The following is a 72,089-nucleotide window of genomic DNA, read 5'->3' on the forward strand; positions in this document are numbered from 1 at the left end:
GTAATATGAAGTGTTGTCAGCTAAAGTCTGATGATGCAGACGACCGTAAGGACGAAGTACCCAAGAGTACCGCTAGGCCGCGCCTCTTTAGCTCAGTGGTAGAGCACTGTTCTAATAAACCAGGAGTCGTAAGTTCCATCCTAACACGAGAAAGATGAATTTTGGAAATCAGTTGCGCGTCGTGGCCGTATAGCAAACAGTATCTGTGATGACGAACAATTAGCGACAGGCGTTTTTTTTAAGAATTACTCTCAAATGTGATTAAGGCGAATGGCGCAGATAAAGCATTTGCCAAAGCGGTACAGCATAAGGTGGACCAGGCAGTCTGAATTACATTTTATAGATGTATTTCTCACATATCACAGAGACTCTCGCGGTCGTCGTCGTCGTCGTCGTCGTCACCGCCGCCGCCGCCGCCGCTTCTGCAGAAGTAGCAAATGGCAATCGTAGCAAATGCGGCGAGGGACGCCCTGCCTTCGATTCCGAATGCACAAAGTGTGTGGTCTTGTTTCTCAGTCTATATTTGGTCGGTCTCGTCAGAGGTTGAATGTAACGAATGGGTGGGAAAGAGCAAGGGGCAGCGGCTGTGTAGAACGAAAACACAAATCCTCAGGGGTGTGAGCGTTTCGAGATGAGTCGTATACATGTAAATGTTGGTCGTCACTGACCGTGTGGCCTAATGGATAAGGCGTCGGACTTCGGATCTGAAGATTACAGGTTCGAATGCTGTCACGCTTGTATTTTTCCAGTTCTGAAAAAGAAACATAACGTTTTAATGTAGCAATTGAGCAGTACGAAACCGTCTGAATGTTGCTGTTGACCATTTTTTGCTTGGAGATGCTCTTGAGCTTGAAACACACACAACAAGACCGGTGTTAACTAGCGAAATGGTCGGCAGAGTGCCGACACAGCGAGTTCTGACTATCACTTGCACATCTAAAACAACGTCGGAAAGTAACTCGTTCGGCTTTTCAGTCACATAAAGTATGTGTGTTAATTTTGACGCCACTAGCTCTGCATGTTGTCATGCAATTTCTTTACCTCTCAGAAATGATTATGACATAAAAGTGAAGTACGTGAGGAGTGTGACGTTAGGAAAACATTAGGCATCATGGAGAGATTCTGTATGGGACCACCCAACTCAAACGAGTACTGTGTGACGTGCTACCCGGCAGGTATTCACCGAGGTAGCCGGCTAGCTCAGTCGGTAGAGCGTCAGACTCTTAACCCCAGGGTCGTGGGTTCGAGCCAGACGCTGGGCGGAACGGAATTTTTTTCCGCTGCAGGTGTAAATTACCGTTTTTCTGATTAACGAGATTTAATGGAAATAGCAACTTTAAACTTTGCCTACGTCTCTGTCAGTCGCAAGGAAACTGTATTTGAAGGTGAAGGTGATTTTGTAGATATGTGTGAAAGACATGTTCTGAAATGCAAGTGTTGTTGTTTGGAGAGCACATCGGTTACGTGTCAGATGTGTAGCCAAGCAGTAATTTGTCGCCATAGCTGCAAATATTAGCCGGTAATATGAAGTGTTGTCAGCTAAAGTCTGATGATGCAGACGACCGTAAGGACGAAGTACCCAAGAGTACCGCTAGGGCGCGCCTCTTTAGCTCAGTGGTGGAGCACTTGTCTAATAAACCAGGAGTCGTAAGTTCCATCCTAACACGAGAAAGATGAATTTTGGAAATCAGTTGCGCGTCGTGGCCGTATATCAAACAGTACCTGTGATGACGAACAATTAGCGACAGGCGTTTTTTTAAGAATTACTCTCAGATGCGATTAAGGCGAATGGCGCAGATAAAGCATTTGCCAAAGCGGTACAGCATAAGGTGGGACGAGGCAGTCTGAATTACATTTTATAGATGTATTTCTCACATATCTCAGAGCCTCTCGCGATATTCGTCGTCGTCGTCGTCGTCGTCGTCGTCGCCGCCGCCGCCGCCGCCGCCGCCGCCGCCGCTTCTGCAGAAGTAGCAAATGGCAATCGTAGCAAATGCGGCGAGGGACGCCCTGCCTTCGATTCCGAATGCACAAAGTGTGTGGTCTTGTTTCTCAGTCTATATTTGGTCGGTCTCGTCAGAGGTTGAATGTAACGAATGGGTGGGAAAGAGCAATGGGCAGCGGCTGTGTAGAACGAAAACACAAATCCTCAGGGGTGTGAGCGTTTCGAGATGAGTCGTATACATGTAAATGTTGGTCGTCAGTGACCGTGTGGCCTAATGGATAAGGCGTTGGACTTCGGATCTGAAGATTACAGGTTCGAATGCTGTCACGCTTGTATTTTTCCAGTTCTGAAAAAGAAACATAACGTTTTAATGTAGCAATTGAGCAGTACGAAACCGTCTGAATGTTGCTGTTGACCATTTTTTGCTTGGAGATGCTCTTGAGCTTGAAACACACACAACAAGACCGGTGTTAACTAGCGAAATGGTCGGCAGAGTGCCGACACAGCGAGTTCTGACTATCACTTGCACATCTAAAACAACGTCGGAAAGTAACTCGTTCGGCTTTTCAGTCACATAAAGTATGTGTGTTAATTTTGACGCCACTAGCTCTGCATGTTGTCATGCAATTTCTTTACCTCTCAGAAATGATTATGACATAAAAGTGAAGTACGTGACGAGTGTGACGTTAGGAAAACATTAGGCATCATGGAGAGATTCTGTATGGGACCACCCAACCCAAACGAGTACTGTGTGACGTGCTACCCGGCAGGTATTCACCGAGGTAGCCGGCTAGCTCAGTCGGTAGAGCGTCAGACTCTTAATCCCAGGGTCGTGGGTTCGAGCCAGACGCTGGGCGGAACGGAATTTTGTTCCGCTGCAGGTGTAAATTACCGTTTTTCTGATTAACGAGATTTAATGGAAATAGCAACTTTAAACTTTGCCTACGTCTCTGTCAGTCGCAAGGAAACTGTATTTGAAGGTGAAGGTGATTTTGTAGACATGTGTGAAAGACATGTTCTGAAATGCAAGTGTTGTTGTTTGGAGAGCACATCGGTTACGTGTCAGATGTGTAGCCAAGCAGTAATTTGTCGCCATAGCTGCAAATATTAGCCGGTAATATGAAGTGTTGTCAGCTAAAGTCTGATGATGCAGACGACCGTAAGGACGAAGTACCCAAGAGTACCGCTAGGGCGCGCCTCTTTAGCTCAGTGGTGGAGCACTTGTCTAATAAACCAGGAGTCGTAAGTTCCATCCTAACACGAGAAAGATGAATTTTGGAAATCAGTTGCGCGTCGTGGCCGTATATCAAACAGTACCTGTGATGACGAACAATTAGCGACAGGCGTTTTTTTAAGAATTACTCTCAGATGCGATTAAGGCGAATGGCGCAGATAAAGCATTTGCCAAAGCGGTACAGCATAAGGTGGGACGAGGCAGTCTGAATTACATTTTATAGATGTATTTCTCACATATCACAGAGACTCTCGCGGTCGTCGTCGTCGTCGTCGTCACCGCCGCCGCCGCCGCCGCTTCTGCAGAAGTAGCAAATGGCAATCGTAGCAAATGCGGCGAGGGACGCCCTGCCTTCGATTCCGAATGCACAAAGTGTGTGGTCTTGTTTCTCAGTCTATATTTGGTCGGTCTCGTCAGAGGTTGAATGTAACGAATGGGTGGGAAAGAGCAAGGGGCAGCGGCTGTGTAGAACGAAAACACAAATCCTCAGGGGTGTGAGCGTTTCGAGATGAGTCGTATACATGTAAATGTTGGTCGTAAGTGACCGTGCGGCCTAATGGATAAGGCGTCGGACTTCGGATCTGAAGATTACAGGTTCGAATGCTGTCACGCTTGTATTTTTCCAGTTCTGAAAAAGAAACATAACGTTTTAATGTAGCAATTGAGCAGTACGAAACCGTCTGAATGTTGCTGTTGACCATTTTTTGCTTGGAGATGCTCTTGAGCTTGAAACACACACAACAAGACCGGTGTTAACTAGCGAAATGGTCGGCAGAGTGCCGACACAGCGAGTTCTGACTATCACTTGCACATCTAAAACAACGTCGGAAAGTAACTCGTTCGGCTTTTCAGTCACATAAAGTATGTGTGTTAATTTTGACGCCACTAGCTCTGCATGTTGTCATGCAATTTCTTTACCTCTCAGAAATGATTATGACATAAAAGTGAAGTACGTGACGAGTGTGACGTTAGGAAAACATTAGGCATCATGGAGAGATTCTATATGGGACCACCCAACCCAAACGAGTACTGTGTGACGTGCTACCCGGCAGGTATTCACCGAGGTAGCCGGCTAGCTCAGTCGGTAGAGCGTCAGACTCTTAATCCCAGGGTCGTGGGTTCGAGCCAGACGCTGGGCGGAACGGAATTTTGTTCCGCTGCAGGTGTAAATTACCGTTTTTCTGATTAACGAGATTTAATGGAAATAGCAACTTTAAACTTTGCCTACGTCTCTGTCAGTCGCAAGGAAACTGTATTTGAAGGTGAAGGTGATTTTGTAGATATGTGTGAAAGACATGTTCTGAAATGCAAGTGTTGTTGTTTTGTAGAGCACATCGGTTACGTGTCAGATGTGTAGCCAAGCAGTAATTTGTCGCCATAGCTGCAAATATTAGCCGGTAATATGAAGTGTTGTCAGCTAAAGTCTGATGATGCAGACGACCGTAAGGACGAAGTACCCAAGAGTACCGCTAGGCCGCGCCTCTTTAGCTCAGTGGTAGAGCACTGGTCTAATAAACCAGGAGTCGTAAGTTCCATCCTCACAGGAGAAAGATGAATTTTGGAAATCAGTTGCGCGTCGTGGCCGTATAGCAAACAGTACCTGTGATGACGAACAATTAGCGACAGGCGTTTCTTTAAGAATTACTCTCAGATGCGATTAAGGCGAATGGCGCAGATAAAGCATTTGCCAAAGCGGTACAGCATAAGGTGGGACGAGGCAGTCTGAATTACATTTTATAGATCTATTTCTCACATATCTCAGAGCCTCTCGCGATATTCGTCGTCGTCGTCGTCGCCGCCGCCGCTTCTGCAGAAGTAGCAAATGGCAATCGTAGCAAATGCGGCGAGGGACGCCCTGCCTTCGATTCCGAATGCACAAAGTGTGTGGTCTTGTTTCTCAGTCTATATTTGGTCGGTCTCGTCAGAGGTTGAATGTAACGAATGGGTGGGAAAGAGCAAGGGGCAGCGGCTGTGTAGAACGAAAACACAAATCCTCAGGGGTGTGAGCGTTTCGAGATGAGTCGTATACATGTAAATGTTGGTCGTCAGTGACCGTGTGGCCTAATGGATAAGGCGTCGGACTTCGGATCTGAAGATTACAGGTTCGAATGCTGTCACGCTTGTATTTTTCCAGTTCTGAAAAAGAAACATAACGTTTTAATGTAGCAATTGAGCAGTACGAAACCGTCTGAATGTTGCTGTTGACCATTTTTTGCTTGGAGATGCTCTTGAGCTTGAAACACACACAACAAGACCGGTGTTAACTAGCGAAATGGTCGGCAGAGTGCCGACACAGCGAGTTCTGACTATCACTTGCACATCTAAAACAACGTCGGAAAGTAACTCGTTCGGCTTTTCAGTCACATAAAGTATGTGTGTTAATTTTGACGCCACTAGCTCTGCATGTTGTCATGCAATTTCTTTACCTCTCAGAAATGATTATGACATAAAAGTGAAGTACGTGACGAGTGTGACGTTAGGAAAACATTAGGCATCATGGAGAGATTCTGTATGGGACCACCCAACCCAAACGAGTACTGTGTGACGTGCTACCCGGCAGGTATTCACCGAGGTAGCCGGCTAGCTCAGTCGGTAGAGCGTCAGACTCTTAATCCGAGGGTCGTGGGTTCGAGCCAGACGCTGGGCGGAACGGAATTTTGTTCCGCTGCAGGTGTAAATTACCGTTTTTCTGATTAACGAGATTTAATGGAAATAGCAACTTTAAACTTTGCCTACGTCTCTGTCAGTCGCAAGGAAACTGTATTTGAAGGTGAAGGTGATTTTGTAGATATGTGTGAAAGACATGTTCTGAAATGCAAATGTTGTTGTTTGGAGAGCACATCGGTTACGTGTCAGATGTGTAGCCAAGCAGTAATTTGTCGAAATAGCTGCAAATATTAGCCGGTAATATGAAGTGTTGTCAGCTAAAGTCTGATGATGCAGACAACCGTAAGGACGAAGTACCCAAGAATACCGCTAGGCCGCGCCTCTTTAGCTCAGTGGTAGAGCACTGGTCTAATAAACCAGGGGTCGTAAGTTCCATCCTCACAGGAGAAAGATGAATTTTGGAAATCAGTTGCGCGTCGTGGCCGTATAGCAAACAGTACCTGTGATGACGAACAATTAGCGACAGGCGTTTCTTTAAGAATTACTCTCAGATGCGATTAAGGCGAATGGCGCAGATAAAGCATTTGCCAAAGCGGTACAGCATAAGGTGGGACGAGGCAGTCTGAATTACATTTTATAGATCTATTTCTCACATATCTCAGAGCCTCTCGCGATATTCGTCGTCGTCGTCGTCGTCGTCGCCGATGCCGCCGCCGCCGCTTCTGCAGAAGTAGCAAATGGCAATCGTAGCAAATGCGGCGAGGGACGCCCTGCCTTCGATTCCGAATGCACAAAGTGTGTGGTCTTGTTTCTCAGTCTATATTTGGTCGGTCTCGTCAGAGGTTGAATGTAACGAATGGGTGGGAAAGAGCAAGGGGCAGCGGCTGTGTAGAACGAAAACACAAATCCTCAGGGGTGTGAGCGTTTCGAGATGAGTCGTATACATGTAAATGTTGGTCGTCAGTGACCGTGTGGCCTAATGGATAAGGCGTCGGACTTCGGATCTGAAGATTACAGGTTCGAATGCTGTCACGCTTGTATTTTTCCAGTTCTGAAAAAGAAACATAACGTTTTAATGTAGCAATTGAGCAGTACGAAACCGTCTGAATGTTGCTGTTGACCATTTTTTGCTTGGAGATGCTCTTGAGCTTGAAACACACACAACAAGACCGGTGTTAACTAGCGAAATGGTCGGCAGAGTGCCGACACAGCGAGTTCTGACTATCACTTGCACATCTAAAACAACGTCGGAAAGTAACTCGTTCGGCTTTTCAGTCACATAAAGTATGTGTGTTAATTTTGACGCCACTAGCTCTGCATGTTGTCATGCAATTTCTTTACCTCTCAGAAATGATTATGACATAAAAGTGAAGTACGTGACGAGTGTGACGTTAGGAAAACATTAGGCATCATGGAGAGATTCTGTATGGGACCACCCAACCCAAACGAGTACTGTGTGACGTGCTACCCGGCAGGTATTCACCGAGGTAGCCGGCTAGCTCAGTCGGTAGAGCGTCAGACTCTTAATCCGAGGGTCGTGGGTTCGAGCCAGACGCTGGGCGGAACGGAATTTTGTTCCGCTGCAGGTGTAAATTACCGTTTTTCTGATTAACGAGATTTAATGGAAATAGCAACTTTAAACTTTGCCTACGTCTCTGTCAGTCGCAAGGAAACTGTATTTGAAGGTGAAGGTGATTTTGTAGATATGTGTGAAAGACATGTTCTGAAATGCAAATGTTGTTGTTTGGAGAGCACATCGGTTACGTGTCAGATGTGTAGCCAAGCAGTAATTTGTCGAAATAGCTGCAAATATTAGCCGGTAATATGAAGTGTTGTCAGCTAAAGTCTGATGATGCAGACAACCGTAAGGACGAAGTACCCAAGAATACCGCTAGGCCGCGCCTCTTTAGCTCAGTGGTAGAGCACTGGTCTAATAAACCAGGGGTCGTAAGTTCCATCCTCACAGGAGAAAGATGAATTTTGGAAATCAGTTGCGCGTCGTGGCCGTATAGCAAACAGTACCTGTGATGACGAACAATTAGCGACAGGCGTTTCTTTAAGAATTACTCTCAGATGCGATTAAGGCGAATGGCGCAGATAAAGCATTTGCCAAAGCGGTACAGCATAAGGTGGGACGAGGCAGTCTGAATTACATTTTATAGATCTATTTCTCACATATCTCAGAGCCTCTCGCGATATTCGTCGTCGTCGTCGTCGTCGTCGCCGATGCCGCCGCCGCCGCTTCTGCAGAAGTAGCAAATGGCAATCGTAGCAAATGCGGCGAGGGACGCCCTGCCTTCGATTCCGAATGCACAAAGTGTGTGGTCTTGTTTCTCAGTCTATATTTGGTCGGTCTCGTCAGAGGTTGAATGTAACGAATGGGTGGGAAAGAGCAAGGGGCAGCGGCTGTGTAGAACGAAAACACAAATCCTCAGGGGTGTGAGCGTTTCGAGATGAGTCGTATACATGTAAATGTTGGTCGTCAGTGACCGTGTGGCCTAATGGATAAGGCGTCGGACTTCGGATCTGAAGATTACAGGTTCGAATGCTGTCACGCTTGTATTTTTCCAGTTCTGAAAAAGAAACATAACGTTTTAATGTAGCAATTGAGCAGTACGAAACCGTCTGAATGTTGCTGTTGACCATTTTTTGCTTGGAGATGCTCTTGAGCTTGAAACACACACAACAAGACCGGTGTTAACTAGCGAAATGGTCGGCAGAGTGCCGACACAGCGAGTTCTGACTATCACTTGCACATCTAAAACAACGTCGGAAAGTAACTCGTTCGGCTTTTCAGTCACATAAAGTATGTGTGTTAATTTTGACGCCACTAGCTCTGCATGTTGTCATGCAATTTCTTTACCTCTCAGAAATGATTATGACATAAAAGTGAAGTACGTGACGAGTGTGACGTTAGGAAAACATTAGGCATCATGGAGAGATTCTGTATGGGACCACCCAACCCAAACGAGTACTGTGTGACGTGCTACCCGGCAGGTATTCACCGAGGTAGCCGGCTAGCTCAGTCGTTAGAGCGTCAGACTCTTAATCCCAGGGTCGTGGGTTCGAGCCAGACGCTGGGCGGAACGGAATTTTGTTCCGCTGCAGGTGTAAATTACCGTTTTTCTGATTAACGAGATTTAATGGAAATAGCAACTTTAAACTTTGCCTACGTCTCTGTCAGTCGCAAGGAAACTGTATTTGAAGGTGAAGGTGATTTTGTAGATATGTGTGAAAGACATGTTCTGAAATGCAAGTGTTGTTGTTTTGTAGAGCACATCGGTTACGTGTCAGATGTGTAGCCAAGCAGTAATTTGTCGCCATAGCTGCAAATATTAGCCGGTAATATGAAGTGTTGTCAGCTAAAGTCTGATGATGCAGACGACCGTAAGGACGAAGTACCCAAGAGTACCGCTAGGCCGCGCCTCTTTAGCTCAGTGGTAGAGCACTGGTCTAATAAACCAGGAGTCGTAAGTTCCATCCTAACACGAGAAAGATGAATTTTGGAAATCAGTTGCGCGTCGTGGCCGTATAGCAAACAGTATCTGTGATGACGAACAATTAGCGACAGGCGTTTTTTTTAAGAATTACTCTCAAATGTGATTAAGGCGAATGGCGCAGATAAAGCATTTGCCAAAGCGGTACAGCATAAGGTGGACCAGGCAGTCTGAATTACATTTTATAGATGTATTTCTCACATATCACAGAGACTCTCGCGGTCGTCGTCGTCGTCGTCGTCGTCACCGCCGCCGCCGCCGCCGCTTCTGCAGAAGTAGCAAATGGCAATCGTAGCAAATGCGGCGAGGGACGCCCTGCCTTCGATTCCGAATGCACAAAGTGTGTGGTCTTGTTTCTCAGTCTATATTTGGTCGGTCTCGTCAGAGGTTGAATGTAACGAATGGGTGGGAAAGAGCAAGGGGCAGCGGCTGTGTAGAACGAAAACACAAATCCTCAGGGGTGTGAGCGTTTCGAGATGAGTCGTATACATGTAAATGTTGGTCGTCAGTGACCGTGTGGCCTAATGGATAAGGCGTCGGACTTCGGATCTGAAGATTACAGGTTCGAATGCTGTCACGCTTGTATTTTTCCAGTTCTGAAAAAGAAACATAACGTTTTAATGTAGCAATTGAGCAGTACGAAACCGTCTGAATGTTGCTGTTGACCATTTTTTTCTTGGAGATGCTCTTGAGCTTGAAACACACACAACAAGACCGGTGTTAACTAGCGAAATGGTCGGCAGAGTGCCGACACAGCGAGTTCTGACTATCACTTGCACATCTAAAACAACGTCGGAAAGTAACTCGTTCGGCTTTTCAGTCACATAAAGTATGTGTGTTAATTTTGACGCCACTAGCTCTGCATGTTGTCATGCAATTTCTTTACCTCTCAGAAATGATTATGACATAAAAGTGAAGTACGTGACGAGTGTGACGTTAGGAAAACATTAGGCATCATGGAGAGATTCTGTATGGGACCACCCAACCCAAACGAGTACTGTGTGACGTGCTACCCGGCAGGTATTCACCGAGGTAGCCGGCTAGCTCAGTCGGTAGAGCGTCAGACTCTTAATCCCAGGGTCGTGGGTTCGAGCCAGACGCTGGGCGGAACGGAATTTTGTTCCGCTGCAGGTGTAAATTACCGTTTTTCTGTTTAACGAGATTTAATGGAAATAGAAACTTTAAACTTTGCCTACGTCCCTGTCAGTCGCAAGGAATCTGTTTTTGAAGGTGAAGGTGATTTTGTAGATATGTGTGAAAGACATGTTCTGAAATGCAAGTGTTGTTGTTTGGAGAGCACATCGGTTACGTGTCAGATGTGTAGCCAAGCAGTAATTTGTCGCCATAGCTGCAAATATTAGCCGGTAATATGAAGTGTTGTCAGCTAAAGTCTGATGATGCAGACGACCGTAAGGACGAAGTACCCAAGAGTACCGCTAGGCCGCGCCTCTTTAGCTCAGTGGTAGAGCACTGGTCTAATAAACCAGGGGTCGTAAGTTCCATCCTCACAGGAGAAAGATGAATTTTGGAAATCAGTTGCGCGTCGTGGCCGTATAGCAAACAGTACCTGTGATGACGAACAATTAGCGACAGGCGTTTCTTTAAGAATTACTCTCAGATGCGATTAAGGCGAATGGCGCAGATAAAGCATTTGCCAAAGCGGTACAGCATAAGGTGGGACGAGGCAGTCTGAATTACATTTTATAGATCTATTTCTCACATATCTCAGAGCCTCTCGCGATATTCGTCGTCGTCGTCGTCGTCGTCGTCGTCGTCGTCGTCGTCGTCGCCGCCGCCGCCGCCGCTTCTGCAGAAGTAGCAAATGGCAATCGTAGCAAATGCGGCGAGGGACGCCCTGCCTTCGATTCCGAATGCACAAAGTGTGTGGTCTTGTTTCTCAGTCTATATTTGGTCGGTCTCGTCAGAGGTTGAATGTAACGAATGGGTGGGAAAGAGCAAGGGGCAGCGGCTGTGTAGAACGAAAACACAAATCCTCAGGGGTGTGAGCGTTTCGAGATGAGTCGTATACATGTAAATGTTGGTCGTCAGTGACCGTGTGGCCTAATGGATAAGGCGTCGGACTTCGGATCTGAAGATTACAGGTTCGAATGCTGTCACGCTTGTATTTTTCCAGTTCTGAAAAAGAAACATAACGTTTTAATGTAGCAATTGAGCAGTACGAAACCGTCTGAATGTTGCTGTTGACCATTTTTTGCTTGGAGATGCTCTTGAGCTTGAAACACACACAACAAGACCGGTGTTAACTAGCGAAATGGTCGGCAGAGTGCCGACACAGCGAGTTCTGACTATCACTTGCACATCTAAAACAACGTCGGAAAGTAACTCGTTCGGCTTTTCAGTCACATAAAGTATGTGTGTTAATTTTGACGCCACTAGCTCTGCATGTTGTCATGCAATTTCTTTACCTCTCAGAAATGATTATGACATAAAAGTGAAGTACGTGACGAGTGTGACGTTAGGAAAACATTAGGCATCATGGAGAGATTCTGTATGGGACCACCCAACCCAAACGAGTACTGTGTGACGTGCTACCCGGCAGGTATTCACCGAGGTAGCCGGCTAGCTCAGTCGGTAGAGCGTCAGACTCTTAATCAGAGGGTCGTGGGTTCGAGCCAGACGCTGGGCGGAACGGAATTTTGTTCCGCTGCAGGTGTAAATTACCGTTTTTCTGATTAACGAGATTTAATGGAAATAGCAACTTTAAACTTTGCCTACGTCTCTGTCAGTCGCAAGGAAACTGTATTTGAAGGTGAAGGTGATTTTGTAGATATGTGTGAAAGACATGTTCTGAAATGCAAATGTTGTTGTTTGGAGAGCACATCGGTTACGTGTCAGATGTGTAGCCAAGCAGTAATTTGTCGAAATAGCTGCAAATATTAGCCGGTAATATGAAGTGTTGTCAGCTAAAGTCTGATGATGCAGACAACCGTAAGGACGAAGTACCCAAAAATACCGCTAGGCCGCGCCTCTTTAGCTCAGTGGTAGAGCACTGGTCTAATAAACCAGGGGTCGTAAGTTCCATCCTCACAGGAGAAAGATGAATTTTGGAAATCAGTTGCGCGTCGTGGCCGTATAGCAAACAGTACCTGTGATGACGAACAATTAGCGACAGGCGTTTCTTTAAGAATTACTCTCAGATGCGATTAAGGCGAATGGCGCAGATAAAGCATTTGCCAAAGCGGTACAGCATAAGGTGGGACGAGGCAGTCTGAATTACATTTTATAGATCTATTTCTCACATATCTCAGAGCCTCTCGCGATATTCGTCGTCGTCGTCGTCGTCGTCGTCGTCGCCGATGCCGCCGCCGCCGCTTCTGCAGAAGTAGCAAATGGCAATCGTAGCAAATGCGGCGAGGGACGCCCTGCCTTCGATTCCGAATGCACAAAGTGTGTGGTCTTGTTTCTCAGTCTATATTTGGTCGGTCTCGTCAGAGGTTGAATGTAACGAATGGGTGGGAAAGAGCAAGGGGCAGCGGCTGTGTAGAACGAAAACACAAATCCTCAGGGGTGTGAGCGTTTCGAGATGAGTCGTATACATGTAAATGTTGGTCGTCAGTGACCGTGTGGCCTAATGGATAAGGCGTCGGACTTCGGATCTGAAGATTACAGGTTCGAATGCTGTCACGCTTGTATTTTTCCAGTTCTGAAAAAGAAACATAACGTTTTAATGTAGCAATTGAGCAGTACGAAACCGTCTGAATGTTGCTGTTGACCATTTTTTGCTTGGAGATGCTCTTGAGCTTGAAACACACACAACAAGACCGGTGTTAACTAGCGAAATGGTCGGCAGAGTGCCGACACAGCGAGTTCTGACTATCACTTGCACATCTAAAACAACGTCGGAAAGTAACTCGTTCGGCTTTTCAGTCACATAAAGTATGTGTGTTAATTTTGACGCCACTAGCTCTGCATGTTGTCATGCAATTTCTTTACCTCTCAGAAATGATTATGACATAAAAGTGAAGTACGTGACGAGTGTGACGTTAGGAAAACATTAGGCATCATGGAGAGATTCTGTATGGGACCACCCAACCCAAACGAGTACTGTGTGACGTGCTACCCGGCAGGTATTCACCGAGGTAGCCGGCTAGCTCAGTCGGTAGAGCGTCAGACTCTTAATCCGAGGGTCGTGGGTTCGAGCCAGACGCTGGGCGGAACGGAATTTTGTTCCGCTGCAGGTGTAAATTACCGTTTTTCTGATTAACGAGATTTAATGGAAATAGCAACTTTAAACTTTGCCTACGTCTCTGTCAGTCGCAAGGAAACTGTATTTGAAGGTGAAGGTGATTTTGTAGATATGTGTGAAAGACATGTTCTGAAATGCAAATGTTGTTGTTTGGAGAGCACATCGGTTACGTGTCAGATGTGTAGCCAAGCAGTAATTTGTCGAAATAGCTGCAAATATTAGCCGGTAATATGAAGTGTTGTCAGCTAAAGTCTGATGATGCAGACAACCGTAAGGACGAAGTACCCAAGAATACCGCTAGGCCGCGCCTCTTTAGCTCAGTGGTAGAGCACTGGTCTAATAAACCAGGGGTCGTAAGTTCCATCCTCACAGGAGAAAGATGAATTTTGGAAATCAGTTGCGCGTCGTGGCCGTATAGCAAACAGTACCTGTGATGACGAACAATTAGCGACAGGCGTTTCTTTAAGAATTACTCTCAGATGCGATTAAAGCGAATGGCGCAGATAAAGCATTTGCCAAAGCGGTACAGCATAAGGTGGGACGAGGCAGTCTGAATTACATTTTATAGATCTATTTCTCACATATCTCAGAGCCTCTCGCGATATTCGTCGTCGTCGTCGTCGTCGTCGCCGATGCCGCCGCCGCCGCTTCTGCAGAAGTAGCAAATGGCAATCGTAGCAAATGCGGCGAGGGACGCCCTGCCTTCGATTCCGAATGCACAAAGTGTGTGGTCTTGTTTCTCAGTCTATATTTGGTCGGTCTCGTCAGAGGTTGAATGTAACGAATGGGTGGGAAAGAGCAAGGGGCAGCGGCTGTGTAGAACGAAAACACAAATCCTCAGGGGTGTGAGCGTTTCGAGATGAGTCGTATACATGTAAATGTTGGTCGTCAGTGACCGTGTGGCCTAATGGATAAGGCGTCGGACTTCGGATCTGAAGATTACAGGTTCGAATGCTGTCACGCTTGTGTTTTTCCAGTTCTGAAAAAGAAACATAACGTTTTAATGTAGCAATTGAGCAGTACGAAACCGTCTGAATGTTGCTGTTGACCATTTTTTGCTTGGAGATGCTCTTGAGCTTGAAACACACACAACAAGACCGGTGTTAACTAGCGAAATGGTCGGCATAGTGCCGACACAGCGAGTTCTGACTATCACTTGCACATCTAAAACAACGTCGGAAAGTAACTCGTTCGGCTTTTCAGTCACATAAAGTATGTGTGTTAATTTTGACGCCACTAGCTCTGCATGTTGTCATGCAATTTCTTTACCTCTCAGAAATGATTATGACATAAAAGTGAAGTACGTGACGAGTGTGACGTTAGGAAAACATTAGGCATCATGGAGAGATTCTGTATGGGACCACCCAACCCAAACGAGTACTGTGTGACGTGCTACCCGGCAGGTATTCACCGAGGTAGCCGGCTAGCTCAGTCGGTAGAGCGTCAGACTCTTAATCCCAGGGTCGTGGGTTCGAGCCAGACGCTGGGCGGAACGGAATTTTGTTCCGCTGCAGGTGTAAATTACCGTTTTTCTGATTAACGAGATTTAATGGAAATAGCAACTTTAAACTTTGCCTACGTCTCTGTCAGTCGCAAGGAAACTGTATTTGAAGGTGAAGGTGATTTTGTAGATATGTGTGAAAGACATGTTCTGAAATGCAAGTGTTGTTGTTTGGAGAGCACATCGGTTACGTGTCAGATGTGTAGCCAAGCAGTAATTTGTCGCCATAGCTGCAAATATTAGCCGGTAATATGAAGTGTTGTCAGCTGAAGTCTGATGATGCAGACGACCGTAAGGACGAAGTACCCAAGAGTACCGCTAGGCCGCGCCTCTTTAGCTCAGTGGTAGAGCACTGTTCTAATAAACCAGGAGTCGTAAGTTCCATTCTAACACGAGAAAGATGAATTTTGGAAATCAGTTGCGCGTCGTGGCCGTATAGCAAACAGTATCTGTGATGACGAACAAATAGCGACAGGCGTTTTTTTTAAGAATTACTCTCAAATGTGATTAAGGCGAATGGCGCAGATAAAGCATTTGATAAAGCGGTACAGCATAATGTGGACCAGGCAGTCTGAATTACATTTTATAGATGTATTTCTCACATATCACAGAGACTCTCGCGGTCGTCGTCGTCGTCGTCGTCGTCACCGCCGCCGCCGCCGCCGCTTCTGCAGAAGTAGCAAATGGCAATCGTAGCAAATGCGGCGAGGGACGCCCTGCCTTCGATTCCGAATGCACAAAGTGTGTGGTCTTGTTTCTCAGTCTATATTTGGTCGGTCTCGTCAGAGGTTGAATGTAACGAATGGGTGGGAAAGAGCAAGGGGCAGCGGCTGTGTAGAACGAAAACACAAATCCTCAGGGGTGTGAGCGTTTCGAGATGAGTCGTATACATGTAAATGTTGGTCGTCAGTAACCGTGTGGCCTAATGGATAAGGCGTCGGACTTCGGATCTGAAGATTACAGGTTCGAATGCTGTCACGCTTGTGTTTTTCCAGTTCTGAAAAAGAAACATAACGTTTTAATGTAGCAATTGAGCAGTACGAAACCGTCTGAATGTTGCTGTTGACCATTTTTTGCTTGGAGATGCTCTTGAGCTTGAAACACACACAACAAGACCGGTGTTAACTAGCGAAATGGTCGGCAGAGTGCCGACACAGCGAGTTCTGACTATCACTTGCACATCTAAAACAACGTCGGAAAGTAACTCGTTCGGCTTTTCAGTCACATAAAGTATGTGTGTTAATTTTGACGCCACTAGCTCTGCATGTTGTCATGCAATTTCTTTACCTCTCAGAAATGATTATGACATAAAAGTGAAGTACGTGACGAGTGTGACGTTAGGAAAACATTAGGCATCATGGAGAGATTCTGTATGGGACCACCCAACCCAAACGAGTACTGTGTGACGTGCTACCCGGCAGGTATTCATCGAGGTAGCCGGCTAGCTCAGTCGGTAGAGCGTCAGACTCTTAATCCCAGGGTCGTGGGTTCGAGCCAGACGCTGGGCGGAACGGAATTTTGTTCCGCTGCAGGTGTAAATTACCGTTTTTCTGATTAACGAGATTTAATGGAAATAGCAACTTTAAACTTTGCCTACGTCTCTGTCAGTCGCAAGGAAACTGTATTTGAAGGTGAAGGTGATTTTGTAGATATGTGTGAAAGACATGTTCTGAAATGCAAGTGTTGTTGTTTGGAGAGCACATCGGTTACGTGTCAGATGTGTAGCCAAGCAGTAATTTGTCGCCATAGCTGCAAATATTAGCCGGTAATATGAAGTGTTGTCAGCTGAAGTCTGATGATGCAGACGACCGTAAGGACGAAGTACCCAAGAGTACCGCTAGGCCGCGCCTCTTTAGCTCAGTGGTAGAGCACTGTTCTAATAAACCAGGAGTCGTAAGTTCCATTCTAACACGAGAAAGATGAATTTTGGAAATCAGTTGCGCGTCGTGGCCGTATAGCAAACAGTATCTGTGATGACGAACAATTAGCGACAGGCGTTTTTTTTAAAAATTACTCTCAAATGTGATTAAGGCGAATGGCGCAGATAAAGCATTTGATAAAGCGGTACAGCATAATGTGGACCAGGCAGTCTGAATTACATTTTATAGATGTATTTCTCACATATCACAGAGACTCTCGCGGTCGTCGTCGTCGTCGTCGTCGTCGTCACCGCCGCCGCCGCCGCCGCTTCTGCAGAAGTAGCAAATGGCAATCGTAGCAAATGCGGCGAGGGACGCCCTGCCTTCGATTCCGAATGCACAAAGTGTGTGGTCTTGTTTCTCAGTCTATATTTGGTCGGTCTCGTCAGAGGTTGAATGTAACGAATGGGTGGGAAAGAGCAAGGGGCAGCGGCTGTGTAGAACGAAAACACAAATCCTCAGGGGTGTGAGCGTTTCGAGATGAGTCGTATACATGTAAATGTTGGTCGTCAGTGACCGTGTGGCCTAATGGATAAGGCGTCGGACTTCGGATCTGAAGATTACAGGTTCGAATGCTGTCACGCTTGTATTTTTCCAGTTCTGAAAAAGAAACATAACGTTTTAATGTAGCAATTGAGCAGTACGAAACCGTCTGAATGTTGCTGTTGACCATTTTTTGCTTGGAGATGCTCTTGAGCTTGAAACACACACAACAAGACCGGTGTTAACTAGCGAAATGGTCGGCAGAGTGCCGACACAGCGAGTTCTGACTATCACTTGCACATCTAAAACAACGTCGGAAAGTAACTCGTTCGGCTTTTCAGTCACATAAAATATGTGTGTTAATTTTGACGCCACTAGCTCTGCATGTTGTCATGCAATTTCTTTACCTCTCAGAAATGATTATGACATAAAAGTGAAGTACGTGACGAGTGTGACGTTAGGAAAACATTAGGCATCATGGAGAGATTCTGTATGGGACCACCCAACCCAAACGAGTACTGTGTGACGTGCTACCCGGCAGGTATTCACCGAGGTAGCCGGCTAGCTCAGTCGGTAGAGCGTCAGACTCTTAATCCCTGGGTTGTGGGTTCGAGCCAGACGCTGGGCGGATCGGAATTTTGTTCCGCTGCAGGTGTAAATTACCGTTTTTCTGATTAACGAGATTTAATGGAAATAGCAACTTTAAACTTTGCCTACGTCTCTGTCAGTCGCAAGGAAACTGTATTTGAAGGTGAAGGTGATTTTGTAGATATGTGTGAAAGACATGTTCTGAAATGCAAGTGTTGTTGTTTGGAGAGCACATCGGTTACGTGTCAGATGTGTAGCCAAGCAGTAATTTGTCGCCATAGCTGCAAATATTAGCCGGTAATATGAAGTGTTGTCAGCTAAAGTCTGATGATGCAGACGACCGTAAGGACGAAGTACCCAAGAGTACCGCTAGGCCGCGCCTCTTTAGCTCAGTGGTAGAGCACTGGTCTAATAAACCAGGAGTCGTAAGTTCCATTCTAACACGAGAAAGATGAATTTTGGAAATCAGTTGCGCGTCGTGGCCGTATAGCAAACAGTATCTGTGATGACGAACAATTAGCAACAGGCGTTTTTTTTAAGAATTACTCTCAAATGTGATTAAGGCGAATGGCGCAGATAAAGCATTTGCCAAAGCGGTACAGCATAAGGTGGACCAGGCAGTCTGAATTACATTTTATAGATCTATTTCTCACATATCACAGAGACTCTCGCGGTCGTCGTCGTCGTCACCGCCGCCGCCGCCGCCGCTTCTGCAGAAGTAGCAAATGGCAATCGTAGCAAATGCGGCGAGGGACGCCCTGCCTTCGATTCCGAATGCACAAAGTGTGTGGTCTTGTTTCTCAGTCTATATTTGGTCGGTCTCGTCAGAGGTTGAATGTAACGAATGGGTGGGAAAGAGCAAGGGGCAGCGGCTGTGTAGAACGAAAACACAAATCCTCAGGGGTGTGAGCGTTTCGAGATGAGTCGTATACATGTAAATGTTGGTCGTCAGTGACCGTGTGGCCTAATGGATAAGGCGTCGGACTTCGGATCTGAAGATTACAGGTTCGAATGCTGTCACGCTTGTATTTTTCCAGTTCTGAAAAAGAAACATAACGTTTTAATGTAGCAATTGAGCAGTACGAAACCGTCTGAATGTTGCTGTTGACCATTTTTTGCTTGGAGATGCTCTTGAGCTTGAAACACACACAACAAGACCGGTGTTAACTAGCGAAATGGTCGGCAGAGTGCCGACACAGCGTGTTCTGACTATCACTTGCACATCTAAAACAACGTCGGAAAGTAACTCGTTCGGCTTTTCAGTCACATAAAGTATGTGTGTTAATTTTGACGCCACTAGCTCTGCATGTTGTCATGCAATTTCTTTACCTCTCAGAAATGATTATGACATAAAAGTGAAGTACGTGACGAGTGTGACGTTAGGAAAACATTAGGCATCATGGAGAGATTCTATATGGGACCACCCAACCCAAACGAGTACTGTATGATGTGCTACCCGGCAGGTATTCACCGAGGTGGCCGGCTAGCTCAGTCGGTAGAGCTTCAGACTCTTAATCCAAGGGTCGTGGGTTCGAGCCAGGCGCTGGGCGGAACGGAATTTTGTTCCGCTGCAGGTGTAAATTACCGTTTTTCTGATTAACGAGATTTAATGGAAATAGCAACTTTAAACTTTGCCTACGTCTCTGTCAGTCGCAAGGAAACTGTATTTGAAGGTGAAGGTGATTTTGTAGATATGTGTGAAAGACATGTTCTGAAATGCAAGTGTTGTTGTTTGGAGAGCACATCGGTTACGTGTCAGATGTGTAGCCAAGCAGTAATTTGTCGCCATAGCTGCAAATATTAGCCGGTAATATGAAGTGTTGTCAGCTAAAGTCTGATGATGCAGACGACCGTAAGGACGAAGTACCCAAGAGTACCGCTAGGCCGCGCCTCTTAAGCTCAGTGGTGGAGCACTGGTCTAATAAACCAGGAGTCGTAAGTTCCATCCTAACACGAGAAAGATGAGTTTTGGAAATCAGTTGCGCGTCGTGGCCGTATAGCAAACAGTACCTGTGATGACGAACAATTAGCGACAGGCGTTTTTTTAAGAATTACTCCCAGATGCGATGAAGGCGAATGGCGCAGATAAAGCATTTGCCAAAGCGGTACAGCATAAGGTGGGACGAGGCAGTCTGAATTACATTTTATAGATGTATTTCTCACATATCTCAGAGCCTCTCGCGATATTCGTCGTCGTCGTCGTCGTCGTCGCCGCCTCCGCCGCCGCCGCCGCCGCTTCTGCAGAAGTAGCAAATGGCAATCGTAGCAAATGCGGCGAGGGACGCCCTGCCTTCGATTCCGAATGCACAAAGTGTGTGGTCTTGTTTCTCAGTCTATATTTGGTCGGTCTCGTCAGAGGTTGAATGTAACGAATGGGTGGGAAAGAGCAAGGGGCAGCGGCTGTGTAGAACGAAAACACAAATCCTCAGGGGTGTGAGCGTTTCGAGATGAGTCGTATACATGTAAATGTTGGTCGTCAATGACCGTGTGGCCTAATGGATAAGGCGTCGGACTTCGGATCTGAAGATTACAGGTTCGAATGCTGTCACGCTTGTATTTTTCCAGTTCTGAAAAAGAAACATAACGTTTTAATGTAGCAATTGAGCAGTACGAAACCGTCTGAATGTTGCTGTTGACCATTTTTTGCTTGGAGATGCTCTTGAGCTTGAAACACACACAACAAGACCGGTGTTAACTAGCGAAATGGTCGGCAGAGTGCCGACACAGCGAGTTCTGACTATCACTTGCACATCTAAAACAACGTCGGAAAGTAACTCGTTCGGCTTTTCAGTCACATAAAGTATGTGTGTTAATTTTGACGCCACTAGCTCTGCATGTTGTCATGCAATTTCTTTACCTCTCAGAAATGATTATGACATAAAAGTGAAGTACGTGACGAGTGTGACGTTAGGAAAACATTAGGCATCATGGAGAGATTCTGTATGGGACCACCCAACCCAAACGAGTACTGTGTGACGTGCTACCCGGCATGTATTCACCGAGGTAGCCGGCTAGCTCAGTCGGTAGAGCGTCAGACTCTTAATCCCTGGGTCGTGGGTTCGAGCCAGACGCTGGGCGGAACGGAATTTTGTTCCGCTGCAGGTGTAAATTACCGTTTTTCTGATTAACGAGATTTAATGGAAATAGCAACTTTAAACTTTGCCTACGTCTCTGTCAGTCGCAAGGAAACTGTATTTGAAGGTGAAGGTGATTTTGTAGATATGTGTGAAAGACATGTTCTGAAATGCAAGTGTTGTTGTTTGGAGAGCACATCGGTTACGTGTCAGATGTGTAGCCAAGCAGTAATTTGTCGCCATAGCTGCAAATATTAGCCGGTAATATGAAGTGTTGTCAGCTAAAGTCTGATGATGCAGACGACCGTAAGGACGAAGTACCCAAGAGTACCGCTAGGCCGCGCCTCTTTAGCTCAGTGGTAGAGCACTGGTCTAATAAACCAGGAGTCGTAAGTTCCATCCTAACACGAGAAAGATGAATTTTGGAAATCAGTTGCGCGTCGTGGCCGTATAGCAAACAGTATCTGTGATGACGAACAATTAGCAACAGGCGTTTTTTTTAAGAATTACTCTCAAATGTGATTAAGGCGAATGGCGCAGATAAAGCATTTGCCAAAGCGGTACAGCATAAGGTGGACCAGGCAGTCTGAATTACATTTTATAGATCTATTTCTCACATATCACAGAGACTCTCGCGGTCGTCGTCGTCGTCACCGCCGCCGCCGCCGCCGCTTCTGCAGAAGTAGCAAATGGCAATCGTAGCAAATGCGGCGAGGGACGCCCTGCCTTCGATTCCGAATGCACAAAGTGTGTGGTCTTGTTTCTCAGTCTATATTTGGTCGGTCTCGTCAGAGGTTGAATGTAACGAATGGGTGGGAAAGAGCAAGGGGCAGCGGCTGTGTAGAACGAAAACACAAATCCTCAGGGGTGTGAGCGTTTCGAGATGAGTCGTATACATGTAAATGTTGGTCGTCAGTGACCGTGTGGCCTAATGGATAAGGCGTCGGACTTCGGATCTGAAGATTACAGGTTCGAATGCTGTCACGCTTGTATTTTTCCAGTTCTGAAAAAGAAACATAACGTTTTAATGTAGCAATTGAGCAGTACGAAACCGTCTGAATGTTGCTGTTGACCATTTTTTGCTTGGAGATGCTCTTGAGCTTGAAACACACACAACAAGACCGGTGTTAACTAGCGAAATGGTCGGCAGAGTGCCGACACAGCGAGTTCTGACTATCACTTGCACATCTAAAACAACGTCGGAAAGTAACTCGTTCGGCTTTTCAGTCACATAAAGTATGTGTGTTAATTTTGACGCCACTAGCTCTGCATGTTGTCATGCAATTTCTTTACCTCTCAGAAATGATTATGACATAAAAGTGAAGTACGTGACGAGTGTGACGTTAGGAAAACATTAGGCATCATGGAGAGATTCTGTATGGGACCACCCAACCCAAACGAGTACTGTGTGACGTGCTACCCGGCAGGTATTCACCGAGGTAGCCGGCTAGCTCAGTCGGTAGAGCGTCAGACTCTTAATCCCAGGGTCGTGGGTTCGAGCCAGACGCTGTGCGGAACGGAATTTTGCATTCCGCCGCCAGCGGCCGTGCTGTGCGGACGTGCGGTGCGGCTGTTGCGGTGTTTACATCGTCGCTGCGAGCGGCCGGCGCTGTGTGGTGAGTGCGCGCGTTCTGCGTTAGTCATAGTTCACGATAACATTTTTAGATTGACATAATGGATCAGACAACGCGACGCGATACTTTGAAGTTGATTTTCGATGCGAACTACACCCGACCGAAATCTTACGAAGTTGAGGCATTTATCGAAGAAACTTTTCAGATCAAAGTTGATGAATTGATTGGAATACACCTGTCGATTGTCAGTCCGACTGTGTTCCTTAAGTTATCCAGTTCTGACAAGTGCGACCAAATTGTAGAAGCATGTGGTGGGGTGGCAAAATTCAAACATTCAGACGGACACATAGGGCAGGTCACGGTTTCGCGTGCCGGAATGGGAATACGAACGGTTCGAATCTTTGAGCTCCCCTTTGAAATAACGCCCGAGGAGATTAACAACAAACTGAGAGACTATGGCACCATTATCAGCAATGTCGCCGAAAAGTGGTCTAGCTTGCACAAGTATCCAGTATTAAATGGAGTCAGGCAAGTTAAAATTGACATGCTGAAACATATCCCGTCGTATCTCTGGATTGGTGGATATAGAGCGATCATCATTTACGATGGCCAGCCGAGAACCTGCTCGGGCTGTGGTTCTACGCAACACGTCCGCGCGCAGTGTGTTCAACGGCGTGTGACGCAACTGCCGACTGGGGAGCGAGACCCGCCTAGTCAAATGGCCACGCTACCCGTGACGTACGCCGCCGCACTACGCAGTGAGGTCGCCCCAGACATGTATATCGACACGGCGGTAGTTGCTTATGCCGACGTTCCCGATGGTAACGTAGCCATGGATACTAGCAGCACAGAAGCTACAGGTCCAGCACACTCACAATACGAGGAAACTGACAGGCGTGGAGAACAAGACCAGGCTAAGACGGCAGAAGAAGGCATGTGCAAATCACTCGAAGAAGTCGGGCAACACAAAGAAGATACGGTTGCCACGTCGGAGGATAATGACCAGCAGCCTATAACTGTTTCACCAAAGAAACGGAAGAAACGTCGAATAGCCCGTCAGGGAGCAGCAGAAGCCGCGCCAATTCTGCGCGAAAAGGCGAAACAAATAGGCCAAGAACTGGCGGAGACGACACAGGCAACTCCTCTGGAAGATCGAACAATAAACAAGAAGACTCGAAATGAGGACACTGACCCCGACCGTGGAATCCACATTCAAGACGGTACAGCTAGTCTGAAGGACTTTCCACTTGTACCCAACACGTACACGCGGGAAGTTACGTGCACGCGAGACTGGGCGGATGACATGGAGGAGCAAAGCCATGATGCAGAAATGGCTGACATAGCACAACGTTCAGGACGGACGGCACCCGACCGTCGACAGGATGTGTCCACCCGGCAACAAACCACCATCAAAGATACTCGTGCGGCAGATGATGATGCCGACTTCTTCTAAGTGGAGCAAGCATCCACTTCCCTTGGCAAACAGTACCCCACCTGACACGGTATAGTCGACATGACGGCTTTACAGGCGTACAGAATTGCAACCTTGAATATAAATAAAATTAGCAGCACCCTCAATCTGAGAAATCTCCAAGATTTTCTGTACGCCGCTGATATTGACATCTTAATGCTGCAAGAAGTAGCGGCTATCCGTTTGGACGACATCACTGGCTACAACGCCGTCATCAATCCTGGCAATGACAATAGCCTCGGCACAGCGATTATGACTAAAGAGGGGATCCTACTTACAGACGTGGCGCAACTGCCTAACAGTAGAGGTCTCGCTGTCACGATAAACAACACCAGGTTTATCAACATATATGCCCCGTCAGGAACCGGAAACAAGCGCCGCAGGGCCGAATTTTTCAAAGAGGACATCGCCCCCCTTTTCGCGGTGCGATTTGACCAAATAATTTTTGCGGGTGACTTTAATTGCGTGCTGAGTCCCAAGGATCAGACGCCAAATTTTAACAAATCTCTGGAGCTGGAGGACATCGTCAGAGACTTCCAACTGTTTGATACTTGGGAACTAAAACACGGTGATAGGCTAGGTTTCACCTATATCACCAGCCATTCTGCCAGTCGTATCGACAGAATTTACGCAACATCCAATTTAAGGAGACACGTTTTACAGTCTGAGCTATGGCCCACGATTTTCTCTGATCATATCGCGTACATATGTACGATAAATTTAGAGAAACAAGGCACTTACAGGGCGAGAGGTCAGTGGAAGCTAAACGTTACTCATCTTTCGGATCCTGGATGTCACGCCGCCTTCCACACCACTTGGGCAGAATGTGAAAGGAAGTTCCACTTGTACGGCACGGCGCTGAATTGGTGGCTAAACTGCGCGAAGCCCGCAATAATAAAGACAATGAAAACTTACTCCCGTGAAAAAGTCGCCTGGCGGAAGCGGACAGTAGAGTTTTACTTCAGCTGTCTGAGAGACTTGTGCGTTCGTGATGCTACAGTCATAACAAATTATGGGCAAATCAACAGAATAAAAGCAAAATTGCTCAACCTGCAGAGACACCATCTCGAAGGCTGTAAAATACGAACGCGTTTGCAGAACGGTACACGAGAAGAAACAACATCGATGTACCACATTCTCCAAGAGAACAAAAGACAAAAACTTAAAATTCTGACGGAACTCAAAACTTCAGACGGGAGACTCTTGACAGATCAAGCTGCAATACGAGACGAGATCCATCGACACTTTAGTGAATTGCTGGCCAATACACAGACAGATGAAACGGCGCAGCAAGCTCTCACTACTAGGACGACAGAGCGACTCACTCCAGAAGAAGCTGATGTGCTTGCAGCGAGAATAACGGACGAAGACGTCGAAGATGCCATCTCGAAGAGCCCAAAGAACAAATCACCTGGACCAGATGGGCTTCCCGCTGAATTTTATCAAACTTTTCGCGAACAAATAATTGCTAAATTGACACTCGTATGCAATGAAATACTAAATGCGGACACTGACCTTCCGAAGGAATTCTGTGAAGGTACAGTGGTCTTAGTCCCCAAAACACCAGGAGGCAAAACCGTGGAGAATCTTCGACCCATAACACTTCTCAATAGTGATTATAAAATCTTCGCCCGTATCATGATGCAAAGGTTCAATTCTGTTATTCGTACAGTGACAGGAGCCTACCAGACAAGTGTGGGAAAGGACAGAACGATATTTCAGACCTTATGCGACTACAGAGACATTATAGCGATATCGGAAGCCTGCAACATTCGCTGTGCTCTGATGTCGCTTGACTTTGAAAAAGCTTTTGATAAAGTTAATCATTCGTACCTGCTCCGGTGTATGACATCCATGCACTTCCCCCAGAAAATTATAGCCTCCGTGAAAAACATACTGACGAATAGCACGTCAAGAATCAGTGTCAACGGACAACTCAGTCACCCGATCAATATTCAGAGTTCGGTAAGACAAGGTTGCCCAATGTCCATGACGCTTTTCGCGATTGCGCTTGAACCTCTCTTAGTATCTCTGACTCGGCAACTCCGTGGATTACATATACACGGACAGAAGATCATATGTCAAGCCTACGCGGACGATGTAGGGGTACTTGTGACTGACGAAAGAGAGGTGGAAACAGTACTTGAAGTTGTGGCGACCTACGAAATGGCGTCAGGAGCTAAACTCAACCGCAATAAATCTGGTATTATGAATCTTGGTCGGGGTATAGAGATCAGAGCCGCTGGAAGTATCAACACTATGGAAAAAATCAAATGCCTTGGAATAGAATATACGAGTAATATCCGCCGCACGGCCGCTCTCAATTATCGAAAATTACTTGCCACCTTACGGGCAAGCATAAAACAACACAGCTTGCGTAATTTAAACGTAATACAAAAAGTGCAACTGGCCAATACATACATCACTTCCAAAGTCAACTATGTTGCTCAAGTGCTGCCTCTGCCACGAACCATTGCACACCAAATGCAAGCAGCGCTTGGTTATTTTGTCAGTAGAGGTCAGATATTTAAGGTTTCATATGATACCTTGACGCTACCGACACGCAATGGAGGGCTACAACTGACAGACATCTACCTTAAAGCGCAAGCGCTATACGTTAGCAAAACTTATAAACAGTGGCAACGATCGCCGCGGACCTTAGTGGCTCATCTCTTACGTGAAATCACCCCAGTCAGCAGAGATCCACCAATCGATGTGCATCACATCTCCCACGAGCTGTACCACTATAAACATTTTCTGGTGGAATACAGCTATGTACGCCATAGAATACCGGAGAAGGACATATATCGGGTTAAGGAGGTTTACAACACCTTGCTGGAAGGAAAATTGCGCAATCGAATAGAAAACAAGTTTCGACATTATAATTGGAAAAACATATGGGACAACATATCTGACCCCCATCTACCATCCAATGTGCGATCGACGTGGTACCTCGCAGTCAATAGAAAAATCCCAACCAACTCCAAACTGCACGCGATACGTCTGGCACACACACCAAACTGTTCCAGCTGCAATGTCGTCGACAATGCAGAACATCGCTTCGTCTGTGAAGATGTGAAAGACGTGTGGAATCTCTTCAGGCAAAAACTAGCACATGTGCTACGTACGTCACCTAACACTATTTCACCGACACACGTCCTTCTGCCTGATGACGTGCCATATCCTAACACTAAAAGAAGGTCAGCCAACTGGCTCAAAGGACTGACAGTCCATTACATCTCAACGGCTATGACGAAAAGTGAAGCAGATTATTGGATGTACCTGATGACAGAACATCAAAAGCTCGAACGACAAATGAAATACAAAGACAACTACGCAAATTTTTTGAACCGAACATTGTCTCACCGACAGAGCTGAAGAACGATCAAACGACATGTTGTTCAACCTCAGGATTCCTTTTTTTTCCTTTATGAAATTATCTATTAAGCTTCTCATTCATTTTACGCCAACAAGGTGGCTATTTCGTTTATCCATCGCCCTCGTGTCACAGCACTAATAGGTTGCTGACACACACATGAGAAGCCATCAGGCTGAAGTAAGCCTGGCTCTCCTATAAAAATCGCTCCCACACAACGATGGAAGAATGTAACAGAACTATTTGATTTCCATAACCCCAAAAGAAGGGATTTTATTTACTTGTATACATTTACTTCGTCACTCACCTATCTCAAAAAAAAAAAACACAAAAACACATAATAAAAAAAAGAAAAAAAAACAACAAAAAGAAAAAAAAAGAGACAAAAAAAAGTGGTTAAAAAAATAAAAAAAATAAAAAGTCGGTAGAGCGTCAGACTCTTAATCCCAGGGTCGTGGGTTCGAGCCAGACGCTGGGCGGAACGGAATTTTGTTCCGCTGCAGGTGTAAATTACCGTTTTTCTGATTAACGAGATTTAATGGAAATAGCAACTTTAAACTTTGCCTACGTCTCTGTCAGTCGCAAGGAAACTGTATTTGAAGGTGAAGGTGATTTTGTAGATATGTGTGAAAGACATGTTCTGAAATGCAAGTGTTGTTGTTTGGAGAGCACATCGGTTACGTGTCAGATGTGTAGCCAAGCAGTAATTTGTCGCCATAGCTGCAAATATTAGCCGGTAATATGAAGTGTTGTCAGCTAAAGTCTGATGATGCAGACGACCGTAAGGACGAAGTACCCAAGAGTACCGCTAGGCCGCGCCTCTTTAGCTCAGTGGTAGAGCACTGGTCTATTAAACCAGGAGTCGTAAGTTCCATCCTAACACGAGAAAGATGAATTTTGGAAATCAGTTGCGCGTCGTGGCCGTATAGCAAACAGTATCTGTGATGACGAACAATTAGCGACAGGCGTTTTTTTTTAAGAATTACTCTCAAATGTGATTAAGGCGAATGGCGCAGATAAAGCATTTGCCAAAGCGGTACAGCATAAGGTGGACCAGGCAGTCTGAATTACATTTTATAGATGTATTTCTCACATATCACAGAGACTCTCGCGGTCGTCGTCGTCGTCGTCGTCGTCACCGCCGCCGCCGCCGCCGCTTCTGCAGAAGTAGCAAATGGCAATCGTAGCAAATGCGGCGAGGGACGCCCTGCCTTCGATTCCGAATGCACAAAGTGTGTGGTCTTGTTTCTCAGTCTATATTTGGTCGGTCTCGTCAGAGGTTGAATGTAACGAATGGGTGGGAAAGAGCAAGGGGCAGCGGCTGTGTAGAACGAAAACACAAATCCTCAGGGGTGTGAGCGTTTCGAGATGAGTCGTATACATGTAAATGTTGGTCGTCAGTGACCGTGTGGCCTAATGGATAAGGCGTCGGACTTCGGATCTGAAGATTACAGGTTCGAATGCTGTCACGCTTGTATTTTTCCAGTTCTGAAAAAGAAACATAACGTTTTAATGTAGCAATTGAGCAGTACGAAACCGTCTGAATGTTGCTGTTGACCACTTTTTGCTTGGAGATGCTCTTGAGCTTGAAACACACACAACAAGACCGGTGTTAACTAGCGAAATGGTCGGCAGAGTGCCGACACAGCGAGTTCTGACTATCACTTGCACATCTAAAACAACGTCGGAAAGTAACTCGTTCGGCTTTTCAGTCACATAAAGTATGTGTGTTAATTTTGACGCCAGTAGCTCTGCATGTTGTCATGCAATTTCTTTACCTCTCAGAAATGATTATGACATAAAAGTGAAGTACGTGACGAGTGTGACGTTAGGAAAACATTAGGCATCATGGAGAGATTCTGTATGGGACCACCCAACCCAAACGAGTACTGTATGACATGCTACCCGGCAGGTATTCACCGAGGTAGCCGGCTAGCTCAGTCGGTAGAGCGTCAGACTCTTAATCCCAGGGTCGTGGGTTCGAACCAGACGCTGGGCAGGTATTCACCGAGGTAGCCGGCTAGCTCAGTCGGTAGAGCGTCAGACTCTTAATCCCAGGGTCGTGGGTTCGAACCAGACGCTGGGCGGAACGGAATTTTGTTCCGCTGCAGGTGTAAATAACCGTTTTTCTGATTAACGAGATTTAATGGAAATAGCAATTTTAAACTTTGCCTACGTCTCTGTCAGTCGCAAGGAAACTGTATTTGAAGGTGAAGGTGATTTTGTAGATATGTGTGAAAGACATGTTCTGAAATGCAAGTGTTGTTGTTTGGAGAGTACATCGGTTACGTGTCAGATGTGTAGCCAAGCAGTAATTTGTCGAAATAGCTGCAAATATTAGCCGGTGATATGAAGTGTTGTCAGCTAAAGTCTGATGATGCAGACGACCGTAAGGACGAAGTACCCAAGAGTACCGCTAGGCCGCGTCTCTTTAGCTCAGTGGTAGAGCACTGGTCTAATAAACCAGGGGTCGTAAGTTCCATCCTCACAGGAGAAAGATGAATTTTGGAAATCAGTTGCGCGTCGTGGCCGTATAGCAAACAGTACCTGTGATGACGAACAATTAGCGACAGGCGTTTTTTTTAAGAATTACTCTCAGATGCGATTAAGGCGAATGGCGCAGATAAAGCATTTGCCAAAGCGGTACAGCATAAGGTGGGACGAGGCAGTCTGCATTACATTTTATAGATGTATTTCTCACATATCTCAGAGCCTCTCGCGATATTCGTCGTCGTCGTCGTCGTCGTCGTCGTCGTCGTCGTCGCCGCCGCCGCCGCTTCTGCAGAAGTAGCAAATGGCAATCGTAGCAAATGCGTGAGGGACGCCCTGCCTTCGATTCCGAATGCACAAAGTGTGTGGTCTTGTTTCTCAGTCTATATTTGGTCGGTCTCGTCAGAGGTTGAATGTAACGAATGGGTGGGAAAGAGCAAGGGGCAGCGGCTGTGTAGAACGAAAACACAAATCCTCAGGGGTGTGAGCGTTTCGAGATGAGTCGTATACATGTAAATGTTGGTCGTCAGTGACCGTGTGGCCTAATGGATAAGGCGTCGGACTTCGGATCTGAAGATTACAGGTTCGAATGCTGTCACGCTTGTATTTTTCCAGTTCTGAAAAAGAAACATAACGTTTTAATGTAGCAATTGAGCAGTACGAAACCGTCTGAATGTTGCTGTTGACCATTTTTTGCTTGGAGATGCTCTTGAGCTTGAAACACACACAACAAGACCGGTGTTAACTAGCGAAATGGTCGGCAGAGTGCCGACACAGCGAGTTCTGACTATCACTTGCACATCTAAAACAACGTCGGAAAGTAACTCGTTCGGCTTTTCAGTCACATAAAGTATGTGTGTTAATTTTGACGCCACTAGCTCTGCATGTTGTCATGCAATTTCTTTACCTCTCAGAAATGATTATGACATAAAAGTGAAGTACGTGACGAGTGTGACGTTAGGAAAACATTAGGCATCATGGAGAGATTCTGTATGGGACCACCCAACCCAAACGAGTACTGTGTGACGTGCTACCCGGCAGGTATTCACCGAGGTAGCCGGCTAGCTCAGTCGGTAGAGCGTCAGACTCTTAATCCCAGGGTCGTGGGTTCGAGCCAGACGCTGGGCGGAACGGAATTTTGTTCCGCTGCAGGTGTAAATTACCGTTTTTCTGATTAACGAGATTTAATGGAAATAGCAACTTTAAACTTTGCCTACGTCTCTGTCAGTCGCAAGGAAACTGTATTTGAAGGTGAAGGTGATTTTGTAGATATGTGTGAAAGACATGTTCTGAAATGCAAGTGTTGTTGTTTGGAGAGCACATCGGTTACGTGTCAGATGTGTAGCCAAGCAGTAATTTGTCGCCATAGCTGCAAATATTAGCCGGTAATATGAAGTGTTGTCAGCTAAAGTCTGATGATGCAGACGACCGTAAGGACGAAGTACCCAAGAGTACCGCTAGGCCGCGCCTCTTTAGCTCAGTGGTAGAGCACTGGTCTAATAAACCAGGAGTCGTAAGTTCCATCCTAACACGAAAAAGATGAATTTTGGAAATCAGTTGCGCGTCGTGGCCGTATAGCAAACAGTACCTGTGATGACGAACAATTAGCGACAGGCGTTTTTTTAAGAATTACTCTCAGATGCGATTAAGGCGAATGGCGCAGATAAAGCATTTGCCAAAGCGGTACAGCATAAGGTGGGACGAGGCAGTCTGCATTACATTTTATAGATGTATTTCTCACATATCTCAGAGCCTCTCGCGATATTCGTCGTCGTCGTCGTCGTCGTCGTCGTCGTCGTCGCCGCCGCCGCCGCCGCTTCTGCAGAAGTAGCAAATGGCAATCGTAGCAAATGCGGCGAGGGACGCCCTGCCTTCGATTCCGAATGCACAAAGTGTGTGGTCTTGTTTCTCAGTCTATATTTGGTCGGTCTCGTCAGAGGTTGAATGTAACGAATGGGTGGGAAAGAGCAAGGGGCAGCGGCTGTGTAGAACGAAAACACAAATCCTCAGGGGTGTGAGCGTTTCGAGATGAGTCGTATACATGTAAATGTTGGTCGTCAGTGACCGTGTGGCCTAATGGATAAGGCGTCGGACTTCGGATCTGTAGATTACAGGTTCGAATGCTGTCACGCTTGTATTTTTCCAGTTCTGAAAAAGAAACATAACGTTTTAATGTAGCAATTGAGCAGTACGAAACCGTCTGAATGTTGCTGTTGACCATTTTTTGCTTGGAGATGCTCTTGAGCTTGAAACACACACAACAAGACCGGTGTTAACTAGCGAAATGGTCGGCAGAGTGCCGACACAGCGAGTTCTGACTATCACTTGCACATCTAAAACAACGTCGGAAAGTAACTCGTTCGGCTTTTCAGTCACATAAAGTATGTGTGTTAATTTTGACGCCACTAGCTCTGCATGTTGTCATGCAATTTCTTTACCTCTCAGAAATGATTATGACATAAAAGTGAAGTACGTGACGAGTGTGACGTTAGGAAAACATTAGGCATCATGGAGTGATTCTATATGGGACCACCCAACCCAAACGAGTACTGTATGACATGCTACCCGGCAGGTATTCACCGAGGTAGCCGGCTAGCTCAGTCGGTAGAGCGTCAGACTCTTAATCCCAGGGTCGTGGGTTCGAGCCAGACGCTGGGCGGAACGGAATTTTGTTCCGCTGCAGGAGTAAATTACCGTTTTTCTGATTAACGAGATTTAATGGAAATAGCAACTTTAAACTTTGCCTACGTCTCTGTCAGTCGCAAGGAAACTGTATTTGAAGGTGAAGGTGATTTTGTAGATATGTGTGAAAGACATGTTCTGAAATGCAAGTGTTGTTGTTTGGAGAGTACATCGGTTACGTGTCAGATGTGTAGCCAAGCAGTAATTTGTCGCCATAGCTGCAAATATTAGCCGGTGATATGAAGTGTTGTCAGCTAAAGTCTGATGATGCAGACGACCGTAAGGACGAAGTACCCAAGAGTACCGCTAGGCCGCGTCTCTTTAGCTCAGTGGTAGAGCACTGGTCTAATGAACCAGGGGTCGTAAGTTCCATCCTCACAGGAGAAAGATGAATTTTGGAAATCAGTTGCGCGTCGTGGCCGTATAGCAAACAGTACCTGTGATGACGAACAATTAGCGACAGGCGTTTTTTTTAAGAATTACTCTCAGATGCGATTAAGGCGAATGGCGCAGATAAAGCATTTGCCAAAGCGGTACAGCATAAGGTGGGACGAGGCAGTCTCAATTACATTTTATAGATGTATTTCTCACATATCTCAGAGCCTCTCGCGATATTCGTCGTCGTCGTCGTCGTCGTCGTCGTCGTCGTCGTCGCCGCCGCCGCTTCTGCAGAAGTAGCAAATGGCAATCGTAGCAAATGCGGCGAGGGACGCCCTGCCTTCGATTCCGAATGCACAAAGTGTGTGGTCTTGTTTCTCAGTCTATATTTGGTCGGTCTCGTCAGAGGTTGAATGTAACGAATGGGTGGGAAAGAGCAAGGGGCAGCGGCTGTGTAGAACGAAAACACAAATCCTCAGGGGTGTGAGCGTTTCGAGATGAGTCGTATACATGTAAATGTTGGTCGTCAGTGACCGTGTGGCCTAATGGATAAGGCGTCGGACTTCGGATCTGAAGATTACAGGTTCGAATGCTGTCACGCTTGTATTTTTCCAGTTCTGAAAAAGAAACATAACGTTTTAATGTAGCAATTGAGCAGTACGAAACCGTCTGAATGTTGCTGTTGACCATTTTTTGCTTGGAGATGCTCTTGAGCTTGAAACACACACAACAAGACCGGTGTTAACTAGCGAAATGGTCGGCAGAGTGCCGACACAGCGAGTTCTGACTATCACTTGCACATCTAAAACAACGTCGGAAAGTAACTCGTTCGGCTTTTCAGTCACATAAAGTATGTGTGTTAATTTTGACGCCACTAGCTCTGCATGTTGTCATGCAATTTCTTTACCTCTCAGAAATGATTATGACATAAAAGTGAAGTACGTGACGAGTGTGACGTTAGGAAAACATTAGGCATCATGGAGAGATTCTGTATGGGACCACCCAACCCAAACGAGTACTGTGTGACGTGCTACCCGGCAGGTATTCACCGAGGTAGCCGGCTAGCTCAGTCGGTAGAGCGTCAGACTCTTAATCCCAGGGTCGTGGGTTCGAGCCAGACGCTGGGCGGAACGGAATTTTGTTCCGCTGCAGGTGTAAATTACCGTTTTTCTGATTAACGAGATTTAATGGAAATAGCAACTTTAAACTTTGCCTACGTCTCTGTCAGTCGCAAGGAAACTGTATTTGAAGGTGAAGGTGATTTTGTAGATATGTGTGAAAGACATGTTCTGAAATGCAAGTGTTGTTGTTTGGAGAGCACATCGGTTACGTGTCAGATGTGTAGCCAAGCAGTAATTTGTCGCCATAGCTGCAAATATTAGCCGGTAATATGAAGTGTTGTCAGCTAAAGTCTGATGATGCAGACGACCGTAAGGACGAAGTACCCAAGAGTACCGCTAGGCCGCGCCTCTTTAGCTCAGTGGTAGAGCACTGGTCTAATAAACCAGGAGTCGTAAGTTCCATCCTAACACGAAAAAGATGAATTTTGGAAATCAGTTGCGCGTCGTGGCCGTATAGCAAACAGTACCTGTGATGACGAACAATTAGCGACAGGCGTTTTTTTAAGAATTACTCTCAGATGCGATTAAGGCGAATGGCGCAGATAAAGCATTTGCCAAAGCGGTACAGCATAAGGTGGGACGAGGCAGTCTGCATTACATTTTATAGATGTATTTCTCACATATCTCAGAGCCTCACGCGATATTCGTCGTCGTCGTCGTCGTCGTCGTCGTCGTCGTCGCCGCCGCCGCCGCTTCTGCAGAAGTAGCAAATGGCAATCGTAGCAAATGCGGCGAGGGACGCCCTGCCTTCGATTCCGAATGCACAAAGTGTGTGGTCTTGTTTCTCAGTCTATATTTGGTCGGTCTCGTCAGAGGTTGAATGTAACGAATGGGTGGGAAAGAGCAAGGGGCAGCGGCTGTGTAGAACGAAAACACAAATCCTCAGGGGTGTGAGCGTTTCGAGATGAGTCGTATACATGTAAATGTTGGTCGTCAGTGACCGTGTGGCCTAATAGATAAGGCGTCGGACTTCGGATCTGAAGATTACAGGTTCGAATGCTGTCACGCTTGTATTTTTCCAGTTCTGAAAAAGAAACATAACGTTTTAATGTAGCAATTGAGCAGTACGAAACCGTCTGAATGTTGCTGTTGACCATTTTTTGCTTGGAGATGCTCTTGAGCTTGAAACACACACAACAAGACCGGTGTTAACTAGCGAAATGGTCGGCAGAGTGCCGACACAGCGAGTTCTGACTATCACTTGCACATCTAAAACAACGTCGGAAAGTAACTCGTTCGGCTTTTCAGTCACATAAAGTATGTGTGTTAATTTTGACGCCACTAGCTCTGCATGTTGTCATGCAATTTCTTTACCTCTCAGAAATGATTATGACATAAAAGTGAAGTACGTGACGAGTGTGACGTTAGGAAAACATTAGGCATCATGGAGAGATTCTGTATGGGACCACCCATCCCAAACGAGTACTGTATGACATGCTACACCGAGGTAGCCGGCTAGCTCAGTCGGTAGAGCGTCAGACTCTTAATCCCAGGGTCGTGGGTTCGAGCCAGACGCTGGGCGGAACGGAATTTTGTTCCGCTGCAGGTGTAAATTACCGTTTTTCTGATTAACGAGATTTAATGGAAATAGCAACTTTAAACTTTGCCTACGTCTCTGTCAGTCGCAAGGAAACTGTATTTGAAGGTGAAGGTGATTTTGTAGACATGTGTGAAAGACATGTTCTGAAATGCAAGTGTTGTTGTTTGGAGAGCACATCGGTTACGTGTCAGATGTGTAGCCAAGCAGTAATTTGTCGCCATAGCTGCAAATATTAGCCGGTAATATGAAGTGTTGTCAGCTAAAGTCTGATGATGCAGACGACCGTAAGGACGAAGTACCCAAGAGTACCGCTAGGCCGCGCCTCTTTAGCTCAGTGGTAGAGCACTGGTCTAATAAACCAGGAGTCGTAAGTTCCATCCTAACACGAAAAAGATGAATTTTGGAAATCAGTTGCGCGTCGTGGCCGTATAGCAAACAGTACCTGTGATGACGAACAATTAGCGACAGGCGTTTTTTTAAGAATTACTCTCAGATGCGATTAAGGCGAATGGCGCAGATAAAGCATTTGCCAAAGCGGTACAGCATAAGGTGGGACGAGGCAGTCTGCATTACATTTTATAGATGTATTTCTCACATATCTCAGAGCCTCTCGCGATATTCGTCGTCGTCGTCGTCGTCGTCGTCGTCGTCGCCGCCGCCGCCGCTTCTGCAGAAGTAGCAAATGGCAATCGTAGCAAATGCGGCGAGGGACGCCCTGCCTTCGATTCCGAATGCACAAAGTGTGTGGTCTTGTTTCTCAGTCTATATTTGGTCGGTCTCGTCAGAGGTTGAATGTAACGAATGGGTGGGAAAGAGCAAGGGGCAGCGGCTGTGTAGAACGAAAACACAAATCCTCAGGGGTGTGAGCGTTTCGAGATGAGTCGTATACATGTAAATGTTGGTCGTCAGTGACCGTGTGGCCTAATGGATAAGGCGTCGGACTTCGGATCTGAAGATTACAGGTTCGAATGCTGTCACGCTTGTATTTTTCCAGTTCTGAAAAAGAAACATAACGTTTTAATGTAGCAATTGAGCAGTACGAAACCGTCTGAATGTTGCTGTTGACCATTTTTTGCTTGGAGATGCTCTTGAGCTTGAAACACACACAACAAGACCGGTGTTAACTAGCGAAATGGTCGGCAGAGTGCCGACACAGCGAGTTCTGACTATCACTTGCACATCTAAAACAACGTCGGAAAGTAACTCGTTCGGCTTTTCAGTCACATAAAGTATGTGTGTTAATTTTGACGCCACTAGCTCTGCATGTTGTCATGCAATTTCTTTACCTCTCAGAAATGATTATGACATAAAAGTGAAGTACGTGACGAGTGTGACGTTAGGAAAACATTAGGCATCATGGAGAGATTCTGTATGGGACCACCCAACCCAAACGAGTACTGTGTGACGTGCTACCCGGCAGGTATTCACCGAGGTAGCCGGCTAGCTCAGTCGGTAGAGCGTCAGACTCTTAATCCCAGGGTCGTGGGTTCGAGCCAGACGCTGGGCGGAACGGAATTTTGTTCCGCTGCAGGTGTAAATTACCGTTTTTCTGATTAACGAGATTTAATGGAAATAGCAACTTTAAACTTTGCCTACGTCTCTGTCAGTCGCAAGGAAACTGTATTTGAAGGTGAAGGTGATTTTGTAGATATGTGTGAAAGACATGTTCTGAAATGCAAGTGTTGTTGTTTGGAGAGCACATCGGTTACGTGTCAGATGTGTAGCCAAGCAGTAATTTGTCGCCATAGCTGCAAATATTAGCCGGTAATATGAAGTGTTGTCAGCTAAAGTCTGATGATGCAGACGACCGTAAGGACGAAGTACCCAAGAGTACCGCTAGGCCGCGCCTCTTTAGCTCAGTGGTAGAGCACTGGTCTAATAAACCAGGAGTCGTAAGTTCCATCCTAACACGAAAAAGATGAATTTTGGAAATCAGTTGCGCGTCGTGGCCGTATAGCAAACAGTACCTGTGATGACGAACAATTAGCGACAGGCGTTTTTTTAAGAATTACTCTCAGATGCGATTAAGGCGAATGGCGCAGATAAAGCATTTGCCAAAGCGGTACAGCATAAGGTGGGACGAGGCAGTCTGCATTACATTTTATAGATGTATTTCTCACATATCTCAGAGCCTCTCGCGATATTCGTCGTCGTCGTCGTCGTCGTCGTCGTCGTCGTCGTCGCCGCCGCCGCCGCTTCTGCAGAAGTAGCAAATGGCAATCGTAGCAAATGCGGCGAGGGACGCCCTGCCTTCGATTCCGAATGCACAAAGTGTGTGGTCTTGTTTCTCAGTCTATATTTGGTCGGTCTCGTCAGAGGTTGAATGTAACGAATGGGTGGGAAAGAGCAAGGGGCAGCGGCTGTGTAGAACGAAAACACAAATCCTCAGGGGTGTGAGCGTTTCGAGATGAGTCGTATACATGTAAATGTTGGTCGTCAGTGCCCGTGTGGCCTAATGGGTAAGGCGTCGGACTTCGGATCTGAAGATTACAGGTTCGAATGCTGTCACGCTTGTATTTTTCCAGTTCTGAAAAAGAAACATAACGTTTTAATGTAGCAATTGAGCAGTACGAAACCGTCTGAATGTTGCTGTTGACCATTTTTTGCTTGGAGATGCTCTTGAGCTTGAAACACACACAACAAGACCGGTGATAACTAGCGAAATGGTCGGCAGAGTGCCGACACAGCGAGTTCTGACTATCACTTGCACATCTAAAACAACGTCGGAAAGTAACTCGTTCGGCTTTTCAGTCACATAAAGTATGTGTGTTAATTTTGACGCCACTAGCTCTGCATGTTGTCATGCAATTTCTTTACCTCTCAGAAATGATTATGACATAAAAGTGAAGTACGTGACGAGTGTGACGTTAGGAAAACATTAGGCATCATGGAGAGATTCTATATGGGACCACCCAACCCAAACGAGTACTGTATGACATGCTACCCGGCAGGTATTCACCGAGGTAGCCGGCTAGCTCAGTCGGTAGAGCGTCAGACTCTTAATCCCAGGGTCGTGGGTTCGAGCCAGACGCTGGGCGGAACGGAATTTTGTTCCGCTGCAGGTGTAAATTACCGTTTTTCTGATTAACGAGATTTAATGGAAATAGCAACTTTAAACTTTGCCTACGTCTCTGTCAGTCGCAAGGAAACTGTATTTGAAGGTGAAGGTGATTTTGTAGATATGTGTGAAAGACATGTTCTGAAATGCAAGTGTTGTTGTTTGGAGAGTACATCGGTTACGTGTCAGATGTGTAGCCAAGCAGTAATTTGTCGAAATAGCTGCAAATATTAGCCGGTGATATGAAGTGTTGTCAGCTAAAGTCTGATGATGCAGACGACCGTAAGGACGAAGTACCCAAGAGTACCGCTAGGCCGCGTCTCTTTAGCTCAGTGGTAGAGCACTGGTCTAATGAACCAGGGGTCGTAAGTTCCATCCTCACAGGAGAAAGATGAATTTTGGAAATCAGTTGCGCGTCGTGGCCGTATAGCAAACAGTACCTGTGATGACGAACAATTAGCGACAGGCGTTTTTTTTAAGAATTACTCTCAGATGCGATTAAGGCGAATGGCGCAGATAAAGCATTTGCCAAAGCGGTACAGCATAAGGTGGGACGAGGCAGTCTGCATTACATTTTATAGATGTATTTCTCACATATCTCAGAGCCTCTCGCGATATTCGTCGTCGTCGTCGTCGTCGTCGTCGTCGTCGTCGTCGTCGCCGCCGCCGCCGCCGCCGCCGCCGCTTCTGCAGAAGTAGCAAATGGCAATCGTAGCAAATGCGGCGAGGGACGCCCTGCCTTCGATTCCGAATGCACAAAGTGTGTGGTCTTGTTCCTCAGTCTATATTTGGTCGGTCTCGTCAGAGGTTGAATGTAACGAATGGGTGGGAAAGAGCAAGGGGCAGCGGCTGTGTAGAACGAAAACACAAATCCTCAGGGGTGTGAGCGTTTCGAGATGAGTCGTATACATGTAAATGTTGGTCGTCAGTGACCGTGTGGCCTAATGGATAAGGCGTCGGACTTCGTATCTGAAGATTACAGGTTCGAATGCTGTCACGCTTGTATTTTTCCAGTTCTGAAAAAGAAACATAACGTTTTAATGTAGCAATTGAGCAGTACGAAACCGTCTGAATGTTGCTGTTGACCATTTTTTGCTTGGAGATGCTCTTGAGCTTGAAACACACACAACAAGACCGGTGTTAACTAGCGAAATGGTCGGCAGAGTGCCGACACAGCGAGTTCTGACTATCACTTGCACATCTAAAACAACGTCGGAAAGTAACTCGTTCGGCTTTTCAGTCACATAAAGTATGTGTGTTAATTTTGACGCCACTAGCTCTGCATGTTGTCATGCAATTTCTTTACCTCTCAGAAATGATTATGACATAAAAGTGAAGTACGTGACGAGTGTGACGTTAGGAAAACATTAGGCATCATGGAGAGATTCTGTATGGGACCACCCAACCCAAACGAGTACTGTATGACATGCTACCCGGCAGGTATTCACCGAGGTAGCCGGCTAGCTCAGTCGGTAGAGCGTCAGACTCTTAATCCCAGGGTCGTGGGTTCGAACCAGACGCTGGGCGGAACGGAATTTTGTTCCGCTGCAGGTGTAAATTACCGTTTTTCTGATTAACGAGATTTAATGGAAATAGCAACTTTAAACTTTGCCTACGTCTCTGTCAGTCGCAAGGAAACTGTATTTGAAGGTGAAGGTGATTTTGTAGATATGTGTGAAAGACATGTTCTGAAATGCAAGTGTTGTTGTTTGGAGAGCACATCGGTTACGTGTCAGATGTGTAGCCAAGCAGTAATTTGTCGCCATAGCTGCAAATATTAGCCGGTAATATGAAGTGTTGTCAGCTAAAGTCTGATGATGCAGACGACCGTAAGGACGAAGTACCCAAGAGTACCGCTAGGCCGCGCCTCTTTAGCTCAGTGGTAGAGCACTGGTCTAATAAACCAGGAGTCGTAAGTTCCATCCTAACACGAAAAAGATGAATTTTGGAAATCAGTTGCGCGTCGTGGCCGTATAGCAAACAGTACCTGTGATGACGAACAATTAGCGACAGGCGTTTTTTTAAGAATTACTCTCAGATGCGATTAAGGCGAATGGCGCAGATAAAGCATTTGCCAAAGCGGTACAGCATAAGGTGGGACGAGGCAGTCTGCATTACATTTTATAGATGTATTTCTCACATATCTCAGAGCCTCTCGCGATATTCGTCGTCGTCGTCGTCGCCGCCGCCGCCGCTTCTGCAGAAGTAGCAAATGGCAATCGTAGCAAATGCGGCGAGGGACGCCCTGCCTTCGATTCCGAATGCACAAAGTGTGTGGTCTTGTTTCTCAGTCTATATTTGGTCGGTCTCGTCAGAGGTTGAATGTAACGAATGGGTGGGAAAGAGCAAGGGGCAGCGGCTGTGTAGAACGAAAACACAAATCCTCAGGGGTGTGAGCGTTTCGAGATGAGTCGTATACATGTAAATGTTGGTCGTCAGTGACCGTGTGGCCTAATGGATAAGGCGTCGGACTTCGGATCTGAAGATTACAGGTTCGAATGCTGTCACGCTTGTATTTTTCCAGTTCTGAAAAAGAAACATAACGTTTTAATGTAGCAATTGAGCAGTACGAAACCGTCTGAATGTTGCTGTTGACCATTTTTTGCTTGGAGATGCTCTTGAGCTTGAAACACACACAACAAGACCGGTGTTAACTAGCGAAATGGTCGGCAGAGTGCCGACACAGCGAGTTCTGACTATCACTTGCACATCTAAAACAACGTCGGAAAGTAACTCGTTCGGCTTTTCAGTCACATAAAGTATGTGTGTTAATTTTGACGCCACTAGCTCTGCATGTTGTCATGCAATTTCTTTACCTCTCAGAAATGATTATGACATAAAAGTGAAGTACGTGACGAGTGTGACGTTAGGAAAACATTAGGCATCATGGAGAGATTCTATATGGGACCACCCAACCCAAACGAGTACTGTATGACATGCTACCCGGCAGGTATTCACCGAGGTAGCCGGCTAGCTCAGTCGGTAGAGCGTCAGACTCTTAATCCCAGGGTCGTGGGTTCGAGCCAGACGCTGGGCGGAACGGAATTTTGTTCCGCTGCAGGTGTAAATTACCGTTTTTCTGATTAACGAGATTTAATGGAAATAGCAACTTTAAACTTTGCCTACGTCTCTGTCAGTCGCAAGGAAACTGTATTTGAAGGTGAAGGTGATTTTGTAGATATGTGTGAAAGACATGTTCTGAAATGCAAGTGTTGTTGTTTGGAGAGTACATCGGTTACGTGTCAGATGTGTAGCCAAGCAGTAATTTGTCGAAATAGCTGCAAATATTAGCCGGTGATATGAAGTGTTGTCAGCTAAAGTCTGATGATGCAGACGACCGTAAGGACGAAGTACCCAAGAGTACCGCTAGGCCGCGTCTCTTTAGCTCAGTGGTAGAGCACTGGTCTAATGAACCAGGGGTCGTAAGTTCCATCCTCACAGGAGAAAGATGAATTTTGGAAATCAGTTGCGCGTCGTGGCCGTATAGCAAACAGTACCTGTGATGACGAACAATTAGCGACAGGCGTTTTTTTTAAGAATTACTCTCAGATGCGATTAAGGCGAATGGCGCAGATAAAGCATTTGCCAAAGCGGTACAGCATAAGGTGGGACGAGGCAGTCTGCATTACATTTTATAGATGTATTTCTCACATATCTCAGAGCCTCTCGCGATATTCGTCGTCGTCGTCGTCGTCGTCGTCGTCGTCGTCGTCGCCGCCGCCGCCGCCGCCGCCGCTTCTGCAGAAGTAGCAAATGGCAATCGTAGCAAATGCGGCGAGGGACGCCCTGCCTTCGATTCCGAATGCACAAAGTGTGTGGTCTTGTTTCTCAGTCTATATTTGGTCGGTCTCGTCAGAGGTTGAATGTAACGAATGGGTGGGAAAGAGCAAGGGGCAGCGGCTGTGTAGAACGAAAACACAAATCCTCAGGGGTGTGAGCGTTTCGAGATGAGTCGTATACATGTAAATGTTGGTCGTCAGTGACCGTGTGGCCTAATGGATAAGGCGTCGGACTTCGTATCTGAAGATTACAGGTTCGAATGCTGTCACGCTTGTATTTTTCCAGTTCTGAAAAAGAAACATAACGTTTTAATGTAGCAATTGAGCAGTACGAAACCGTCTGAATGTTGCTGTTGACCATTTTTTGCTTGGAGATGCTCTTGAGCTTGAAACACACACAACAAGACCGGTGTAAACTAGCGAAATGGTCGGCAGAGTGCCGACACAGCGAGTTCTGACTATCACTTGCACATCTAAAACAACGTCGGAAAGTAACTCGTTCGGCTTTTCAGTCACATAAAGTATGTGTGTTAATTTTGACGCCACTAGCTCTGCATGTTGTCATGCAATTTCTTTACCTCTCAGAAATGATTATGACATAAAAGTGAAGTACGTGACGAGTGTGACGTTAGGAAAACATTAGGCATCATGGAGAGATTCTGTATGGGACCACCCAACCCAAACGAGTACTGTATGACATGCTACCCGGCAGGTATTCACCGAGGTAGCCGGCTAGCTCAGTCGGTAGAGCGTCAGACTCTTAATCCCAGGGTCGTGGGTTCGAACCAGACGCTGGGCGGAACGGAATTTTGTTCCGCTGCAGGTGTAAATTACCGTTTTTCTGATTAACGAGATTTAATGGAAATAGCAACTTTAAACTTTGCCTACGTCTCTGTCAGTCGCAAGGAAACTGTATTTGAAGGTGAAGGTGATTTTGTAGATATGTGTGAAAGACATGTTCTGAAATGCAAGTGTTGTTGTTTGGAGAGCACATCGGTTACGTGTCAGATGTGTAGCCAAGCAGTAATTTGTCGCCATAGCTGCAAATATTAGCCGGTAATATGAAGTGTTGTCAGCTAAAGTCTGATGATGCAGACGACCGTAAGGACGAAGTACCCAAGAGTACCGCTAGGCCGCGCCTCTTTAGCTCAGTGGTAGAGCACTGGTCTAATAAACCAGGAGTCGTAAGTTCCATCCTAACACGAAAAAGATGAATTTTGGAAATCAGTTGCGCGTCGTGGCCGTATAGCAAACAGTACCTGTGATGACGAACAATTAGCGACAGGCGTTTTTTTAAGAATTACTCTCAGATGCGATTAAGGCGAATGGCGCAGATAAAGCATTTGCCAAAGCGGTACAGCATAAGGTGGGACGAGGCAGTCTGCATTACATTTTATAGATGTATTTCTCACATATCTCAGAGCCTCTCGCGATATTCGTCGTCGTCGTCGTCGTCGTCGTCGTCGTCGCCGCCGCCGCCGCTTCTGCAGAAGTAGCAAATGGCAATCGTAGCAAATGCGGCGAGGGACGCCCTGCCTTCGATTCCGAATGCACAAAGTGTGTGGTCTTGTTTCTCAGTCTATATTTGGTCGGTCTCGTCAGAGGTTGAATGTAACGAATGGGTGGGAAAGAGCAAGGGGCAGCGGCTGTGTAGAACGAAAACACAAATCCTCAGGGGTGTGAGCGTTTCGAGATGAGTCGTATACATGTAAATGTTAGACGTCAGTGACCGTGTGGCCTAATGGATAAGGCGTCGGACTTCGGATCTGAAGATTACAGGTTCGAATGCTGTCACGCTTGTATTTTTCCAGTTCTGAAAAAGAAACATAACGTTTTAATGTAGCAATTGAGCAGTACGAAACCGTCTGAATGTTGCTGTTGACCATTTTTTGCTTGGAGATGCTCTTGAGCTTGAAACACACACAACAAGACCGGTGTAAACTAGCGAAATGGTCGGCAGAGTGCCGACACAGCGAGTTCTGACTATCACTTGCACATCTAAAACAACGTCGGAAAGTAACTCGTTCGGCTTTTCAGTCACATAAAGTATGTGTGTTAATTTTGACGCCACTAGCTCTGCATGTTGTCATGCAATTTCTTTACCTCTCAGAAATGATTATGACATAAAAGTGAAGTACGTGACGAGTGTGACGTTAGGAAAACATTAGGCATCATGGAGAGATTCTGTATGGGACCACCCAACCCAAACGAGTACTGTATGACATGCTACCCGGCAGGTATTCACCGAGGTAGCCGGCTAGCTCAGTCGGTAGAGCGTCAGACTCTTAATCCCAGGGTCGTGGGTTCGAACCAGACGCTGGGCGGAACGGAATTTTGTTCCGCTGCAGGTGTAAATTACCGTTTTTCTGATTAACGAGATTTAATGGAAATAGCAACTTTAAACTTTGCCTACGTCTCTGTCAGTCGCAAGGAAACTGTATTTGAAGGTGAAGGTGATTTTGTAGATATGTGTGAAAGACATGTTCTGAAATGCAAGTGTTGTTGTTTGGAGAGCACATCGGTTACGTGTCAGATGTGTAGCCAAGCAGTAATTTGTCGCCATAGCTGCAAATATTAGCCGGTAATATGAAGTGTTGTCAGCTAAAGTCTGATGATGCAGACGACCGTAAGGACGAAGTACCCAAGAGTACCGCTAGGCCGCGCCTCTTTAGCTCAGTGGTAGAGCACTGGTCTAATAAACCAGGAGTCGTAAGTTCCATCCTAACACGAAAAAGATGAATTTTGGAAATCAGTTGCGCGTCGTGGCCGTATAGCAAACAGTACCTGTGATGACGAACAATTAGCGACAGGCGTTTTTTTAAGAATTACTCTCAGATGCGATTAAGGCGAATGGCGCAGATAAAGCATTTGCCAAAGCGGTACAGCATAAGGTGGGACGAGGCAGTCTGCATTACATTTTATAGATGTATTTCTCACATATCTCAGAGCCTCTCGCGATATTCGTCGTCGTCGTCGTCGTCGTCGTCGTCGCCGCCGCCGCCGCTTCTGCAGAAGTAGCAAATGGCAATCGTAGCAAATGCGGCGAGGGACGCCCTGCCTTCGATTCCGAATGCACAAAGTGTGTGGTCTTGTTTCTCAGTCTATATTTGGTCGGTCTCGTCAGAGGTTGAATGTAACGAATGGGTGGGAAAGAGCAAGGGGCAGCGGCTGTGTAGAACGAAAACACAAATCCTCAGGGGTGTGAGCGTTTCGAGATGAGTCGTATACATGTAAATGTTGGTCGTCAGTGACCGTGTGGCCTAATGGATAAGGCGTCGGACTTCGGATCTGAAGATTACAGGTTCGAATGCTGTCTCGCTTGTATTTTTCCAGTTCTGAAAAAGAAACATAACGTTTTAATGTAGCAATTGAGCAGTACGAAACCGTCTGAATGTTGCTGTTGACCATTTTTTGCTTGGAGATGCTCTTGAGCTTGAAACACACACAACAAGACCGGTGTTAACTAGCGAAATGGTCGGCAGAGTGCCGACACAGCGAGTTCTGACTATCACTTGCACATCTAAAACAACGTCGGAAAGTAACTCGTTCGGCTTTTCAGTCACATAAAGTATGTGTGTTAATTTTGACGCCACTAGCTCTGCATGTTGTCATGCAATTTCTTTACCTCTCAGAAATGATTATGACATAAAAGTGAAGTACGTGACGAGTGTGACGTTAGGAAAACATTAGGCATCATGGAGAGATTCTGTATGGGACCACCCAACCCAAACGAGTACTGTGTGACGTGCTACCCGGCAGGTATTCACCGAGGTAGCCGGCTAGCTCAGTCGGTAGAGCGTCAGACTCTTAATCCCAGGGTGGTGGGTTCGAGCCAGACGCTGGGCGGAACGGAATTTTGTTCCGCTGCAGGTGTAAATTACCGTTTTTCTGATTAACGAGATTTAATGGAAATAGCAACTTTAAACTTTGCCTACGTCTCTGTCAGTCGCAAGGAAACTGTATTTGAAGGTGAAGGTGATTTTGTAGATATGTGTGAAAGACATGTTCTGAAATGCAAGTGTTGTTGTTTGGAGAGCACATCGGTTACGTGTCAGATGTGTAGCCAAGCAGTAATTTGTCGAAATAGCTGCAAATATTAGCCGGTGATATGAAGTGTTGTCAGCTAAAGTCTGATGATGCAGACGACCGTAAGGACAAAGTACCCAAGAGTACCGCTAGGCCGCGCCTCTTTAGCTCAGTGGTAGAGCACTGGTCTAATAAACCAGGGGTCGTAAGTTCCATCCTCACAGGAGAAAGATGAATTTTGGAAATCAGTTGCGCGTCGTGGCCGTATAGCAAACAGTACCTGTGATGACGAACAATTAGCGACAGGCGTTTTTTTTTAAGAATTACTCTCAGATGCGATTAAGGCGAATGGCGCAGATAAAGCATTTGCCAAAGCGGTACAGCATAAGGTGGGACGAGGCAGTCTGCATTACATTTTATAGATGTATTTCTCACATATCTCAGAGCCTCTCGCGATATTCGTCGTCGTCGTCGTCGTCGTCGTCGTCGTCGCCGCCGCCGCCGCTTCTGCAGAAGTAGCAAATGGCAATCGTAGCAAATGCGGCGAGGGACGCCCTGCCTTCGATTCCGAATGCACAAAGTGTGTGGTCTTGTTTCTCAGTCTATATTTGGTCGGTCTCGTCAGAGGTTGAATGTAACGAATGGGTGGGAAAGAGCAAGGGGCAGCGGCTGTGTAGAACGAAAACACAAATCCTCAGGGGTGTGAGCGTTTCGAGATGAGTCGTATACATGTAAATGTTAGTCGTCAGTGACCGTGTGGCCTAATGGATAAGGCGTCGGACTTCGGATCTGAAGATTACAGGTTCGAATGCTGTCACGCTTGTATTTTTCCAGTTCTGAAAAAGAAACGTAACGTTTTAATGTAGCAATTGAGCAGTACGAAACCGTCTGAATGTTGCTGTTGACCATTTTTTGCTTGGAGATGCTCTTGAGCTTGAAACACACACAACAAGACCGGTGTTAACTAGCGAAATGGTCGGCAGAGTGCCGACACAGCGAGTTCTGACTATCACTTGCACATCTAAAACAACGTCGGAAAGTAACTCGTTCGGCTTTTCAGTCACATAAAGTATGTGTGTTAATTTTGACGCCACTAGCTCTGCATGTTGTCATGCAATTTCTTTACCTCTCAGAAATGATTATGACATAAAAGTGAAGTACGTGACGAGTGTGACGTTAGGAAAACATTAGGCATCATGGAGAGATTCTGTATGGGACCACCCAACCCAAACGAGTACTGTGTGACGTGCTACCGGTGTTAACTAGCGAAATGGTCGGCAGAGTGCCGACACAGCGAGTTCTGACTATCACTTGCACATCTAAAACAACGTCGGAAAGTAACTCGTTCGGCTTTTCAGTCACATAAAGTATGTGTGTTAATTTTGACGCCACTAGCTCTGCATGTTGTCATGCAATTTCTTTACCTCTCAGAAATGATTATGACATAAAAGTGAAGTACGTGACGAGTGTGACGTTAGGAAAACATTAGGCATCATGGAGAGATTCTGTATGGGACCACCCAACCCAAACGAGTACTGTGTGACGTGCTACCCGGCAGGTATTCACAGAGGTAGCCGGCTAGCTCGGTCGGTAGAGCGTCAGACTCTTAATCCCAGGGTCGTGGGTTCGAGCCAGACGCTGGGCGGAACGGAATTTTGTTCCGCTGCAGGTGTAAATTACCGTTTTTCTGATTAACGAGATTTAATGGAAATAGCAACTTTAAACTTTGCCTACGTCTCTGTCAGTCGCAAGGAAACTGTATTTGAAGGTGAAGGTGATTTTGTAGACATGTGTGAAAGACATGTTCTGAAATGCAAGTGTTGTTGTTTGGAGAGCACATCGGTTACGTGTCAGATGTGTAGCCAAGCAGTAATTTGTCGCCATAGCTGCAAATATTAGCCGGTAATATGAAGTGTTGTCAGCTAAAGTCTGATGATGCAGACGACCGTAAGGACGAAGTACCCAAGAGTACCGCTAGGCCGCGCCTCTTTAGCTCAGTGGTAGAGCACTGGTCTAATAAACCAGGAGTCGTAAGTTCCATCCTAACACGAGAAATATGAATTTTGGAAATCAGTTGCGCGTCGTGGCCGTATAGCAAACAGTACCTGTGATGACGAACAATTAGCGACAGGCGTTTTTTTAAGAATTACTCTCAGATGCGATTAAGGCGAATGGCGCAGATAAAGCATTTGCCAAAGCAGTACAGCATAAGGTGGGACGAGGCAGTCTCAATTACATTTTATAGATGTATTTCTCACATATCACAGGGACTCTCGCGGTCGTCGTCGTCGTCGTCGCCGCCGCCGCCGCCGCCGCCGCTTCTGCAGAAGTAGCAAATGGCAATCGTAGCAAATGCGGCGAGGGACGCCCTGCCTTCGATTCCGAATGCACAAAGTGTGTGGTCTTGTTTCTCAGTCTATATTTGGTCGGTCTCGTCAGAGGTTGAATGTAACGAATGGGTGGGAAAGAGCAAGGGGCAGCGGCTGTGTAGAACGAAAACACAAATCCTCAGGGGTGTGAGCGTTTCGAGATGAGTCGTATACATGTAAATGTTGGTCGTCAGTGACCGTGTGGCCTAATGGATAAGGCGTCGGACTTCGGATCTGAAGATTACAGGTTCGAATGCTGTCTCGCTTGTATTTTTCCAGTTCTGAAAAAGAAACATAACGTTTTAATGTAGCAATTGAGCAGTACGAAACCGTCTGAATGTTGCTGTTGACCATTTTTTGCTTGGAGATGCTCTTGAGCTTGAAACACACACAACAAGACCGGTGTTAACTAGCGAAATGGTCGGCAGAGTGCCGACACAGCGAGTTCTGACTATCACTTGCACATCTAAAACAACGTCGGAAAGTAACTCGTTCGGCTTTTCAGTCACATAAAGTATGTGTGTTAATTTTGACGCCACTAGCTCTGCATGTTGTCATGCAATTTCTTTACCTCTCAGAAATGATTATGAAATAAAAGTGAAGTACGTGACGAGTGTGACGTTAGGAAAACATTAGGCATCATGGAGAGATTCTGTATGGGACCACCCAACCCAAACGAGTACTGTGTGACGTGCTACCCGGCAGGTATTCACAGAGGTAGCCGGCTAGCTCAGTCGGTAGAGCGTCAGACTCTTAATCCCAGGGTCGTGGGTTCGAGCCAGACGCTGGGCGGAACGGAATTTTGTTCCGCTGCAGGTGTAAATTACCGTTTTTCTGATTAACGAGATTTAATGGAAATAGCAACTTTAAACTTTGCCTACGTCTCTGTCAGTCGCAAGGAAACTGTATTTGAAGGTGAAGGTGATTTTGTAGACATGTGTGAAAGACATGTTCTGAAATGCAAGTGTTGTTGTTTGGAGAGCACATCGGTTACGTGTCAGATGTGTAGCCAAGCAGTAATTTGTCGCCATAGCTGCAAATATTAGCCGGTAATATGAAGTGTTGTCAGCTAAAGTCTGATGATGCAGACGACCGTAAGGACGAAGTACCCAAGAGTACCGCTAGGCCGCGCCTCTTTAGCTCAGTGGTAGAGCACTGGTCTAATAAACCAGGAGTCGTAAGTTCCATCCTAACACGAGAAAGATGAATTTTGGAAATCAGTTGCGCGTCGTGGCCGTATAGCAAACAGTACCTGTGATGACGAACAATTAGCGACAGGCGTTTTTTTAAGAATTACTCTCAGATGCGATTAAGGCGAATGGCGCAGATAAAGCATTTGCCAAAGCGGTACAGCATAAGGTGGGACGAGGCAGTCTGAATTACATTTTATACATGTATTTCTCACATATCACAGAGACTCTCGCGGTCGTCGTCGTCGTCGCCGCCGCCGCCGCCGCCGCCGCCGCCGCTTCTGCAGAAGTAGCAAATGGCAATCGTAGCAAATGCGGCGAGGGACGCCCTGCCTTCGATTCCGAATGCACAAAGTGTGTGGTCTTGTTTCTCAGTCTATATTTGGTCGGTCTCGTCAGAGGTTGAATGTAACGAATGGGTGGGAAAGAGCAAGGGGCAGCGGCCGTGTAGAACGAAAACACAAATCCTCAGGGGTGTGAGCGTTTCGAGATGAGTCGTATACATGTAAATGTTGGTCGTCAGTGACCGTGTGGCCTAATGGATAAGGCGTCGGACTTCGGATCTGAAGATTACAGGTTCGGATGCTGTCACGCTTGTATTTTTCCAGTTCTGAAAAAGAAACATAACGTTTTAATGTAGCAATTGAGCAGTACGAAACCGTCTGAATGTTGCTGTTGACCATTTTTTGCTTGGAGATGCTCTTGAGCTTGAAACACACACAACAAGACCGGTGTTAACTAGCGAAATGGTCGGCAGAGTGCCGACACAGCGAGTTCTGACTATCACTTGCACATCTAAAACAACGTCGGAAAGTAACTCGTTCGGCTTTTCAGTCACATAAAGTATGTGTGTTAATTTTGACGCCACTAGCTCTGCATGTTGTCATGCAATTTCTTTACCTCTCAGAAATGATTATGACATAAAAGTGAAGTACGTGACGAGTGTGACGTTAGGAAAACATTAGGCATCATGGAGAGATTCTGTATGGGACCACCCAACCCAAACGAGTACTGTGTGACGTGCTACCCGGCAGGTATTCACCGAGGTAGCCGGCTAGCTCAGTCGGTAGAGCGTCAGACTCTTAATCCCAGGGTCGTGGGTTCGAGCCAGACGCTGGGCGGAACGGAATTTTGTTCCGCTGCAGGTGTAAATTACCGTTTTTCTGATTAACGAGATTTAATGGAGATAGCAACTTTAAACTTTGCCTACGTCTCTGTCAGTCGCAAGGAAACTGTATTTGAAGGTGAAGGTGATTTTGTAGACATGTGTGAAAGACATGTTCTGAAATGCAAGTGTTGTTGTTTGGAGAGCACATCGGTTACGTGTCAGATGTGTAGCCAAGCAGTAATTTGTCGCCATAGCTGCAAATATTAGCCGGTAATATGAAGTGTTGTCAGCTAAAGTCTGATGATGCAGACGACCGTAAGGACGAAGTACCCAAGAGTACCGCTAGGCCGCGCCTCTTTAGCTCAGTGGTAGAGCACTGGTCTAATAAACCAGGAGTCGTAAGTTCCATCCTAACACGAGAAAGATGAATTTTGGAAATCAGTTGCGCGTCGTGGCCGTATAGCAAACAGTACCTGTGATGACGAACAATTAGCGACAGGCGTTTTTTTAAGAATTACTCTCAGATGCGATTAAGGCGAATGGCGCAGATAAAGCATTTGCCAAAGCGGTACAGCATAAGGTGGGACGAGGCAGTCTCAATTACATTTTATAGATGTATTTCTCACATATCACAGAGACTCTCGCGGTCGTCGTCGTCGTCGTCGTCGCCGCCGCCGCCGCCGCCGCCGCCGCTTCTGCAGAAGTAGCAAATGGCAATCGTAGCAAATGCGGCGAGGGACGCCCTGCCTTCGATTCCGAATGCACAAAATGTGTGGTCTTGTTTCTCAGTCTATATTTGGTCGGTCTCGTCAGAGGTTGAATGTAACGAATGGGTGGGAAAGAGCAAGGGGCAGCGGCTGTGTAGAACGAAAACACAAATCCTCAGGGGTGTGAGCGTTTCGAGATGAGTCGTATACATGTAAATGTTGGTCGTCAGTGACCGTGTGGCCTAATGGATAAGGCGTCGGACTTCGGATCTGAAGATTACAGGTTCGAATGCTGTCACGCTTGTATTTTTCCAGTTCTGAAAAAGAAACATAACGTTTTAATGTAGCACTTGAGCAGTACGAAACCGTCTGAATGTTGCTGTTGACCATTTTTTGCTTGGAGATGCTCTTGAGCTTGAAACACACACAACAAGACCGGTGTTAACTAGCGAAATGGTCGGCAGAGTGCCGACACAGCGAGTTCTGACTATCACTTGCACATCTAAAACAACGTCGGAAAGTAACTCGTTCGGCTTTTCAGTCACATAAAGTATGTGTGTTAATTTTGACGCCACTAGCTCTGCATGTTGTCATGCAATTTCTTTACCTCTCAGAAATGATTATGACATAAAAGTGAAGTACGTGACGAGTGTGACGTTAGGAAAACATTAGGCATAATGGAGAGATTCTGTATGGGACCACCCAACCCAAACGAGTACTGTGTGACGTGCTACCCGGCAGGTATTCACCGAGGTAGCCGGCTAGCTCAGTCGGTAGAGCGTCAGACTCTTAATCCCAGGGTCGTGGGTTCGAGCCAGACGCTGGGCGGAACGGAATTTTGTTCCGCTGCAGGTGTAAATTACCGTTTTTCTGATTAACGAGATTTAATGGAAATTGCAACTTTAAACTTTGCCTACGTCTCTGTCAGTCGCAAGGAAACTGTATTTGAAGGTGAAGGTGATTTTGTAGACATGTGTGAAAGACATGTTCTGAAATGCAAGTGTTGTTGTTTGGAGAGCACATCGGTTACGTGTCAGATGTGTAGCCAAGCAGTAATTTGTCGCCATAGCTGCAAATATTAGCCGGTAATATGAAGTGTTGTCAGCTAAAGTCTGATGATGCAGACGACCGTAAGGACGAAGTACCCAAGAGTACCGCTAGGCCGCGCCTCTTTAGCTCAGTGGTAGAGCACTGGTCTAATAAACCAGGAGTCGTAAGTTCCATCCTAACACGAGAAAGATGAATTTTGGAAATCAGTTGCGCGTCGTGGCCGTATAGCAAACAGTACCTGTGATGACGAACAATTAGCGACAGGCGTTTTTTTAAGAATTACTCTCAGATGCGATTAAGGCGAATGGCGCAGATAAAGCATTTGCCAAAGCGGTACAGCATAAGGTGGGACGAGGCAGTCTCAATTACATTTTATAGATGTATTTCTCACATATCACAGGGACTCTCGCGGTCGTCGTCGTCGTCGTCGCCGCCGCCGCCGCCGCCGCTTCTGCAGAAGTAGCAAATGGCAATCGTAGCAAATGCGGCGAGGGACGCCCTGCCTTCGATTCCGAATGCACAAAGTGTGTGGTCTTGTTTCTCAGTCTATATTTGGTCGGTCTCGTCAGAGGTTGAATGTAACGAATGGGTGGGAAAGAGCAAGGGGCAGCGGCTGTGTAGAACGAAAACATAAATCCTCAGGGGTGTGAGCGTTTCGAGATGAGTCGTATACATGTAAATGTTGGTCGTCAGTGACCGTGTGGCCTAATGGATAAGGCGTCGGACTTCGGATCTGAAGATTACAGGTTCGAATGCTGTCACGCTTGTATTTTTCCAGTTCTGAAAAAGAAACATAACGTTTTAATGTAGCAATTGAGCAGTACGAAACCGTCTGAATGTTGCTGTTGACCATTTTTTGCTTGGAGATGCTCTTGAGCTTGAAACACACACAACAAGACCGGTGTTAACTAGCGAAATGGTCGGCAGAGTGCCGACACAGCGAGTTCTGACTATCACTTGCACATCTAAAACAACGTCGGAAAGTAACTCGTTCGGCTTTTCAGTCACATAAAGTATGTGTGTTAATTTTGACGCCACTAGCTCTGCATGTTGTCATGCAATTTCTTTACCTCTCAGAAATGATTATGACATAAAAGTGAAGTACGTGACGAGTGTGACGTTAGGAAAACATTAAGCATCATGGAGAGATTCTGTATGGGACCACCCAACCCAAACGAGTACTGTGTGACGTGCCACCCGGCAGGTATTCACAGAGGTAGCCGGCTAGCTCAGTCGGTAGAGCGTCAGACTCTTAATCCCAGGGTCGTGGGTTCGAGCCAGACGCTGGGCGGAACGGAATTTTGTTCCGCTGCAGGTGTAAATTACCGTTTTTCTGATTAACGAGATTTAATGGAAATAGCAACTTTAAACTTTGCCTACGTCTCTGTCAGTCGCAAGGAAACTATTTGAAGGTGAAGGTGATTTTGTAGACATGTGTGAAAGACATGTTCTGAAATGCAAGTGTTGTTGTTTGGAGAGCACATCGGTTACGTGTCAGATGTGTAGCCAAGCAGTAATTTGTCGCCATAGCTGCAAATATTAGCCGGTAATATGAAGTGTTGTCAGCTAAAGTCTGATGATGCAGACGACCGTAAGGACGAAGTACCCAAGAGTACCGCTAGGCCGCGCCTCTTTAGCTCAGTGGTAGAGCACTGGTCTAATAAACCAGGAGTCGTAAGTTCCATCCTAACACGAGAAAGATGAATTTTGGAAATCAGTTGCGCGTCGTGGCCGTATAGCAAACAGTACCTGTGATGACGAACAATTAGCGACAGGCGTTTTTTTAAGAATTACTCTCAGATGCGATTAAGGCGAATGGCGCAGATAAAGCATTTGCCAAAGCGGTACAGCATAAGGTGGGACGAGGCAGTCTCAATTACATTTTATAGATGTATTTCTCACATATCACAGAGACTCTCGCGGTCGTCCTCGTCGTCGTCGTCGCCGCCGCCGCCGCCGCCGCTTCTGCAGAAGTAGCAAATGGCAATCGTAGCAAATGCGGCGAGGGACGCCCTGCCTTCGATTCCGAATGCACAAAGTGTGTGGTCTTGTTTCTCAGTCTATATTTGGTCGGTCTCGTCAGAGGTTGAATGTAACGAATGGGTGGGAAAGAGCAAGGGGCAGCGGCTGTGTAGAACGAAAACACAAATCCTCAGGGGTGTGAGCGTTTCGAGATGAATCGTATACATGTAAATGTTGGTCGTCAGTGACCGTGTGGCCTAATGGATAAGGCGTCGGACTTCGGATCTGAAGATTACAGGTTCGAATGCTGTCACGCTTGTATTTTTCCAGTTCTGAAAAAGAAACATAACGTTTTAATGTAGCAATTGAGCAGTACGAAACCGTCTGAATGTTGCTGTTGACCATTTTTTGCTTGGAGATGCTCTTGAGCTTGAAACACACACAACAAGACCGGTGTTAACTAGCGAAATGGTCGGCAGAGTGCCGACACAGCGAGTTCTGACTATCACTTGCACATCTAAAACAACGTCGGAAAGTAACTCGTTCGGCTTTTCAGTCACATAAAGTATGTGTGTTAATTTTGACGCCACTAGCTCTGCATGTTGTCATGCAATTTCTTTACCTCTCAGAAATGATTATGACATAAAAGTGAAGTACGTGACGAGTGTGACGTTAGGAAAACATTAGGCATCATGGAGAGATTCTGTATGGGACCACCCAACCCAAACGAGTACTGTGTGACGTGCTACCCGGCAGGTATTCACCGAGGTAGCCGGCTAGCTCTGTCGGTAGAGCGTCAGACTCTTAATCCCAGGGTCGTGGGTTCGAGCCAGACGCTGGGCGGAACGGAATTTTGTTCCGCTGCAGGTGTAAATTACCGTTTTTCTGATTAACGAGATTTAATGGAAATAGCAACTTTAAACTTTGCCTACGTCTCTGTCAGTCGCAAGGAAACTGTATTTGAAGGTGAAGGTGATTTTGTAGACATGTGTGAAAGACATGTTCTGAAATGCAAGTGTTGTTGTTTGGAGAGCACATCGGTTACGTGTTAGATGTGTAGCCAAGCAGTAATTTGTCGCCATAGCTGCAAATATTAGCCGGTAATATGAAGTGTTGTCAGCTAAAGTCTGATGATGCAGACGACCGTAAGGACGAAGTACCCAAGAGTACCGCTAGGCCGCGCCTCTTTAGCTCAGTGGTAGAGCACTGGTCTAATAAACCAGGAGTCGTAAGTTCCATCCTAACACGAGAAAGATGAATTTTGGAAATCAGTTGCGCGTCGTGGCCGTATAGCAAACAGTACCTGTGATGACGAACAATTAGCGACAGTCGTTTTTTTAAGAATTACTCTCAGATGTGATTAAGGCGAATGGCGCAGATAAAGCATTTGCCAAAGCGGTACAGCATAAGGTGGGACGAGGCAGTCTGAATTACATTTTATAGATGTATTTCTCACATATCACAGAGACTCTCGCGGTCGTCGTCGTCGTCGTCGTCGCCGCCGCCGCCGCCGCCGCTTCTGCAGAAGTAGCAAATGGCAATCGTAGCAAATGCGGCGCGGGACGCCCTGCCTTCGATTCCGAATGCACAAAGTGTGTTGTCTTGTTTCTCAGTCTACATTTGGTCGGTCTCGTCAGAGGTTGAATGTAACGAATGGGTGGGAAAGAGCAAGGGGCAGCGGCTGTGTAGAACGAAAACACAAATCCTCAGGGGTGTGAGCGTTTCGAGATGAGTCGTATACATGCAAATGTTGGTCGTCAGTGACCGTGTGGCCTAATGGATAAGGCGTCGGACTTCGGATCTGAAGATTACAGGTTCGAATGCTGTCACGCTTGTATTTTTCCAGTTCTGAAAAAGAAACATAACGTTTTAATGTAGCACTTGAGCAGTACGAAACCGTCTGAATGTTGCTGTTGACCATTTTTTGCTTGGAGATGCTCTTGAGCTTGAAACACACACAACAAGACCGGTGTTAACTAGCGAAATGGTCGGCAGAGTGCCGACACAGCGAGTTCTGACTATCACTTGCACATCTAAAACAACGTCGGAAAGTAACTCGTTCGGCTTTTCAGTCACATAAAGTATGTGTGTTAATTTTGACGCCACTAGCTCTGCATGTTGTCATGCAATTTCTTTACCTCTCAGAAATGATTATGACATAAAAGTGAAGTACGTGACGAGTGTGACGTTAGGAAAACATTAGGCATCATGGAGAGATTCTGTATGGGACCACCCAACCCAAACGAGTACTGTGTGACGTGCTACCCGGCAGGTATTTACCGAGGTAGCCGGCTAGCTCAGTCGGTAGAGCGTCAGACCCTTAATCCCAGGGTCGTGGGTTCGAGCCAGACGCTGGGCGGAACGGAATTTTGTTCCGCTGCAGGTGTAAATTACCGTTTTTCTGATTAACGAGATTTAATGGAAATAGCAACTTTAAACTTTGCCTACGTCTCTGTCAGTCGCAAGGAAACTGTATATGAAGGTGAAGGTGATTTTGTAGACATGTGTGAAAGACATGTTCTGAAATGCAAGTGTTGTTGTTTGGAGAGCACATCGGTTACGTGTCAGATGTGTAGCCAAGCAGTAATTTGTCGCCATAGCTGCAAATATTAGCCGGTAATATGAAGTGTTGTCAGCTAAAGTCTGATGATGCAGACGACCGTAAGGACGAAGTACCCAAGAGCACCGCTAGGCCGCGCCTCTTTAGCTCAGTGGTAGAGCACTGGTCTAATAAACCAGGAGTCGTAAGTTCCATCCTAACACGAGAAAGATGAATTTTGGAAATCAGTTGCGCGTCGTGGCCGTATAGCAAACAGTACCTGTGATGACGAACAATTAGCGACAGGCGTTTTTTTAAGAATTACTCTCAGATGTGATTAAGGCGAATGGCGCAGATAAAGCATTTGCCAAAGCGGTACAGCATAAGGTGGGACGAGGCAGTCTGCATTACATTTTATAGATGTATTTCTCACATATCTCAGAGCCTCTCGCGATATTCGTCGTCGTCGTCGTCGTCGTCGTCGTCGTCGTCGTCGTCGCCGCCGCCGCCGCTTCTGCAGAAGTAGCAAATGGCAATCGTAGCAAATGCGGCGAGGGACGCCCTGCCTTCGATTCCGAATGCACAAAGTGTGTGGTCTTGTTTCTCAGTCTATATTTGGTCGGTCTCGTCAGAGGTTGAATGTAACGAATGGGTGGGAAAGAGCAAGGGGCAGCGGCTGTGTAGAACGAAAACACAAATCCTCAGGGGTGTGAGCGTTTCGAGATGAGTCGTATACATGTAAATGTTGGTCGTCAGTGACCGTGTGGCCTAATGGATAAGGCGTCGGACTTCGGATCTGAAGATTACAGGTTCGAATGCTGTCACGCTTGTGTTTTTCCAGTTCTGAAAAAGAAACATAACGTTTTAATGTAGCAATTGAGCAGTACGAAACCGTCTGAATGTTGCTGTTGACCATTTTTTGCTTGGAGATGCTCTTGAGCTTGAAACACACACAACAAGACCGGTGTTAACTAGCGAAATGGTCGGCAGAGTGCCGACACAGCGAGTTCTGACTATCACTTGCACATCTAAAACAACGTCGGAAAGTAACTCGTTCGGCTTTTCAGTCACATAAAGTATGTGTGTTAATTTTGACGCCACTAGCTCTGCATGTTGTCATGCAATTTCTTTACCTCTCAGAAATGATTATGACATAAAAGTGAAGTACGTGACGAGTGTGACGTTAGGAAAACATTAGGCATCATGGAGAGATTCTGTATGGGACCACCCAACCCAAACGAGTACTGTGTGACGTGCTACCCGGCAGGTATTCACCGAGGTAGCCGGCTAGCTCAGTCGGTAGAGCGTCAGACTCTTAATCCCAGGGTCGTGGGTTCGAGCCAGACGCTGGGCGGAACGGAATTTTGTTCCGCTGCAGGTGTAAATTACCGTTTTTCTGATTAACGAGATTTAATGGAAATAGCAACTTTAAACTTTGCCTACGTCTCTGTCAGTCGCAAGGAAACTATTTGAAGGTGAAGGTGATTTTGTAGACATGTGTGAAAGACATGTTCTGAAATGCAAGTGTTGTTGTTTGGAGAGCACATCGGTTACGTGTCAGATGTGTAGCCAAGCAGTAATTTGTCGCCATAGCTGCAAATATTAGCCGGTAATATGAAGTGTTGTCAGCTAAAGTCTGATGATGCAGACGACCGTAAGGACGAAGTACCCAAGAGTACCGCTAGGCCGCGCCTCTTTAGCTCAGTGGTAGAGCACTGGTCTAATAAACCAGGAGTCGTAAGTTCCATCCTAACACGAGAAAGATGAATTTTGGAAATCAGTTGCGCGTCGTGGCCGTATAGCAAACAGTACCTGTGATGACGAACAATTAGCGACAGGCGTTTTTTTAAGAATTACTCTCAGATGTGATTAAGGCGAATGGCGCAGATAAAGCATTTGCCAAAGCGGTACAGCATAAGGTGGGACGAGGCAGTCTGCATTACATTTTATAGATGTATTTCTCACATACCTCAGAGCCTCTCGCGATATTCGTCGTCGTCGTCGTCGTCGTCGTCGTCGTCGCCGCCGCCGCCGCTTCTGCAGAAGTAGCAAATGGCAATCGTAGCAAATGCGGCGAGGGACGCCCTGCCTTCGATTCCGAATGCACAAAGTGTGTGGTCTTGTTTCTCAGTCTATATTTGGTCGGTCTCGTCAGAGGTTGAATGTAACGAATGGGTGGGAAAGAGCAAGGGGCAGCGGCTGTGTAGAACGAAAACACAAATCCTCAGGGGTGTGAGCGTTTCGAGATGAGTCGTATACATGTAAATGTTGGTCGTCAGTGACCGTGTGGCCTAATGGATAAGGCGTCGGACTTCGGATCTGAAGATTACAGGTTCGAATGCTGTCACGCTTGTGTTTTTCCAGTTCTGAAAAAGAAACATAACGTTTTAATGTAGCAATTGAGCAGTACGAAACCGTCTGAATGTTGCTGTTGACCATTTTTTGCTTGGAGATGCTCTTGAGCTTGAAACACACACAACAAGACCGGTGATAACTAGCGAAATGGTCGGCAGAGTGCCGACACAGCGAGTTCTGACTATCACTTGCACATCTAAAACAACGTCGGAAAGTAACTCGTTCGGCTTTTCAGTCACATAAAGTATGTGTGTTAATTTTGACGCCACTAGCTCTGCATGTTGTCATGCAATTTCTTTACCTCTCAGAAATGATTATGACATAAAAGTGAAGTACGTGACGAGTGTGACGTTAGGAAAACATTAGGCATCATGGAGAGATTCTGTATGGGACCACCCAACCCAAACGAGTACTGTGTGACGTGCTACCCGGCAGGTATTCACCGAGGTAGCCGGCTAGCTCAGTCGGTAGAGCGTCAGACCCTTAATCCCAGGGTCGTGGGTTCGAGCCAGACGCTGGGCGGAACGGAATTTTGTTCCGCTGCAGGTGTAAATTACCGTTTTTCTGATTAACGAGATTTAATGGAAATAGCAACTTTAAACTTTGCCTACGTCTCTGTCAGTCGCAAGGAAACTGTATATGAAGGTGAAGGTGATTTTGTAGACATGTGTGAAAGACATGTTCTGAAATGCAAGTGTTGTTGTTTGGAGAGCACATCGGTTACGTGTCAGATGTGTAGCCAAGCAGTAATTTGTCGCCATAGCTGCAAATATTAGCCGGTAATATGAAGTGTTGTCAGCTAAAGTCTGATGATGCAGACGACCGTAAGGACGAAGTACCCAAGAGTACCGCTAGGCCGCGCCTCTTTAGCTCAGTGGTAGAGCACTGGTCTAATAAACCAGGAGTCGTAAGTTCCATCCTAACACGAGAAAGATGAATTTTGGAAATCAGTTGCGCGTCGTGGCCGTATAGCAAACAGTACCTGTGATGACGAACAATTAGCGACAGGCGTTTTTTTAAGAATTACTCTCAGATGTGATTAAGGCGAATGGCGCAGATAAAGCATTTGCCAAAGCGGTACAGCATAAGGTGGGACGAGGCAGTCTGCATTACATTTTATAGATGTATTTCTCACATATCTCAGAGCCTCTCGCGATATTCGTCGTCGTCGTCGTCGTCGTCGTCGTCGTCGTCGTCGTCGCCGCCGCCGCCGCTTCTGCAGAAGTAGCAAATGGCAATCGTAGCAAATGCGGCGAGGGACGCCCTGCCTTCGATTCCGAATGCACAAAGTGTGTGGTCTTGTTTCTCAGTCTATATTTGGTCGGTCTCGTCAGAGGTTGAATGTAACGAATGGGTGGGAAAGAGCAAGGGGCAGCGGCTGTGTAGAACGAAAACACAAATCCTCAGGGGTGTGAGCGTTTCGAGATGAGTCGTATACATGTAAATGTTGGTCGTCAGTGACCGTGTGGCCTAATGGATAAGGCGTCGGACTTCGGATCTGAAGATTACAGGTTCGAATGCTGTCACGCTTGTGTTTTTCCAGTTCTGAAAAAGAAACATAACGTTTTAATGTAGCAATTGAGCAGTACGAAACCGTCTGAATGTTGCTGTTGACCATTTTTTGCTTGGAGATGCTCTTGAGCTTGAAACACACACAACAAGACCGGTGTTAACTAGCGAAATGGTCGGCAGAGTGCCGACACAGCGAGTTCTGACTATCACTTGCACATCTAAAACAACGTCGGAAAGTAACTCGTTCGGCTTTTCAGTCACATAAAGTATGTGTGTTAATTTTGACGCCACTAGCTCTGCATGTTGTCATGCAATTTCTTTACCTCTCAGAAATGATTATGACATAAAAGTGAAGTACGTGACGAGTGTGACGTTAGGAAAACATTAGGCATCATGGAGAGATTCTGTATGGGACCACCCAACCCAAACGAGTACTGTGTGACGTGCTACCCGGCAGGTATTCACCGAGGTAGCCGGCTAGCTCAGTCGGTAGAGCGTCAGACTCTTAATCCCAGGGTCGTGGGTTCGAGCCAGACGCTGGGCGGAACGGAATTTTGTTCCGCTGCAGGTGTAAATTACCGTTTTTCTGATTAACGAGATTTAATGGAAATAGCAACTTTAAACTTTGCCTACGTCTCTGTCAGTCGCAAGGAAACTATTTGAAGGTGAAGGTGATTTTGTAGACATGTGTGAAAGACATGTTCTGAAATGCAAGTGTTGTTGTTTGGAGAGCACATCGGTTACGTGTCAGATGTGTAGCCAAGCAGTAATTTGTCGCCATAGCTGCAAATATTAGCCGGTAATATGAAGTGTTGTCAGCTAAAGTCTGATGATGCAGACGACCGTAAGGACGAAGTACCCAAGAGTACCGCTAGGCCGCGCCTCTTTAGCTCAGTGGTAGAGCACTGGTCTAATAAACCAGGAGTCGTAAGTTCCATCCTAACACGAGAAAGATGAATTTTGGAAATCAGTTGCGCGTCGTGGCCGTATAGCAAACAGTACCTGTGATGACGAACAATTAGCGACAGGCGTTTTTTTAAGAATTACTCTCAGATGTGATTAAGGCGAATGGCGCAGATAAAGCATTTGCCAAAGCGGTACAGCATAAGGTGGGACGAGGCAGTCTGCATTACATTTTATAGATGTATTTCTCACATACCTCAGAGCCTCTCGCGATATTCGTCGTCGTCGTCGTCGTCGTCGTCGTCGTCGCCGCCGCCGCCGCTTCTGCAGAAGTAGCAAATGGCAATCGTAGCAAATGCGGCGAGGGACGCCCTGCCTTCGATTCCGAATGCACAAAGTGTGTGGTCTTGTTTCTCAGTCTATATTTGGTCGGTCTCGTCAGAGGTTGAATGTAACGAATGGGTGGGAAAGAGCAAGGGGCAGCGGCTGTGTAGAACGAAAACACAAATCCTCAGGGGTGTGAGCGTTTCGAGATGAGTCGTATACATGTAAATGTTGGTCGTCAGTGACCGTGTGGCCTAATGGATAAGGCGTCGGACTTCGGATCTGAAGATTACAGGTTCGAATGCTGTCACGCTTGTGTTTTTCCAGTTCTGAAAAAGAAACATAACGTTTTAATGTAGCAATTGAGCAGTACGAAACCGTCTGAATGTTGCTGTTGACCATTTTTTGCTTGGAGATGCTCTTGAGCTTGAAACACACACAACAAGACCGGTGATAACTAGCGAAATGGTCGGCAGAGTGCCGACACAGCGAGTTCTGACTATCACTTGCACATCTAAAACAACGTCGGAAAGTAACTCGTTCGGCTTTTCAGTCACATAAAGTATGTGTGTTAATTTTGACGCCACTAGCTCTGCATGTTGTCATGCAATTTCTTTACCTCTCAGAAATGATTATGACATAAAAGTGAAGTACGTGACGAGTGTGACGTTAGGAAAACATTAGGCATCATGGAGAGATTCTGTATGGGACCACCCAACCCAAACGAGTACTGTGTGACGTGCTACCCGGCAGGTATTCACCGAGGTAGCCGGCTAGCTCAGTCGGTAGAGCGTCAGACTCTTAATCCCAGGGTCGTGGGTTCGAGCCAGACGCTGGGCGGAACGGAATTTTGTTCCGCTGCAGGTGTAAATTACCGTTTTTCTGATTAACGAGATTTAATGGAAATAGCAACTTTAAACTTTGCCTACGTCTCTGTCAGTCGCAAGGGAACTCTATTTGAAGGTGAAGGTGATTTTGTAGACATGTGTGAAAGACATGTTCTGAAATGCAAGTGTTGTTGTTTGGAGAGCACATCGGTTACGTGTCAGATGTGTAGCCAAGCAGTAATTTGTCGCCATAGCTGCAAATATTAGCCGGTAATATGAAGTGTTGTCAGCTAAAGTCTGATGATGCAGACGACCGTAAGGACGAAGTACCCAAGAGTACCGCTAGGCCGCGCCTCTTTAGCTCAGTGGTAGAGCACTGGTCTAATAAACCAGGAGTCGTAAGTTCCATCCTAACACGAGAAAGATGAATTTTGGAAATCAGTTGCGCGTCGTGGCCGTATAGCAAACAGTACCTGCGATGACGAACAATTAGCGACAGGCGTTTTTTTAAGAATTACTCTCAGATGTGATTAAGGCGAATGGCGCAGATAAAGCATTTGCCAAAGCGGTACAGCATAAGGTGGGACGAGGCAGTCTGCATTACATTTTATAGATGTATTTCTCACATATCTCAGAGCCTCTCGCGATATTCGTCGTCGTCGTCGTCGTCGTCGTCGTCGTCGTCGCCGCCGCCGCCGCTTCTGCAGAAGTAGCAAATGGCAATCGTAGCAAATGCGGCGAGGGACGCCCTGCCTTCGATTCCGAATGCACAAAGTGTGTGGTCTTGTTTCTCAGTCTATATTTGGTCGGTCTCGTCAGAGGTTGAATGTAACGAATGGGTGGGAAAGAGCAAGGGGCAGCGGCTGTGTAGAACGAAAACACAAATCCTCAGGGGTGTGAGCGTTTCGAGATGAGTCGTATACATGTAAATGTTGGTCGTCAGTGACCGTGTGGCCTAATGGATAAGGCGTCGGACTTCGGATCTGAAGATTACAGGTTCGAATGTTGTCACGCTTGTGTTTTTCCAGTTCTGAAAAAGAAACATAACGTTTTAATGTAGCAATTGAGCAGTACGAAACCGTCTGAATGTTGCTGTTGACCATTTTTTGCTTGGAGATGCTCTTGAGCTTGAAACACACACAACAAGACCGGTGTTAACTAGCGAAATGGTCGGCAGAGTGCCGACACAGCGAGTTCTGACTATCACTTGCACATCTAAAACAACGTCGGAAAGTAACTCGTTCGGCTTTTCAGTCACATAAAGTATGTGTGTTAATTTTGACGCCACTAGCTCTGCATGTTGTCATGCAATTTCTTTACCTCTCAGAAATGATTATGACATAAAAGTGAAGTACGTGACGAGTGTGACGTTAGGAAAACATTAGGCATCATGGAGAGATTCTGTATGGGACCACCCAACCCAAACGAGTACTGTGTGACGTGCTACCCGGCAGGTATTCACAGAGGTAGCCGGCTAGCTCAGTCGGTAGAGCGTCAGGCCCTTAATCCCACGGTCGTGGGTTCGAGCCAGACGCTGGGCGGAACGGAATTTTGTTCCGCTGCAGGTGAAAATTACCGTTTTTCTGATTAACGAGATTTAATGGAAATAGCAACTTTAAACTTTGCCTACGTCTCTGTCAGTCGCAAGGAAACTGTATTTGAAGATGAAGGTGATTTTGTAGACATGTGTGAAAGACATGTTCTGAAATGCAAGTGTTGTTGTTTGGAGAGCACATCGGTTACGTGTCAGATGTGTAGCCAAGCAGTAATTTGTCGCCATAGCTGCAAATATTAGCCGGTAATATGAAGTGTTGTCAGCTAAAGTCTGATGATGCAGACGACCGTAAGGACGAAGTACCCAAGAGTACCGCTAGGCCGCGCCTCTTTAGCTCAGTGGTAGAGCACTGGTCTAATAAACCAGGAGTCGTAAGTTCCATCCTAACACGAGAAAGATGAATTTTGGAAATCAGTTGCGCGTCGTGGCCGTATAGCAAACAGTACCTGCGATGACGAACAATTAGCGACAGGCGTTTTTTTAAGAATTACTCTCAGATGTGATTAAGGCGAATGGCGCAGATAAAGCATTTGCCAAAGCGGTACAGCATAAGGTGGGACGAGGCAGTCTGCATTACATTTTATAGATGTATTTCTCACATATCTCAGAGCCTCTCGCGATATTCGTCGTCGTCGTCGTCGTCGTCGTCGTCGTCGTCGCCGCCGCCGCCGCTTCTGCAGAAGTAGCAAATGGCAATCGTAGCAAATGCGGCGAGGGACGCCCTGCCTTCGATTCCGAATGCACAAAGTGTGTGGTCTTGTTTCTCAGTCTATATTTGGTCGGTCTCGTCAGAGGTTGAATGTAACGAATGGGTGGGAAAGAGCAAGGGGCAGCGGCTGTGTAGAACGAAAACACAAATCCTCAGGGGTGTGAGCGTTTCGAGATGAGTCGTATACATGTAAATGTTGGTCGTCAGTGACCGTGTGGCCTAATGGATAAGGCGTCGGACTTCGGATCTGAAGATTACAGGTTCGAATGTTGTCACGCTTGTGTTTTTCCAGTTCTGAAAAAGAAACATAACGTTTTAATGTAGCAATTGAGCAGTACGAAACCGTCTGAATGTTGCTGTTGACCATTTTTTGCTTGGAGATGCTCTTGAGCTTGAAACACACACAACAAGACCGGTGTTAACTAGCGAAATGGTCGGCAGAGTGCCGACACAGCGAGTTCTGACTATCACTTGCACATCTAAAACAACGTCGGAAAGTAACTCGTTCGGCTTTTCAGTCACATAAAGTATGTGTGTTAATTTTGACGCCACTAGCTCTGCATGTTGTCATGCAATTTCTTTACCTCTCAGAAATGATTATGACATAAAAGTGAAGTACGTGACGAGTGTGACGTTAGGAAAACATTAGGCATCATGGAGAGATTCTGTATGGGACCACCCAACCCAAACGAGTACTGTGTGACGTGCTACCCGGCAGGTATTCACAGAGGTAGCCGGCTAGCTCAGTCGGTAGAGCGTCAGGCCCTTAATCCCACGGTCGTGGGTTCGAGCCAGACGCTGGGCGGAACGGAATTTTGTTCCGCTGCAGGTGAAAATTACCGTTTTTCTGATTAACGAGATTTAATGGAAATAGCAACTTTAAACTTTGCCTACGTCTCTGTCAGTCGCAAGGAAACTGTATTTGAAGATGAAGGTGATTTTGTAGACATGTGTGAAAGACATGTTCTGAAATGCAAGTGTTGTTGTTTGGAGAGCACATCGGTTACGTGTCAGATGTGTAGCCAAGCAGTAATTTGTCGCCATAGCTGCAAATATTAGCCGGTAATATGAAGTGTTGTCAGCTAAAGTCTGATGATGCAGACGACCGTAAGGACGAAGTACCCAAGAGTACCGCTAGGCCGCGCCTCTTTAGCTCAGTGGTAGAGCACTGGTCTAATAAACCAGGAGTCGTAAGTTCCATCCTAACACGAGAAAGATGAATTTTGGAAATCAGTTGCGCGTCGTGGCCGTATAGCAAACAGTACCTGTGATGACGAACAATTAGCGACAGGCGTTTTTTTAAGAATTACTCTCAGATGTGATTAAGGCGAATGGCGCAGATAAAGCATTTGCCAAAGCGGTACAGCATAAGGTGGGACGAGGCAGTCTGCATTACATTTTATAGATGTATTTCTCACATATCTCAGAGCCTCTCGCGATATTCGTCGTCGTCGTCGTCGTCGTCGTCGTCGTCGCCGCCGCCGCCGCTTCTGCAGAAGTAGCAAATGGCAATCGTAGCAAATGCGGCGAGGGACGCCCTGCCTTCGATTCCGAATGCACAAAGTGTGTGGTCTTGTTTCTCAGTCTATATTTGGTCGGTCTCGTCAGAGGTTGAATGTAACGAATGGGTGGGAAAGAGCAAGGGGCAGCGGCTGTGTAGAACGAAAACACAAATCCTCAGGGGTGTGAGCGTTTCGAGATGAGTCGTATACATGTAAATGTTGGTCGTCAGTGACCGTGTGGCCTAATGGATAAGGCGTCGGACTTCGGATCTGAAGATTACAGGTTCGAATGCTGTCACGCTTGTGTTTTTCCAGTTCTGAAAAAGAAACATAACGTTTTAATGTAGCAATTGAGCAGTACGAAACCGTCTGAATGTTGCTGTTGACCATTTTTTGCTTGGAGATGCTCTTGAGCTTGAAACACACACAACAAGACCGGTGTTAACTAGCGAAATGGTCGGCAGAGTGCCGACACAGCGAGTTCTGACTATCACTTGCACATCTAAAACAACGTCGGAAAGTAACTCGTTCGGCTTTTCAGTCACATAAAGTATGTGTGTTAATTTTGACGCCACTAGCTCTGCATGTTGTCATGCAATTTCTTTACCTCTCAGAAATGATTATGACATAAAAGTGAAGTACGTGACGAGTGTGACGTTAGGAAAACATTAGGCATCATGGAGAGATTCTGTATGGGACCACCCAACCCAAACGAGTACTGTGTGACGTGCTACCCAGCAGGTATTCACAGAGGTAGCCGGCTAGCTCAGTCGGTAGAGCGTCAGACCCTTAATCCCACGGTCGTGGGTTCGAGCCAGACGCTGGGCGGAACGGAATTTTGTTCCGCTGCAGGTGTAAATTACCGTTTTTCTGATTAACGAGATTTAATGGAAATAGCAACTTTAAACTTTGCCTACGTCTCTGTCAGTCGCAAGGAAACTGTATTTGAAGGTGAATGTGATTATGTAGACATGTGTGAAAGACATGTTCTGAAATGCAAGTGTTGTCGTTTGGAGAGCACATCGGTTACGTGTCAGATGTGTAGCCAAGCAGTAATTTGTCGCCATAGCTGCAAATATTAGCCGGTAATATGAAGTGTTGTCAGCTAAAGTCTGATGATGCAGACGACCGTAAGGACGAAGTACCCAAGAGTACCGCTAGGCCGCGCCTCTTTAGCTCAGTGGTAGAGCACTGGTCTAATAAACCAGGAGTCGTAAGTTCCATCCTAACACGAGAAAGATGAATTTTGGAAATCAGTTGCGCGTCGTGGCCGTATAGCAAACAGTACCTGTGATGACGAACAATTAGCGACAGGCGTTTTTTTAAGAATTACTCTCAGATGTGATTAAGGCGAATGGCGCAGATAAAGCATTTGCCAAAGCGGTACAGCATAAGGTGGGACGAGGCAGTCTGTATTACATTTTATAGATGTATTTCTCACATATCTCAGAGCCTCTCGCGATATTCGTCGTCGTCGTCGTCGTCGTCGTCGTCGCCGCCGCCGCCGCTTCTGCAGAAGTAGCAAATGGCAATCGTAGCAAATGCGGCGAGGGACGCCCTGCCTTCGATTCCGAATGCACAAAGTGTGTGGTCTTGTTTCTCAGTCTATATTTGGTCGGTCTCGTCAGAGGTTGAATGTAACGAATGGGTGGGAAAGAGCAAGGGGCAGCGGCTGTGTAGAACGAAAACACAAATCCTCAGGGGTGTGAGCGTTTCGAGATGAGTCGTATACATGTAAATGTTGTCCTTCAGTGACCGTGTGGCCTAATGGATAAGGCGTCGGACTTCGGATCTGAAGATTACAGGTTCGAATGCTGTCACGCTTGTGTTTTTCCAGTTCTGAAAAAGAAACATAACGTTTTAATGTAGCAATTGAGCAGTACGAAACCGTCTGAATGTTGCTGTTGACCATTTTTTGCTTGGAGATGCTCTTGAGCTTGAAACACACACAACAAGACCGGTGTTAACTAGCGAAATGGTCGGCAGAGTGCCGACACAGCGAGTTCTGACTATCACTTGCACATCTAAAACAACGTCGGAAAGTAACTCGTTCGGCTTTTCAGTCACATAAAGTATGTGTGTTAATTTTGACGCCACTAGCTCTGCATGTTGTCATGCAATTTCTTTACCTCTCAGAAATGATTATGACATAAAAGTGAAGTACGTGACGAGTGTGACGTTAGGAAAACATTAGGCATCATGGAGAGATTCTGTATGGGACCACCCAACCCAAACGAGTACTGTGTGACGTGCTACCCGGCAGGTATTCACAGAGGTAGCCGGCTAGCTCAGTCGGTAGAGCGTCAGACCCTTAATCCCACGGTCGTGGGTTCGAGCCAGACGCTGGGCGGAACGGAATTTTGTTCCGCTGCAGGTGAAAATTACCGTTTTTCTGATTAACGAGATTTAATGGAAATAGCAACTTTAAACTTTGCCTACGTCTCTGTCAGTCGCAAGGAAACTGTATTTGAAGGTGAAGGTGATTTTGTAGACATGTGTGAAAGACATGTTCTGAAATGCAAGTGTTGTTGTTTGGAGAGCACATCGGTTACGTGTCAGATGTGTAGCCAAGCAGTAATTTGTCGCCATAGCTGCAAATATTAGCCGGTAATATGAAGTGTTGTCAGCTAAAGTCTGATGATGCAGACGACCGTAAGGACGAAGTACCCAAGAGTACCGCTAGGCCGCGCCTCTTTAGCTCAGTGGTAGAGCACTGGTCTAATAAACCAGGAGTCGTAAGTTCCATCCTAACACGAGAAAGATGAATTTTGGAAATCAGTTGCGCGTCGTGGCCGTATAGCAAACAGTACCTGTGATGACGAACAATTAGCGACAGGCGTTTTTTTAAGAATTACTCTCAGATGCGATTAAGGCGAATGGCGCAGATAAAGCATTTGCCAAAGCGGTACAGCATAAGGTGGGACGAGGCAGTCTGAATTACATTTTATAGATGTATTTCTCACATATCTCAGAGCCTCTCGCGATATTCGTCGTCGTCGTCGTCGTCGTCGTCGTCGCCGCCGCCGCCGCTTCTGCAGAAGTAGCAAATGGCAATCGTAGCAAATGCGGCGAGGGACGCCCTGCCTTCGATTCCGAATGCACAAAGTGTGTGGTCTTGTTTCTCAGTCTATATTTGGTCGGTCTCGTCAGAGGTTGAATGTAACGAATGGGTGGGAAAGAGCAAGGGGCAGCGGCTGTGTAAAACGAAAACACAAATCCTCAGGGGTGTGAGCGTTTCGAGATGAGTCGTATACATGTAAATGTTGGTCGTCAGTGACCGTGTGGCCTAATGGATAAGGCGTCGGACTTCGGATCTGAAGATTACAGGTTCGAATGCTGTCACGCTTGTATTTTTCCAGTTCTGAAAAAGAAACATAACGTTTTAATGTAGCAATTGAGCAGTACGAAACCGTCTGAATGTTGCTGTTGACCATTTTTTGCTTGGAGATGCTCTTGAGCTTGAAACACACACAACAAGACCGGTGTTAACTAGCGAAATGGTCGGCAGAGTGCCGACACAGCGAGTTCTGACTATCACTTGCACATCTAAAACAACGTCGGAAAGTAACTCGTTCGGCTTTTCAGTCACATAAAGTATGTGTGTTAATTTTGACGCCACTAGCTCTGCATGTTGTCATGCAATTTCTTTACCTCTCAGAAATGATTATGACATAAAAGTGAAGTACGTGACGAGTGTGACGTTAGGAAAACATTAGGCATCATGGAGAGATTCTGTATGGGACCACCCAACCCAAACGAGTACTGTGTGACGTGCTACCCGGCAGGTATTCACCGAGGTAGCCGGCTAGCTCAGTCGGTAGAGCGTCAGACTCTTAATCCCAGGGTCGTGGGTTCGAGCCAGACGCTGGGCGGAACGGAATTTTGTTCCGCTGCAGGTGTAAATTACCGTTTTTCTGATTAACGAGATTTAATGGAAATAGCAACTTTAAACTTTGCCTACGTCTCTGTCAGTCGCAAGGAAACTGTATTTGAAGGTGAAGGTGATTTTGTAGACATGTGTGAAAGACATGTTCTGAAATGCAAGTGTTGTTGTTTGGAGAGCACATCGGTTACGTGTCAGATGTGTAGCCAAGCAGTAATTTGTCGCCATAGCTGCAAATATTAGCCGGTAATATGAAGTGTTGTCAGCTAAAGTCTGATGATGCAGACGACCGTAAGGACGAAGTACCCAAGAGTACCGCTAGGCCGCGCCTCTTTAGCTCAGTGGTAGAGCACTGGTCTAATAAACCAGGAGTCGTAAGTTCCATCCTAACACGAGAAAGATGAATTTTGGAAATCAGTTGCGCGTCGTGGCCGTATAGCAAACAGTACCTGTGATGACGAACAATTAGCGACAGGCGTTTTTTTAAGAATTACTCTCAGATGCGATTAAGGCGAATGGCGCAGATAAAGCATTTGCCAAAGCGGTACAGCATAAGGTGGGACGAGGCAGTCTGAATTACATTTTATATATGTATTTCTCACATATCACAGAGACTCTCGCGGTCGTCGTCGTAGTCGTCGCCACCGCCGCCGCCGCCGCTTCTGCAGAAGTAGCAAATGGCAATCGTAGCAAATGCGGCGAGGGACGCCCTGCCTTCGATTCCGAATGCACAAAGTGTGTGGTCTTGTTTCTCAGTCTATATTTGGTCGGTCTCGTCAGAGGTTGAATGTAACGAATGGGTGGGAAAGAGCAAGGGGCAGCGGCTGTGTAGAACGAAAACACAAATCCTCAGGGGTGTGAGCGTTTCGAGATGAGTCGTATACATGTAAATGTTGGTCGTCAGTGACCGTGTGGCCTAATGGATAAGGCGTCGGACTTCGGATCTGAAGATTACAGGTTCGAATGCTGTCACGCTTGTATTTTTCCAGTTCTGAAAAAGAAACATAACGTTTTAATGTAGCAATTGAGCAGTACGAAACCGTC

The 72,089-nt window shown here is 46.3% G+C and overlaps 4 non-coding genes across 4 annotated transcripts; all 4 read left to right on the plus strand.

Moving 5' to 3' along the window:
* Positions 1-29,901: 29,901 nt before the first annotated feature.
* Trnai-aau (transfer RNA isoleucine (anticodon AAU)) lies at positions 29,902-29,973 on the plus strand. The gene has a single exon. It is a non-coding gene; the product is annotated as a tRNA-Ile (tRNA).
* A 2,990-nt stretch (positions 29,974-32,963) lies between these two features.
* Trnai-aau (transfer RNA isoleucine (anticodon AAU)) lies at positions 32,964-33,035 on the plus strand. The gene has a single exon. It is a non-coding gene; the product is annotated as a tRNA-Ile (tRNA).
* A 6,028-nt stretch (positions 33,036-39,063) lies between these two features.
* On the plus strand, positions 39,064-39,135 carry Trnai-aau (transfer RNA isoleucine (anticodon AAU)). The gene has a single exon. It is a non-coding gene; the product is annotated as a tRNA-Ile (tRNA).
* A 2,985-nt stretch (positions 39,136-42,120) lies between these two features.
* On the plus strand, positions 42,121-42,192 carry Trnai-aau (transfer RNA isoleucine (anticodon AAU)). The gene has a single exon. It is a non-coding gene; the product is annotated as a tRNA-Ile (tRNA).
* Positions 42,193-72,089: the final 29,897 nt, after the last annotated feature.

The sequence above is a fragment of the Schistocerca gregaria genome, chromosome 6 (assembly GCF_023897955.1).
Source record: "Schistocerca gregaria isolate iqSchGreg1 chromosome 6, iqSchGreg1.2, whole genome shotgun sequence".
NCBI lineage: Eukaryota > Metazoa > Arthropoda > Insecta > Orthoptera > Acrididae > Schistocerca > Schistocerca gregaria.